Source organism: Lates calcarifer, unplaced genomic scaffold (assembly GCF_001640805.2).
Source record: "Lates calcarifer isolate ASB-BC8 unplaced genomic scaffold, TLL_Latcal_v3 _unitig_1496_quiver_1075, whole genome shotgun sequence".
In the NCBI taxonomy this organism is placed as follows: domain Eukaryota; kingdom Metazoa; phylum Chordata; class Actinopteri; family Centropomidae; genus Lates; species Lates calcarifer.
Genome location: NW_026115560.1, coordinates 1 through 57,036, shown reverse-complemented (window position 1 = coordinate 57,036; position 57,036 = coordinate 1). Strand labels below are relative to the sequence as shown.

The following is a 57,036-nucleotide window of genomic DNA, read 5'->3' as shown; positions in this document are numbered from 1 at the left end:
GCTGTGAATATCAGGACAAGCCTCTTGTGAATTTTTGGCAGACTGGACAAATTGTGTTGTGTTAGAGGGACTTAATGTGTCATGGCAAGACATTGAAATTTGAGGTGCCGCCGTGGCCACACCCATCGATGAAAACACAAGCTTCTAACAACTTTTTACCACAAACTCTGGAGTATACTGACTGAGGTTGATGTCGATATGATAAAATCTCTAGGGGGAAGCCCCTAAAATATGTACATTTTCCCCAGGTCTGATGCGTGTGGAAAGTTTTGTGAGTTTTTGAGTGTGTGTAAACCCTCAAAAAAGTGACAGAGAAGAATAATAAGAATCTAAACAATTCCAAAAGAGCCTTCGCACCACTTGATGCTCAGGCCCTAATGAAATGTCCAAAGTTATAGAAAAAAAAACCCAAATGTTTTTTAGTTTCTTTTCACAATGGTAGAGAAAAGAGACCTGTTGGCTCAAATGCTGTTATCAAAGACCATGACAATTCCAAAGGCAACCAAGCAATTGGCAAAGCTGTAGAAATCCCCGTTTCGACAATGTTTCACACATTACTGATAAACTTCAGTGCTTTTAGAGTGAAGTCAGAGGAATTTATACTATCACTCAACATAAATCTATCTCATCTATATAAATCTATCTACACTTTCCAACAGAACAGATTTTTACATATGTTATGAATTTTGGCCATTTTCAGTCCGTACATTACTGGATTAAACAGAGGCTGGCATGTAAGAAAGTATAATGACAAAAAATGTTCAACACACTTGGTGCAGTGTTCACATCAGATCTGTTCAATAATATTTGAAGACAACAACCAAGGGAAAAGTTGATCAGAGAAGCAAGGTGAGGTGTGCAGGTACTGACAGCTTTTTGTCTGGTCTGTTTAGAACCAGAGAAACAAACTTTAAGAATCTTCATGTAAGTGTAAAGGATTAAAATGAGAGGAATGCAAACTGTGAGAAAAGTGATAATTAGTCCATAGACATTATTTACTGTGGTGTCAGAGCAGGCCAGTTTGAATATGGAGTAGTTTCCACAGAAAATTGTGTCAATGATGTTCCCACACAGCTGTAAAGACGAAGTTAAGGATACTGCAATGAGAATTACAATAAAAGGATACAACCATGTCAGAGCAATAAGTGCAGTGACCTTGTTGTATGTCATATGTGTGTTATATTGTAGAGGATAACAGATAGCGAGGTATCGGTCATAAGACATGACGGCTAAATTTAAAAATTCCACACAAGCATAAGAGTAAACACAGAAAATCTGCAGGAAACAAAAGTGAACAGAAACAGTGTGAATGTCAGAGAGGATCTGAAGCAGAAGGAATGGAAACAACCCTGTACTACCATACAGTTCATTTACAAACAGGCTGCACAGAAACAGGTACATAGGTTCATGTAAACTTCTGTTCATACAGATAATCACAATCAGAGAAACATTGGGACAGATAATCAAAATATATAAAAAGGTAAGAATCATGAAATACAAATATTTGAAAGGTCCAGTGTCAAAGTAGGCACTCAGTGTGAAATATGAAACCTGTGTTGCATTCATCTTCATTTTAGCCTTAATTCAGTCATAACACTGTTAAGTGGATGAAGTAATTGCAAACATGTAAATCTCACATTTTTAGTTTTTCAAAAGTGAAACTTGTTTTCAGCAGATTATGAAACCATCAAATACACAACCAATACGGTCTTGAACAAGACCATGATCAAAAAGACAAATACCTAAAACTTAATGCCGACTCCCTCCTAAATGAAATGAAACTCTGCTTTGGCTTCTTTTAAAGTTTTCCCACAGCAGCAGTATGACCTCACTATCACACTCACTGAGTGTGGTGTCTGTGTGTGCGTGTTTTATGTTTTTATGCTTTTGTATGTATAAATGTGTATTACATTGTATACTGGCCTACAAAAATGTAGTGCAGTAACCACAGAAGCAGGGAGTTGAAAAAAAAATATTTGTAGTTAGCTAGCAGACAAATACCTTCATATCATGTCTTTTTAGGCTGATAAGTGTACCTCAAAGAGAATTTCCATAGAATTGTTTTTAATACCTATGTAGAAGTTTACTTACTTTTACTTACTATTATTTGAGTTATATCACAAGCTTAGTAGTTATTCAGTTACAATTCACAAGAATTGTCTCTCATTTCCATAATTCAAGTTTACTAATTTCTGTCATATATATATTGTAATGCTCAAAACAAAAATCATGGTAATAATTTTATGAATAGATCCGATATATTCAAAGGATCCCTCTCTGCAAACCACTACCAATACTCTGCATATTCATAGTATTCCTTGCTGTTTTCCAGTCCCGTTCTTTAGTTGTAACCTCTTTTATTGCTCACACTAGTAGAATTGTGACAGTTAAATTAAATAAGACATGAGGTTATGATTGATCAAACCTTCATAAAGCCTTTAAAATGTATTGAAAAGATGTCACATGCTTTAGGCAGCCTACATTAAAAAAAAAGCAGACATGTAACAAATAACACAACTGACTTCTGTATGTCAAACAACATGACATTTAGGGACATTTAAAGGGAAGCTTAGCATTTTGCTAACTGTATAAATATTCTGTTTTTAATATTACAAAGGGATTTTTAAAAAAAAGTAGAACAGAGTAGAACAGTAAGGAATAACAGAAATGGCTGCGATAATTGTTTCGTGGACAGTATTAAATTTGCTGACTTAATAAGAGATTAAGTCTCACCTTAGAAACGTAACATTATAGTCAAATATGTGGGGGACTTGCTGGTCCTGAAATGATAAAAGGACCCATACTTTGTCCATGAAACTTTTGTTTAAAAATCGTGGTCTTCAGTGTCACACTGCAGGACACAATTTTCAAAAAAATTTAACTTCCTGTTATTATTGAACAAGTCTTGTGTATTTTAAAACGTCATATTTGTTACATAACTATGTGTAAAATAATGCCAAAAGGCTTTGCAGATAGTTCCAGATGTTAGTTTAGAAATGTTTATTTCATGCATATACATCTTACAGTCACACTACAGGATCATTTTCATGTTTACCTTAAAAAAACCCCACAACATCCATCAAAAAGTAATAGAGTTACATTAAACATTCTATTTGAATCACTGTCTTTTGGAGGAACAACACATCTTAAATATTTTTATTTATAGCAGGCATCATGTTACCTCCCCCTGTACAGATTTTTTTCTGTTTGAACTGGGGGTAGTGAGGTTTAAAAACAGATATTTTCTTTCTAGAGACAAAACATAAACACCAACAACCACAAGAAAAATTTGAGCTTCATTTTTTTAATCTGTTTTAAGTCAACCCAAAATCTTTGGATGTAATTGCATAATTTTCAAATATGCCAAGTCCTCATATCTTTTCATACACACAGATAACAATAAATGTTAGTTAGTATTTATATAGTGCCAAATCACAACAGAAATTATCTCAAGGGAGTTTTCAAACAAAGCAGGTCTAGACCACACTCTTTATACTAGACATATAAATCAATACAATGCAATATATTAATACATTTGGGGCAGTGTTTACATCACACGTTAAATAATATTTGAAGACAACAACCAAAAGAAAGTGTACAAAGTAAAGTAGTAAAGTAAAATCAAAGGACCAAACACTATCAGAAAGACCATAAGTCCATAAGTGTCATTCACTCTGGTGTCAGAGCAGGCCAGTTTGAAAATGGAGCAGTTTCCACATAAAAGTGTATGAATGATAGTCACAGACAGCTGTAAAGTGGACCCCAAGGATACTGCAATAAAAACTGCAAGAAAAGAATATAACCATGGTGCAGTGTGTTTTATTGTATAGGAAAAACGTAGCAAGGTATCTGTCATAAGACATGATGGACAAATATGTTACGGATTTTAGACGTTTTCAGTCCATACAGTATAGGGTTGAAGAGCGGCTGACATGTAAGAAAGTATAATGATAGAAAAATTTGCAATACATTTGGTACGCCACTCATATTAAACCTGCTCTGTAACACTTCGAAGCAAACTCCAAAAGAGAAGTTGAGCAGAGAAGCAAGGTGAGGTGTGCAGGTACTGACAGCTTTTTGTCTGGTCTGTTTAGAACCAGAAAAACAAACTTTAAGAATCTTCATGTAAGAGAAAAGGATTAAAATGAGAGGAATAATGATCGAGATAACTAAGTAAATGAGTCCATAAATGTTATTTACTCTGGTGTCAGAGCAGGCCAGTTTGACAACAGAATAATTGTCACAGAAGACTTTACCAATAATGTTCCCACACAGCTGTAAAGACAAACTTAATGATACCAAAACCACTATTGCAAGAAACGGGATTAGCCATGTTACTACAATAAGCTTTGCAACTTTTTTAGTTGTCATACATGTGTTATATTGTAGAGGATAACAGATAGCGAGGTATCTGTCATAAGACATGACAACTAAGTTTAAAAATTCTACGCACACATATGTATAGACAGAATAAATCTGCAGGAAACAAAAGTGAACAGAAACAGTGTGAATGTCAGAGAGGATCTGAAGCAGAAGGAATGGAAACAACCCTGTACTACCATACAGTTCATTTACAAACAGGCTGCACAGAAACAGGTACATAGGTTCATGTAAACTTCTGTTCATACAGATAATCACAACCAGGAAAATGTTTGCACAGATAATTAAAATATATAAAAGTGTGATAATCAGGAAATATATATATTTGAAAGGCCCAGTGTCAAAGTAGGCACTTAGAGTGAAATATGAAACCTGTGTCGAGTTCATCTTCATCCTCATTTTGGCTTGTAAAGCAATCATTACAACATTCGGTGGATAAAGTGATTGCAAATATAGTAATCTTACATTTTAAGTCCCTCAGAAGTTAAACTTCTTTTTGGCAATTTTTTTTAACCATGAAATGAAATGTGATAAATACCCAGCACATACACACTCACACAGTTTATGATGTGTTAATTATCCTGAGGCACTCGATGCATGCTTCTGCTTGTTTTAAAATATTTTCAGACAGACACCCACAGAAGCCACGTGACTGACACTGAGTTAGTGTTTATTTTTGATGACGTTTGTCCATGCAGAGTTTAAAAAAAAAGATTTGTAGTTGGCTGGTAAACAGTGTAAATGGTTGTAAAGTCTGAAAGACTGAAATGGAAATAAAATGAAATGGACAGTTCCACCTGTTTGACCTGCAGCTACAGTGCAATGTTGCTATTGGCTTTTTTTTTAACACACCACCTTCTTCCTTGGTGTGTTCTTAGGCTTTATTATGGTGGTTATCTTTTCCCACAGCAAATAATCAGACCCTTAGTAATGACCTAGCAACAGAAATGATTTTCTAGTCCCAGATGAGTGAACTCTGAGCTGACATTAATGCTTTATTGAGGTCTCGGAATTTACCGAACTAAATCAACAGCCTACTGCACAAATAAATGCTTACTTTTATCAACAACGTTATAACAAAGATGCTGCATTTATTTACTCACACAGATGTAGCTTCTGCAACCGCAAACTTTGCATGAATTTTAAGTTATAGTGCCATGTCACCGACACCACTGATTGAGAAAGCCGTGGCGCTTGTGCCAAAGGTTCACAAGCATCACTGAAGTGCTCAAATGATGTTAAAGTACACCCTCGTGTTTAATATTGTGATTATACAACTATTACCAACAAAGTAAAATGTATATGGCAGAGTAATATTTTTAGTGATGAGTAAGGTGTGCTGTCATGCTGATTTGAGCACATTCTAAATGTCTTGTTGACCATCAGATTGCCTGGAACTACTTGTTGTATAATCTTGGATCTTTGTCTCATTGTCAGTGCCGTTTCAGTCATTTCTGAGTAATCCATCCAGTTAGTCCCCTCTTTGATCCTGCCTCTGGAGAGCCTTTGGGCTATCTTCTTTGTGAGTTTCTGTAGTCAGATAGAAAGACTAAATAAATGGCTACCCACTTGCAGTGCTGTCTTCCGTTCACTACAGCTATGCTTTCATAGTAATCACTGGATTTCAGTTTGAGGTACAGGTTTGGATTGAACTCACCTTTCATTGCTTTCTGCTGCACCTCCACCTTGGGTAATAAAAAAGTAAGAAACAGAATATGGACTTCAGTTCAACCAAAACTTTTATTTTGATAAACACACCCCACCACCATCACATACCCCCACTGCCTGACTTAGCCCCCCCGTCCCAAGAATGGGACAGATGCTCAGCAACAGCCATCTGTGCCCCCGGTCTTAAACTTAAAAGGTTGTAAAGCTAGGAGGTTGAATGGATGTCCCAGCAGGTAATAGCCAAGGGTATTGCCATCATGCTGTAATGACACTCCACTCTGACAACTTCCAACTGTTGTGATATCCCAGCAGGTGCGTGGGGCGGTTTCCCCCACAGACATAGGGAGCAATACAAGCGCTTTGTCTCTTAGTGAAAATTGTCAGAGCCTTGCCCCTCAGATGCTGCTGATGTTCCTGGGCCTAGAAGAAATTGTGATAATTGTCCCAGTATATGGAATTTTGCTTGCAGGTTCATGATGCACTCGGTTTCATTTTTACTGGGACTTGGATCTTCTTCCCAGTTTTCAAGTAAGTTCAAAACCCCTCAAGGCTTCCTGCTAAACAGCAGTTCAAAGGGACAAAATCCTGTGGTGGTGGCCTGGGGCACCTCCTGCACTGCAGATAACAGAGGGTCAAACCATTGGTCCATTCATCATTATGAATGAACTATGAATCATAGACTTCAAGGTTTTGTTTAGCTGTTGAACCAGACCATGAGTCTGGGAGTGGTACACATTAGTCCTAAAAGATTTAATGCTTAATAATTGAAAGTGCCTTAGTCCATCTGGAACTTGGGACTTGACAGGGAAGACGACAAAGTGCCCGCACGACAATCCATGCAGAGATGTTATACAGTGGCAGTGCTTCAGGATAATGTGTTGCATAGTCCACTAAGACCAATGCAAAGCAACATCCCCATGTGCTCCAGTGAAATGGCCCAATGAGATTCATACCAATGCGTTCATATGGCACCTTCTTTAATGGTAGGGAATGGCTTTTGAAATGGCTGCTTGGGTCACCAACTGGCATTCAAGGCAGGACTCTCACCACCAGTGCAAACCCCCTGGATGCCTGGCCAATAAAATTGTGTCATTATCATGTCTAATGGTTTGTTGTATCCCATTTGACCAGCCATTGGGTTGTAATGAGCTGCGTGGAAAACACTTTCCCGTTGGTTTCTCAGCACCAGTAACTGGGTGTTCCCTTCTCTGGTACGAGTGTCACGAGTCACCCTATACAACCTGTCCCTAACCAAAGTGTAGGTATATTTGTACTGCATCAGGGTGCTCCAGGTGACCATCAGCTTTCATCACTTGGTTGAAGGCAAAGCGTAGAGTATTATCACAAGGCTGTTTGAGTGGAAAACCTTACATGGAGTATATGGAGGGAACCAGTGAAGCCTCCTATGAAGGCTCCTCTGAATCCTTCTCTACCTCTGCAGTGTTGGATGATGTTGAGTCACCGCTGGGCCCAGCACACATTAGTGCAAGTCCCTACCAGTTGTGAATACACCCCAATAGATTGTCCCACAAGTGTATAAACCCAGGTCAATCCGTTCCCAGAATTAAAGGGTGCACAAGGCGGGATCTAACTGCAACCTTGATTGGATACTTTTCCCCCTGATACTTAATTTCCAGTGGCATTACAGGATACCTATGAACATCCCCACGTACACACCTGATATCGACCCATCATGCCTCCATTAATGCCCCAGCTACCTGGACCACCCTAAGGTCTATTTTATGTCACCCCCAAATGTTTAATAATTTGCTAATATGTCAAGTCATATACCCATAACTTTCATACACATAGTTAACAATAAACGTCAGTGCTGTTCAGAGTGGGGTCAAAGAAATCCTTTAATTTCATATTATCAGTCAGACTAAATTTGTCTTTTATTTTGTCTACACTTCACAAAAGAACAGATTTTTACATATGATACAGATTTTAGATATACTCAGACCTTACATTAGAGGATGAAAGAAAATCCGGCATGTAAGACAGTAGCATAATAAAAAGATGTTTAACACATTTGGTGCAGTGTTCACATCGGATCTGTTCAATAATATTGAAAAAACAACCAAAAGTTCAGCAGGGAAGCAAGGTGAGTTGTGCAGGTACTTGATTAAAATTACAGGACTAACTACCATGACAGCATGAGTCCACAGTACGTCGACATGGGAAAAATATCACATTATGATTTTTCATACCGGTCGATATCAATATATAGTATGATATAAGTCAAATCACTATTTCTGTTGAACTGAAAGCTTTCTTTTTACTCCTAAGTGAGATATGAAGATACCATAAGGTCAGTTTTAGGGCTGCCCCCTAAATGTGATTTGATGCATCGCTTGGGAAGACCCTGATTCAACTCATAGTCAGTGGACGAGTTCTTACACTTTTTTTTTTTAGCTGCCTCACAGTTCACACACACACAGCACTGCAGGAACAACAGTGACAGGCTGTAAACAACCTAGAAGTATGTCACGTGTGTCATATTGTAGAGGAGGACAGTGACAATATATGTTCGCTATGTCATAAGACATAGCGAACATATATTTTACGGATTTTAGACATTTTCAGTCCATACAGTACAGGGTTGAATAGCGGTGGACTTGTCAGAAAATATAATGATAAAAATATTCGCAGCATGTTGGGAACACTGTTCATATTAAACCTGCTCTGTAAGACTTCAAAGCAAACCCCAAAAGAGACGTTGATCAGAGAAACAAGGTGAGGTGTGCAGGTACTGACAGCTTTTTGTCTGGTCTGTTTAGAACCAGAAAAACAAACTTTAAGAATCTTCATGTAAGTATAAAGAATTAAAATGAGAGGAATGATGATTATGATAACTGTGTAAATGAGTCCATAAATATTATTTACACTGGTGTCAGAGCAGGCCAGTTTGACAATAGAATAATTCATACAGAAAACTTTGTCAATAATGTTCCCACACAGCTGTAAAGAGAAACTCAATGATACCAAAACAACAACTGCAAGAAAAGGGAATAACCATGTTACTACAATAAACATAGCAACTTTCTTACTTGTCATTCGTGTGTTATATTGTAGAGGATAACAGATAGCGAGGTATCTGTCATAAGACATGATGGCTAAGTTTAAAAATTGTACAGACACATATGAATGAACACAATAAATCTGCAGGAAACAAAAGGGAACAGGAACAGTGTGAATGTCAGAGAGGATCTGAAGCAGAAGGAATGGAAACAACCCTGTACTACCATACAGTTCATTTACAAACAGGCTGCACAGAAACAGGTACATAGGTTCATGTAAACCTCTGTTCATACAGATAATCACTATCAGCAACACATTGGCACAATTAATTAAGATATATAACAATGTGAGAATTGTGAAATATATATATTTGAAAGGTCCAGTGTCAAAGTAGGCACTTAGAGTGAAATATGAAACCTGTGTAGCATTTACCATGATTCTTCTGGCTAAAAAAAAAAAAAAAAAAAAAAAAAAAAAAACACACTTTGCAAGATAAAATAATAAGATAATATTTCGTTAACTGTGGGCAGCTGAAGCAACATACACCTAGAATATGTGATTTACAAACAGTAAATGAGAAGAAGTTAATTATCAAGATAACTATGATAACTATGTTTAAAACTACCAGTTGTATTGTATCACACTAGGGTAAGACATTACACAACACAGTTTATAACACTGTCCAAAGCTCAATATTATGAGTCCCTCACAACTGATCTGAAACTCTGCTTCTGCTTCTTTGAACCTTTTCAAGTTAGGAGACACCCACCACACTGCTAAAATGGGAAATATGAAACCTGTGTCGAGTTCATCTTCATCCTCATTTTAGCTGTTAAAGTAATCAAAATGCTGTTCAGTGGATGAACTAATTTCAAACAAATAAATCTTACATTTTTAGTTTTTGAAAAGTTAAATTTGTTTTGAGAAAATTACAAAACCATCAAACACAAAATGTAAATGTGATAAATATCCTAAGTATACACACTCACATAGTTTATGACATTGTGTGAATCACCCTGAGGCACTCGTTACTGAGATGAAACTCCTTTTAATGTTCAAGACCGATGCCCACAGTAGCCATGTGACCTTATCACCACACTCACTGAGTGTTTGTGTTTATTATTGATAATATACATGTTTGCTTATAAATGTGGTCTACAGAGATAGTGTGCAGGAACCATGGAAGCAGAAAGTTAAAAGTAAAGGATTTGTATTTTTCACGTTGGCTGGCAAACTGTGTTAAAGATTGAAAGGTAATACCTTCTCTTGTGCCTTTTTAGACTGCTTATTGCACCCCAGTTTTAATATCTAAAAACCCAGATAATTTTCAGAGAATGAAATGGAAACAAAAAGAAATAGACAGTCTCACTTGTACGACCTGCAGCTGCAGTGTAGTGTTGCTGTTGGCCTTTTTTGCTGATGGTGTCATAGCTCTTCTCAGTGTCCAGAAAACACATATAGACTGGTCAAACTCCCTTGACAGCACTCCAAGGTTAAAAACCTTTGGCAGAACTTCCTTGAGGCCAACCGAAAGTCCCTCTCGAAACCCTCCCCGAACACACTTGAGCCAAAGCTGTAGCCCTTCTGACCTCCTGGTACTTGTTCACTGTTTTAGAAAACCCTTAGGCCTGCCAAGCCCGAAAGGCCTGCCTCTTCAGCCTGATGCTTATGCAATGGAAGCTTTGAACATGTCCCACTCTGACTTCATGTCCCCAGCCTCCCTTGATGTATGAGAAATTCTTTTGGAGGAAGGAGCTGAAGACCTCCCTGATAGAAGTCTCTGTCAGACGTTCCTAGTTCACCCTCACTACATGTCTTGGTTTGCCAGGTCTGTCTGGCATCCTTCCCTAACATATGATCCAACTCACCACTAGGTAGTATTAGTTGACATCTCTGCTGTTTTCTTCACCTGAGTGTCCAAGATATACTGGCGCAGATCTGATTGATCAACCACTAAGTCAATAATCAGTGTTTTGCATAAAGTATTCTGGTACCAGGTGTTCTTATAAACCACCTTATGTTTGAAGATGGTTGTTATGGTCAATAACAAGACACTGCTCAGGTTCAGATCAGGTAGGCCGCTCCTCCCAGTCACTTATCTCCAGGTTTCCCTTTTGACATCTGTGTGTGTTAACGTTCCCCAGTAGAACTATACAGTCCCCAGACAGAACCCTTTCTGGGATAGTGCCCAGAGACTCCAAGAAGGCCAGATACTCTGAGCTGTAGGTCGGTATGTAAGTGCAGGCAACAGCCAGAGCCCTCCCCTCAGCAACTTGTAGTCACAACACAGCGGCGCTCAGCTGGGGCCTTGTGAGTGTCCCCATAACTGCCTGGTACCTCTCACCCTGGGAAACTCTAGCAAAGGAGATAGTCCAGCCCCTCTCCTGGAGTTTAGTTCCAGAACCTGTGCTGTGCGAGGAGATAAGCCCAACTTTACATAGTTGGTACTGCTCCACCTCCTGAATTTTCCTTGGGGTCACAAGCTTTGGGTAGTGACTGAAAGAATCAATGATACAAGGGGCTGAAATTAGTTACTGTTCTGAAGGGTGTCTGGGTTCAGCCATAGAGATAGGGTGAGGAGCCTGAACATCCAGACGGAGTTCAGAGTAGACCTGCTGCTCCAACTGGGAGGAGACTCCAAGGTAGACCCAGAACTTGCTGGTGGGATTACATATTCCATCTGGCCTGGAAATGCTTCAGTATCCCAAAGGTGGAGCTGGAACACGCTGCGTTGGAGAAGGACGCCTGGAAAGCCATAATTTGTTTGTTGCCACTGTGACCTGACTGTGGATAAGTGGAAGAAAATGAATGAAAGGCATCTAGAAGCTTCTTGCAGCTGTCTCGTGGTCATCCATTGCACTGCCTACAAGTTCTTAAAAGTGAGCAGGAGTCTGTTTTGCACTGACATACTCCAGCTCTCTCCAAAAGGTTTTCAAAAGATTTAAGTCAGGACTCATTGCTGGCCAGTTTAAAATAGTTGATCCTTTCCTTTTCAGCTGCTGAATTTCATTATTTGTTTTATAAATTCAGTGCCTCTGGCATGATAGAACATAACATAGAACATAGAATTGGGTTTTCCTTATGGGTATCATTTTGTTGTCTATAAACAACTTCATACACTGCAAGATCTCTATTTTGGTTTTGTCTGTCCACAAAGCATTATCTCATCAAGACTGTCACTTGCTATGAAAATTTTTGCAAACATTAGTCTTGGCTTTTTGTGCTTTTCTTTCAGTACTGGTGTCCTCTGTCTTCGCCCATGAAGCCCTACCTGGTTTAGTGTGTGGCATCTGGTATGGGCTGAAACCAGCACTCCAGATTGCTCCAGGTCAACAATCTGGAGTGGTGTGTTTGCAGTGGTGTATGTCTCTGTCCTCTCTTGGTCTTTAAGGGTGTACTCTGCTGGTCACCCAAAGCGTCAGCCATATGAATACTGAAGGCCTCGCCATGACTTCATTTGTATTTTCTCTGTAACTTTGCATTTACACCTGATATTAATAAAGCCAGATTTATGCTTGATGCTAGGGGTTAATGGGAGCTCCACTGCAGTTACCTACAGTGTAGGTCATAATTCAGCATCTGAATTCTCCCATTGATATCACCACCACAACACTAAAGAGCGTGTATCATGTAGTCGTATTGTGCTTTACTTATACTCCTCCTGTGCATCATTTCATTGTCCTCACATCTTTTAATACACACAGTTAACAATAAACATCTGTGCTGTTTAGAAGTGGGGTCAGATGGATCCATTTATTTTATCAGTCAGGCTAAATATACATTTTATATTATCTATAGTTTCCAACATGATAGATTTTTCACATTTGATACAGATTTTAGACATTTTCAGTCCATACATTATAGAGTTAAATGTAGGCTGGCATGTAAGAAGATACAATCATTAGAAAGTCTTTAACACATTTGGTGCTGTGTTCACATCAGATCTGAAGGACTGTGACAAAAGAAATCATGAGGCCTAGACTTAGACTATTCACTTTGGTGTCAGAGCAGGCCAGTTTCAAAATAGAGCTGTTTCCACAGAAAATTGTGTCAAACATGCTCCCAAATCACTGTGAAGTTAAAGAAAAGGATATAACGTTAAACGTTATAATGTTAAAGTAATTATCATAGCAACCTAGATGTATGTCATATGTGTGTTATATTGTAGAGGTTAACAAATAGTAAGGTATCTGTCATAAGACAGGACGGGCATATATGTTCCTGATTTTAGACATTTTCAGTCCATACAGTACAGGGTTGAACAATGGTGGGAATGTTAGAAAATATAATGATAAAAAACTTCGCAACATTTTAGGTACACTGCTCATATCAAACCTGTTTTGTAAAAATTCAACGCACACCCCAAGTGAAAAGTTGAGCAGAGAAATAAGTTGAGGTGTGCAGGTACTGACAGCTTTTTGTCTGGTCTGTTTAGAACCAGAAAAACAAACATTAATAATCTTAATGTAAGTGTAAAAGATTGAAGAGAGAGGAATGATGATTGCAATAGCTGTGAAAATTAGTCCATAAATGTTATTTACACTGGTGTCAGAGCAGGCCAGTTTGACAATAGAATAATTCAGACAGAAAACTTTGTCAATAATGTTTCCACACAGCTGTAAAGAGAAACTCAATGATGTCAAAACAACAATTGCAAGAAAAGAGAATAACCATGTTACTACAATAAGCATTGCAACTCTTTTAGTTGTCATACGTGTGTTATATTGTAGAGGATAACAGATAGCGAGGTATCTGTCATAAGACATGATGACTAAGTTTAAAAATTGTACAGTCAGATACATATGCAAACAGAAAATCTGCAGGAAACAAAAGGGAACAGAAACAGTGTGAATGTCAGAGAGGATCTGAAGCAGAAGGAATGGAAACAACCCTGTACTACCATACAGTTCATTTACAAACAGGCTGCACAGAAACAGGTACATAGGTTCATGTAAACTTCTGTTCATACAGATAATCACAATCAGAGAAACATTGGCACAAAGAATTAAAATATATAACAATGTGAGAATCATGAAAAATAAATATTTGAAAGGTCCAGTTTCAAAGTAGGCACTCAATGTTAAATATGAAACCTGTGAGGAGTTCATTCTCAACCTCATTTTAGCTGTTAAAGTAAGAATGCTTTTCAGTGGACGAACTAATTGCAACTAATTAAAATGTAAATCTTACGTTTTTACACAGTTTTGCAAAAGTCAAACTTTTTTAAAGCAAATTATAAAACCATCCATGTGATAAACAATAGCTTGCATTTATACAAACTAAACTTAGAAAACATAGATAATAACATTGTGTGAATCATACCAAGTTCCTCTGAACTGAGATCCAAACTCTGCTTCTGTTTCTTTTAAAGTTTTCAAGACAAACTCCCACAGCAGCAGTATGACTCACTGAGTGTGTGTTTTTGTTTTTTGTAATATTTATATTAATCAACCACAACATTAAATTGTGTGCCGGGTGAGTGGGGTCCTTTACAATGGCAGAGGTTCTGTGTACGAAATGTGACTGGAAGATGTGGTGGAGGGAGACCCCTATGATCTTTTCAGCTGGCCTCACTATGCACCGCAGGGACCTGTGTTTCTGTGTGGTGCAGTTCCCAAACCACACAGTGATGTTGCTGGTCAGAATACTCAAAACACAGTCACACAGACTGGCTCTTTTGAGTCTCCACAGGAAGTACAGTCATTGATGTGCCTTCCTCACAATGCAGCTGGTGTTGGCAGACCAGGTGAGGTCATTTGAGATGTGCACACCAGGGAACTTCCTGATTCTGACTCCACTTCAAAGCCACTGATGAGCAGCAGAGGGTGGTCAGCCTGTCTTTTCTGGAATCAATCAATCATTTTGGTTTTGTTTACATTGAGAGACAGGTTGTTGTCATGGCACAGGCCAACCAGTTCTTCCAAGTCCTGTATGTATAATGTCTTCTTGTTGCTGGTGAGGCCCACTGCTGTTGTGTCATCAGCAAACTTCTTGATGAGGTTGGATTCAGACTTGGTGGGTGTGGACTTGCACACCTGCCTGTTCTGAGCTTCAAACTGTGCACAAAAGTCACTCAGCATGTCAGGGAGGCAAGTGTCACTGCTGTTGGCCCACTGTGGTGAAGTCTTGCTGTCTATAAGGGCCTGGATTCCCTGCCACGTATGTCTAGAGTCTTTAGTCTCACAGAAGTAGTTGTAAATCTTCTGTGCATACTGGTGTTTTGCTTTGTTGATTGCCCTGGAAAGCTTAGCCCTGGCTGATCTGAGAAGGTCTGCATCACCTGACTGGTGGTCAGCCATGGCTTCTGATTGGCATGTATGATAACAATCCTTACTACAGTGACATCCTTGATGCACTACTCTATGTACCCAGGCACAGAGTCTGTTTACTCTCTCTGGCAGGTGTGCTGGTCACAGGTGTCTGCTTACCTGAACATGATCCAGTTTGTGCTCTTAAAGCAGTCCTGTAGGGCTGCTGTGGCTCCTTCTGGCCAAACTCTGAAGGTCCTCGGTGTTGGCTTGGAGCATTTTGAGCAGTGGCCTGTATGCTGGTTGGAGCAGGGTACAGAGATGATTGTCTAAGATGAGGGTGGGGGGTAAAATAGATTCAGCATGTTATCTCCCCTTGTAGCAAAGTTCACATGTTAAAAGAACTTTAGTGCAACTGTTTTCAAGTTGCCGTAGTTAAAATCCCCTGCTAGAGTGAAAAAACTGTTGAGGTGGGCCATCTGTTGCTCACTGATGACATCGAGTAGTTGATGGTGGATTCCCCTGGTAGATATAATGGCCGGCTTTTCACCACTAGAAATTCAAGCTGCAGTGAGCGGCGACTTAAGAGGCACACCAGTTCTTGTTGACATAAGCGCTCACCACTGATCTTCCCTGAAGTTGCGCTGTTCCTGTCCCTGCAGAATGATGGTAGTCCTTGTAACTGGATTGCTGTGCCCAGGATGCTGTTGTGCAGACAAACATACAGCAGTTCCTTATTTCAGTTGGAATCTGAAGTAGTCCTGTTTATTATAGAGATTGTACATAAGCCAGGAGTACAGTTGGGAGAGCTGGTCAGCCAGGGCGGACTCCCACTCACTTGCCTCGCCTCCAGGTCCTCTCACACTTCTTTCACCGCATCCTCTCCCAGGCAGTTGGTTTAGATGATGTTGTGGTGGGCCTTTTTATGCCTAGAATGTTTATGCCGCATAGCATCTCTATTAGTGGTGCCAGTGTTTGTGTAGTGTGACTGTTCCCAGTGCTCAAATCCACAAGTTCTTCATGGATATAACACAGCTGAGCTACAGTGCAGACCTTCTGACATACATTCCAGTCTCTGCAACATGTATTTCCACAGAAATTAACAAAGAAAGGATCTTGATCATCTCCTTACAATGGTATCTGTCATTGTAGGGGTATATGAGGCAGCAGAAGAACAGCCATCTCTTAAATTTCATGTGTTGGAGGCAGGAAAATGGTAAAGTGTAAGGATTGGAGCGAGTTTGATGATCCAGATTGTGATGAGTAGATAACTGGGTCAGAACATTATAGCTTCCTGCTCATGGGTTGACTTGGCCTACAAATTCCCCAGATATCAATCTGGTCAAGCATTTGTGGGATGTGTTGGAAAAACAAATCTGATCCATGGAGGCCCCCCTTGCAACTTACAGGACTTAAAGGATCTTCTGGTAACATCTTGGTGCTAGATACCACAGGACACCTTCAGAGATCCGTGGAGTCCATGCCTTCATGGGTCAGACCTGTTTTGGTGGCACTTGGGGGACCTTTTTAGACTGATTATTGTACCTGGAAAAGAATTTCAATTTCAGTCTGAAATTCTTTTTTCTGACAATCATCACCATTGGTTCCTTTGATAATGACAACAAATGACATCAGTCTGCTGATGTGGGCATCCACTGACTTGAAAGGTTTAAAAGAGGCAGAGTTATAGTTCTGTTGGGAGGGAAACACAGTGTCTTCATCACATTGTCATAAATGTTTTAGTGTCTCGCCTAACCATTATGTTGACTTTAAATAAGAGAGTGGTAAGTTTGAGGGGTTTGCCATATGTTTCTTAACGAATTTGTTGACCATAAGTAGACCGAATACTGTCTGTGTTAATGCTTTAGTTTCACAATTACTGATCTATAACACAGTGTAACATTAGGATTATACACAGTTCTACCTGTGCAGTGTTACTGTTTTAAATCGAGACAAGGATCATGATAAACTCCACACAGGTTTCATACTTTACACTTGCTGCCTACTTTGACACTGAGGGTTTTAAATACTTATTTTTCATAATTATTATCTTTCTTTATTGTTTAATTCTTGGTTCTAATGTGTTGCTGATAGTGATTATCTGTATGAACAGAAGTTTACATGAACCTATGTACCTGTTTCTGTGCAGCCTGTTTGTAAATGAACTGTATGGTAGTACAGGGTTGTTTCCATTCCTTCTGCTTCAGATCCTCTCTGACATTCACACTGTTTCTGTTCCCTTTTGTTTCCTGCAGATTTTCTGTGTGTACCTTTATGGAAGTGTAGAATTTACTAACTTAGCTGTGATGTCTTATGACAGATACCTCGCTATCTGTTATCCTCTACAATATAACACACAAATGACATCTAATAAGGTTGCATTTCTTATTGCTGTAATATGGTTACCTCCTTTTGTGGCTGTTTTTGTCACAACATCTTTGAGTGCTTCTTTACAGCTGTGTGGAAACATCATTAATAAAGTGTACTGTGACAACTACTCCGTCATAAAACTGGCATGTTATGACACCAGAGTGAATAATATCTATGAGCTTGTTGCTGCTTCTCTCACAGTCTGTGTTCCAGTTTCTGTAATATTTTACACTTATATGAAGATTCTTAAAGTCTGTTTTTCTGGTTCTAAACAGACCAGACAAAAAGCTGTCAGTACCTGCACACCTCACCTTGCTTCACTGATCAACTTTTCTTTTGGGGTTTTCTTTGAAATATTACAGAGCAGGTTTGATATGAGCAGTGTACCTAATATGTTGCGGATATTTTTATCATTGTACTTTCTCACATGCCAGCCGCTCTTCAATCCTGTAATGTATGGATTGAATATGTCCAAAATATGCTTCATATGTAAAAATCTGCTTTTAGGTTCTGCTGAGAAGTGTAGATCATCCAACAGATTTGTGCAGCTTGAATAACAAGAAAAATAAATAAATGTATGTATGTCTTTGACCATACAGCTATGTAATATTAATTTCTTCAGGTCACAGATTTCATCAAAAGAGACGAAATTTATCATGCAAATTTTACCAAAAAAAAAAAAAAAAAAGGGCTTGATTTCAGTCTATTTGATAATAGACAACAGTTAATACACAGTTTTATGTGTATTCAGTGAAAGGAAATCTACTGTTTATTTAGACGTTGTTACATCTAAAATCTTAGCATTCTCAGCCAAGATTTTAGATGGTGAAATTTTGAAAGCAATTTTAAATTGTGTATTGAGAATTAGTTAATTATTAATCACATAAAGGAACAAAGTCAATTTACTTGTCTTAAGCTTAGAGTCATTTTAAGACTCTCCCTTGGTGATAATGCTCAACTTTATCAGATTATTAGAACTCTGAAGAGTTAGACTTTACTAAACAAACATAATTTTCACATTTGATGCACTGAAAGAGTGAGTCCAAAATTGTAAATCCAGAGTTACAAACTTTCCTCAGGGGTCTCAGTTCCAATACACTTTACAAGTAGGGAGAATACATGGGACAAAATGTACAGCAAAATATAAAATAATAAAACAACTATATTAAAAACATAAAATGTTGATGTTTGAGAAGTTTGAAAAGGTGATGCGCAGGTCTTAAGTTTTGAGTTATAGGGAAGGCTGTAATGAAGTGAATAAAGATGGATTTTATCATTTAAAGATTTCAGTTGAACATATTGTTCAACATGTAATAGTGTGAACCCTTTAGAATTTTTCCTATTTCTTCATAAATATGACCTAAAACATCATCAGATTTTAACACAAGGTTCACATGCTTTTGCCACTTACAGATATATAATAGTGGGTCATTTTCCTCAATAAATAAATGATCAAGCATAATAATTTACTCTCGTTTGCTTATTTGGATTCTCTTAATCTACTTTTTAGGACTTGCATGAAAATCTAAAATCTAGAAAATTCTAAAAATGTAGAAAATTCTAAGGGGTTCACAAACTTAAACAATCTACAAACGTGAATAATAAGATGAGAATGATGCAGCTCCACAATCAGCAAAATAACACGTTTTTTTATCCCTCCTTGCTGGCAACCGCTGTGGCTGGAAGCAGTATGATTTTGGGTTGTCCGTCCATACGTATGCCTATCTCATTCTTTTTAATGTGTTATCTCAAGACTGCCTTGAAGGAATCTCTTCAAATTTTGCACAAGCCTTTACTTGGACTCAAGGATGAAGTGAGTGGAATTTGGTGGTCGAAAGTCAAAATTCAAGGTCACTGGGATCACACAAAACACGTTTTTGGCTGTAACTCAAGAATTCATATGTTAATTAAGTGCAACTGGACTGGCTGGTGGAATTATACAACTGCAAGGTGGTAATTTTAGTTATTTCTTACAACAGCAATTTACTTTAACTTTTTGATAGTTGTGTTAAAGTATAAGGCCCAGAACACTTTCCCTCTTTCGCTGTGGAATCCCTATGTGCAACAATGGAGGCATGACATTTTTACAGGTGGACATGCAAATTAGATGTATTTATTACCATTTGCAGTCACTTTCTTCCTCCAGTGTTTACACATACTTTCGTCCACATTTTTGGCTCACCTCTTTCAACGCCTTCAAATCCAAAATGTTGCCATATTGTCACAGTTTTAGAGTGCCATGTCTCCTCTCGTCAACAACCCAAAAAACGTGAACTTTCTAGTATTTTTCTACTGAAATTTGTTCTCCTTCACGTTGCTGGCTGTAGCTTGTCAGTCACGTGTGGTTCTGTTAGTCTGTTAATAAACAAAGATGACATTTTGCCAATCACATTGACATATTGCTTATTACTAATGTAATACAAACTGGATTTAGCGCAGTGATACCTTCAGCACAAGTTGCTAATGTAATGGAAATCGACCCAACTCTAGTCATGACATGTTCTTCCACTTTGAATTTTAACCATTTCTTTGTATCTCATTTTATCTCAACAATTAAAATAGTAACACATATCTAGTCTGCAACTCTTTTTTTTCCAAGCACCAGTTAGAAAATCATCACCATTGTTTCCTTTGATAATGACATTAATCTGCTGATGTGGGCATCCACTGACTTGAAAGGTTTAAAAGAGGCAGAGTTATAGTTCAATTGGGAGGGAGGTACAGTGTCTTCATCACAATGTCATAAGATGTTTTTAGTGTCTCGCCTAGTATTATGTTGACTTTAAATAAGAGAGTGGTAAGTGACTATAAGTAGACGGAATACTGTTTGTGTTAATGCTTTAGTTGCACACTTACAGATCTATAACACAAAGTAACATTAGGGTTATACATAATTCTTCCTTTGCACAGTGTTACTGTGTTTTGAACCGTGATGATTATCATGATAAACTCCACACAGGTTTCATATTTTACACTTGCTGCCTACTTTGACACTGAGGGTTTTAAATACTTATTTTTCATGATCATCATGTCTTTATATATTTTAACTGTCTGTGCCAATGTGTTGCTGATAGTGATTATCTGTATGAACAGAAGTTTACATGAACCTATGTACCTGTTTCTGTGCAGCCTGTTTGTAAATGAACTGTATGGTAGTACAGGGTTGTTTCCATTCCTTCTGCTTCAGATCCTCTCTGACATTCACACTGTTTCTACTTCTTTTTGTTTCCTGCAGATTTTCTGTTTGTATTTTTATGGAAGTGTAGAATTTACTAACTTAGCTGTGATGTCTTATGACAGATACCTCGCTATCTGTTATCCTCTACAATATAATACACAAATGACATCTAATAAGGTTGCATTTCTTATTGCTGTAATATGGTTACCTCCTTTTGTAGCTGTTTTTGTCACAACATCTTTGAGTGCTTCTTTACAGCTGTGTGGAAACATCATTAATAAAGTGTACTGTGACAACTACTCCGTCATAAAACTGGCATGTTATGACACCAGAGTGAATAATATCTATGAGCTCATTGCTGCTTCTCTCACAATTCCTGTTCCAGTTTCTGTAATATTTTACACTTATATGAAGATTCTTAAAGTTTGTTTTTCTGGTTCTAAACAGACCAGACAAAAAGCTGTCAGTACCTGCACACCTCACCTTGCTTCACTGATCAACTTTTCTTTTGGGGTTTTCTTTGAAATATTACAGAGCAGGTTTGATATGAGCAGTGTACCTAATATGTTGCGGATATTTTTATCATTGTACTTTCTCACATGCCAGCCGCTCTTCAATCCTGTAATGTATGGATTGAATATGTCCAAAATATGCTTCATATGTAAAAATCTGCTTTTAGGTTCTGCTGAGAAGTGTAGATCATCCAACAGATTTGTGCAGCTTGAATAACAAGAAAAATAAATAAATAAATGTATGTATGTCTTTGACCATACAGCTATGTAATATTAATTTCTTCAAGTCACAGATTTCATCGAGAGGAAATTTATCATGCAAATTTTACACAAAAAAAAGGCTTGATTTCAGTCTATCTGACAATAGACAACAGTTAATACACAGTTTTATGTGTATTCAGTGAAAGGAAATCTACTGTTTATTTAGAGGTTATTACATCTAAAATCATTCTCAGCCAAGATTTTAGATGGTGAAATTTTGAAAGCAATTTTAAATTGTGTATTGAGAATTAATTGAGCATTAAAGTTCTGTTGCATTATTTCAGTATTTTAAGTTTGTGATATTTTATTCCTAGGCTATAATGCCAACCTTAGTCAGATCATTATAAATCCTAGGCCTCTGAAGTGTTAGACTTTAGTTCATAAACACAGGAAAAGTTCCAAATTTGAAAACAGAGCAAAAACTAAGGAAAAGCAGCAGGAGAAAGATCCTGCTTCCAGGACAGATATTAAAGCTCCATTTATTAATATATAAATAAATCTATATATATTGTCATCACTTTCATCAATGTATAATCTGGTCCTTATCCAGGTAGTGGTTGTGGTGGCATGAGGAAGCAGTGGTCCATGGCTTTAAAGGTTGGAGGTCCTCACATATTCTTCAAGGGTGAACTCGGACACTCTTTAGAGGAAAATCTTATAATGTCCACTTATTTCCACAATCTTTTAAACTTCTTTCAGTCATTACCCAAAGTATTCATGACAATAGGTGATGCTTGGAACATAGATTTACTAGTGCATTAATAAATGTGCCTTGAGATGACTGTTGTTGTGATATGGCGCTATATAAATAAAATTGAATTGAATTGAATTGAAATGATAAATTAGCTGCATTTATATAGAGTATTTCTAGTCATATCAACCACTCAAAGCACTTTACACTACAGGTCACTTCTGACTCCAGTTAGCTTCTGTTGATTAGCTGAGAGGTTCACTTACATTTTCTAACCTACACTGAGTGTTTGAATGATGTTTTCAAAATTGACAAGAACAACAAAATCTGTATGTTAATAGATAAAAGAGATTGTGTCTGTTGCTTTTCACAAGAAGCAGCTGCTGATGCAAATCATGCCAAATCTACTACAGAATGACTTTAAAAAAAAAAAAAAACAAAAAACAAAACTTGACCTAAATGTTGTGGAATGAGCTCTGAAAGTCTTTCGCACCGGACATTCTGAGAATCTGTCTGAGCTGAAACAGCTCTGTTGGAAGAATGGTTCAAACTTCCTCTCAAACATTTTTCTTGTTTGTATGTTATGAGCCCATGCTTGTTGTGTTTTTCTATACTTATGACTTATTTGAAAATCAGATCACATTTATAAGTGAGTAATGCAGAAAACCAGGTCATCCCAAAGGGTTCACATACTTTTTCTTGTGGTGGGCCCACAACATGGTGTCCCCATGTCATCTATTTGAGCTGGGCCCTATGAGGGTAGGCCAGGCTTCCAGGTTCTCACTGGCAAGCTCCTCTGTCAGACCCAGCCTTAGAGGGCCACAGACTGCCTAATTTAGCCCAGGAACTTTGCTTTTGATAAATATCCTGGAATCGCTCTTGGACTCCTTGCTTGGGATCAGTTTTTACCCCCATCAACACTCAGGCCCATGAGATATGTGAAGTTCACCATGTGAGTGATCTTATTAATAAATCAACATAAAAATGGCTGTATGCAGCTGATTCTGTTACAGAAACTTTACAGAATTATATAGTCACTACAATTACATTGGCGGAAAAAAAAAGGGAACAGAATGCACCTGACCGCAGTTTGCCACAAGAAAAGGATCTGAATATTGTTGTATATGAAAGATTTCAGTTGTTTTTAATAAATTTGCAGAAATTTCGGAAAAGTCTAAATCTGTCGAATGTAGACTGATGGACAAAAATAGTAATTCTATCAATTCAGAACCGTAACTTCACACTACGATAAACTTTGGAAAAAGTGAAGGGGTCTGAATACATGCTGAAGCCACTGTATAGTTGGTAGTGTTAGACAATCACAAATGACATTTTTGTGTTACAAAGTTTCACAATATATTATACTAACTATACTATACCAACAATAGCTGACAACGTTAAAATGAGGTCAGTGCAGCACACGGTCAGGTCAGCACAAAAGAATTTGGATCTTGAGTCACCTAATAAGGTCAGTATTAGGGTTCATGCTGTTTTTGTACCTGTTGAATTTAGATGAATTTGATTTTACAAATGGCACATTTTTACAGAATAATGTTTACAAATTGTAATTAAAAAATCATATTTAATATATCATATTACTTTGATTTATTACTTGTAATTTGTTAAGACAAAATTCTGCTCCATCTGTTTCTGTTGTAACTTTCATGTTTAATTTTTTGTTTCGTACACAGTTTCCTTCAGACACCATTGTGGTTTACAAGTCAAAACATCAAAGGTTTTTTTTTTTATTCAAGCTAAAGAAATCTATTTTTACATATGTTATGTATTTTGGACATTTTCAGTCCATACATTACAGGGTTAAACAGAGGCTGGCATGTGAGAAAGTATAATGACAAAAAAATATGCAACACATTAGGTACACTGCTCATGTGAAACCTGCTTTGTAACACTTCAAAGCAAACCCCAAAAGAAAAGTTGATCAGAGAAGCAAGGTGAGGTGTGCAGGTACTGACAGCTTTTTGTCTGGTCTGTTTAGAACCAGAAAAACAAACTTTAAGAATCTTCATATAAGTGTAAAGGATTAAAATGAGAGGACAAAAGACTGAGAAGGCAGTAACAAGTAGTCCATAGATGTTATTTACTGTTGTGTCAGAGCAGGCCAGTTTGACAATAGAGTAGTTCACACAGTACACATTATCAATGATGTTTCCACACAGCTGTAAAGAGGAGGTCAAGGATACTGTGCCAACAACTACAAGAAAAGCAGTCAACCATGTTACAGCAATAAGCACAGCAACCTTGTTAAATGTCATTCGTGTGTTATATTGTAGAGGATAACAGATAGCGAGGTATCTGTCATAAGACATGATGGCTAAGTTGAAAAATTCTACACAAGCATACGAGTACACACAATAAATCTGCAGGAAACAAAAGTGAACAGAAACAGTGTGAATGTCAGAGAGGATCTGAAGCAGAAGGAATGGAAACAACCCTGTACTACCATACAGTTCATTTACAAACAGGCTGCACAGAAACAGGTACATAGGTTCATGTAAACTTCTGTTCATACAGATAATCACTATCAACAACACATTGGTACAAATAATTAAAATATATAACAATGTGAGAATCATGAAAAATAGATATTTTAACGCCCTGGTGTCAAAATAGGCAGCAAGTGTTAAATATGAAACCTGCGTGTAGTTCATGATTCCTGAAATAAACTACATCTTATTATCTTTGTCCAAATTTAACTGGTTTAAACTTCACATTGTTTGTGTGAGCACAATACATCCAGCACACAGAAATGATCCAGTAAACAAATTTTACAAACCTGTAACCTTAAAGTCAATGTAATGGTTAAACTACAAAACAGAATTGATGATGTGTGTATCATCATCTGAGCTGAAACTCTGCTTCTGCTTCTTTTAAACTTTTCAAGTTGATGGACGCCCACAGCAGCAGTCTGACCTCACTATCAAAATATCCCACTGGTCCTTATTGATCATAGAATAACTAAACCTGTATGGACCAAATATTTAAGAATTTTGAGAAGATTTCACAGCACAATTAAGTATAACAAAAAAATTGAACAATTATTTTGTACATCAGCAGAGAGTTTTGCTGATGTGACATTGAGTTTTTGAATGTCTGTTGTCTGCAGTTAGACCCAAATACCCCAAACAATTGACATAATACCCAATCTGGGTAGACTCAGACAGACCACTTTAACAATTATAATAAAGCTACATGTTTTTTGAGCTACATTTTTAAGTCTAATACCTGGTTAAAGATTCTTTTGCCATTTACATTCACCCATCCATTAATTTTCCACTGCTTATCTTAGATTGGGTTGTGGTCTCGGCTCATGCTGTTTGGGGTAGCTGTTGAATTTAGATTAACTCTACAAATGTGATGTTATGGCAGAATTAAGGTTCCAAATTGTAATTTCATTCATATCTATGTTAAATAAATGGTTTTATCAGCTTATTTGAGCTTTGTTTTACTTGTGAAAATATAGACATTGTATTTCTGATCCATATTAAAGATAATCATGAAACAAAATTAATTAAAACAATTTTTTTCAAACAATTTACTGATGTTGTTTACTTTCGTCTTTTTTATACCCACAGTTGAGTTCAGACAGAATTCAAATGAACAAGTCAAATGTTCAAATAAAACAAGGTGATAAAATTATCTACACGTCACAGCAAAACAGACCTTTACATATATTACGTATTTGAGACATTTTCAGTCCATACAGTACAGGGTTTAAGAGGGGTTGGCATGTTACAATATATAATGCTAAAAATATTCTCAACACATTAGGTACACTGATCATATCAAACCTGCTCTGTAATAATTCAAAGCAAATCCCAAAAGAAAAGTTGAGCAGAGAAACAAGGTGAGGTGTGCAGGTACTGACAGCTTTTTGTCTGGTCTGTTTAGACCCAGAAAAACAAACTTTAAGAATCTTCACGTAAGTGTAAAAGATTAAAATTAGAGGACCAAAGACTGAGAAGGCAGTAACAAATAGTCCATAGATGTTATTTACTGTTGTGTCAGAGCAGGCCAGTTTGACAACAGAGTAGTTGTTACAGACCACTTTGTTAATGATGTTTCCACACAGCTGTAAAGAGGAGCTCAAGGATATTGTGACAGAAACTAGAAGTAAGTTGTATATCCATGTTGCAGCAATAATCATTGCAACCTTGTTGGACGTCATTTGTGTGTTATATTGTAGAGGATAACAGATAGCAAGATATCTGTCATAAGACATGATGGCTAAGTTGAAAAATTCTACACTTATATATGTATAAACACAATAAATCTGCAGGAAACAAAAGGGAACAGAAACAGTGTGAATGTCAGAGAGGATCTGAAGCAGAAGGAATGGAAACAACCCTGTACTACCATACAGTTCATTTACAAACAGGCTGCACAGAAACAGGTACATAGGTTCATGTAAACTTCTGTTCATACAGATAATCACTATCAGCAACACATTGGCACAAAGAATTAAAACATATAACAATGTGAGAATCATAAAATATAAGTATTTTAAGGATCCAGTGTCAAAGTAGGCAGCAAGTGTGAAATAAGAAATCTGTGTAGAGTTCATCATGCTCCTCCTTTGGTTCATAACACTGTTTACAGGATGAACTAATAATGATTATTTCACATTTTGTTAGAGATTTACAGAGGGTTAATTAATTAAAACTTCACATTCATGATTGTTGGTCAGTGTATGAAAACAATACATCAATCACACATGAACAATACTTAGTTTACTTACACAAGAAGAAATTCATCATCCAGTGAACATAGACTTAAAACCTTAAACTCAATGTGCTGATGATAAACTACAGAACACAGTTAATTAAACTGTGTGAGTCACAATAACTGAGCTGAAACTCACTTCTGCTTCTTTTAAACTTTTCAAGTTGATGGACGCCCACAGCAGCAGTCTGACCTCACCATCAAAATATCCCACTGATTTTGAAGTCTGAATGACATAGGTACAACTGTGTAGGCTAAATCTACTTCTGTCTCTTGAACACTATGAACACCGTCATTGGTCACTGGTCACTCTTTTTCATGGTGGTCAGGGGCAGTACCTGAAGACTGGCTGACAGGGTTGACGATTACCAGAGGCTGTACTCCATTCATTGTCAGACATTGTGTTGTACACAACATCTGTGGGAAAGTGTTTCCCATTGTGCTGAAAGTGAGTCTACATCCCCACCAATACGTTTTAATTTTAAAACAGTATTGCTATTGTTACAGATGACATCCACACTACTAAAGAATTTTTGAGCCCCCAATATGGAGACATTTCCAGACTTTTGCTGGTTCTGTTTTAGCCTGAAAAGTCAGGGGTTGAATTTTTGTCTGGATGAGCAAAAACTCAGACTTTTGGTAAAGATGACACAGACACCCACATTCACTTCCTGATTGGTTCTTACCAGCTTCAACTAAGGGCTTGACTGCCAGCTGTGAAGGCAACATGGATAACAAATTACAAGGGTTGCTGATCTTGGCATCTTTGTTAGCAACTGTTGTCCAGAATGTAATTACACAACCGTTATATATTTTTTTCATAGTACTTTCAGCAACTAAGCAACCACATGCAGAGAAGACAATCGGCCCCAAGTTTACATTGGCAGGTACATGTCTAGTGTATGGGAATGGTCATGTCCTGTGTGTTTTCAGGTGTGTTAATATGGACAGAAGGTATTTCTGATAAACAGCTAAAACACTTGTCTGGGCTGAGATGTTTCCATTTTAAAATGAAAACATTTTGGTGTGAATGTAGCCTGAGACGGCTCTCAAAGTTAGCAGTACTTTTTTGGACATGGAACAGTCTTTCTGTCCTCACACTTACCCTTCTTCCACCAAATCAGCTCTAGTTCTTGAACCCGTTTTGTTCAGGATTCTTGGAACCTTGGTACTATCCAGTGAACCAGACATGCATTTCCACCAGTTTTGAGCAGAACCATTGTAATCAGGGATGCATCATTCACAGAGGGTGTGGTACAACACATTGATTATCTGTGATAATTGTACCGTTACTGTATTTGTCAGCAGACCAATGCATGCTCTTTTTTCCCCCAGTTTCTCACATTCCCTCTTCTTCCTTTTTTTCAATCAGCTATTCTTGGTAAAGCTGGTGAGAAAAGGGCATCAAAAATCTAATAAAGTCACTACCATTACTAACATATGCCGCACAAAACAGTGGGATCATAACATGAGAGAATTTAATTAAACACTAATGTGTTTAAACCAAAATTGTTCTGTTTCTTTAACACAAACTGGATTGAAAAGCAGTTGTGTTTTATATTAGACACAGTTCAGTTCAGCATTTCATAGACTTTGGTAGCAATGGAAATCAAAGGTGATCCACAGTGAACACATCAGCCGTCTTTGGTGTCTGAGTTACAGTGATATTGTATTTCTGAAATGCCTTTCTGTCACAGAGAACTACACACAATCATACAGGTGACAATAGAACAGTGGAGTCAGATGCATCCATTTGTTTTGTTTTGTTCGTCAGGCTGGACAGATATTTTAGGATCTACTCTTTCCAACAGAACAGACTTTTACATAAATTACAAATTTTAGACATTTTCAGTCCGTACAGTACAGGGCTGAAGAGTGGCTGACATGTTATAAAATATAATGACAGAAATATTCGCAACATAACAGGTACACTGTTCATACTAAACCTGGTCTGTACTACGTCAAAGAAACACCCAAAAGAAAAGTTGAGCAGAGAAGCAAGGTGAGGTGTGCAGGTACTGACAGCTTTTTGTCTGGTCTGTTTAGAACCAGAAAAACAAACTTTAAGAATCTTCACGTAAGTGTAAAGAATTAAAATTAAAAGAGCAACAACTATGAGAGTAGTGGTAACAAGTCCGTAAATGTTATTTACTGTTGTGTCAGAGCAGGCCAGTTTCACAATAGAGTAGTTGTCACAGGCCACTTTGTTAAGGATGTTTCCACACAACTGTAAAGAGGAACTCAAGGATATTGTTCCAACAACTGCAAGAAAAGGGGGAGAACCATGTTGCAGCAATAAGCATGGCGACCTTGTTAGATGTCATTTGTGTGTTATATTGTAGAGGATAACAGATAGCAAGGTATCTGTCATAAGACATGATGGCTAAGTTGAAAAATTCCACACCTACATACGAGTACAAACAGAAAATCTGCAGGAAACAAAAGGGAACAGAAACAGTGTGAATGTCAGAGAGGATCTGAAGCAGAAGGAATGGAAACAACCCTGTACTACCATACAGTTCATTTACAAACAGGCTGCACAGAAACAGGTACATAGGTTCATGTAAACTTCTGTTCATACAGATAATCACAATCAGCAACACATTGGCACAAAGAATTAAAACATATAACAATGTGAGACTCATGAAAAATAGATATTTTAACAGTCCAGTGTCAAAGTAGGCAGCAAGTTTGAAGTTAGAAAACTGTGTGGAGTTCATAATGATCCTCTTATAGCTCAGTAAGCAGTTTTATCACTGTTCACAGAGTGAACTAAGTAATTAAACTACATCTTGTTATCTCTTTCCCGTGTTAACTAGCTAAAACTTCACATTAATGATTGTTGGTCAGTGTGAGAAACAATACATCAAAAACAAGTAAATGATCCAATAAACAACAGTAACAAATTTTACAAACTAGTTGATTTGAAGTCAATATAATAGTAATATTAAATTACAAAACACAGTTTAAGACATTGTGTGTATCATACCATCTGAGCTGAAACTCTGTTTCTGCTTCTTTTAAACTTTTCAAGTTGGTGAACGCCCACAGCAGCAGTCTGACCTCACCATCAAAATATCCCACTGGTCCTTATTGATCGTAGAATGGCAGCAGTGTTAGTGTTATTGGGCTTAATAAAAGTTGTGATGAAACCAGCTGACGTCTCCAGGCTGGCGTGGTGAGGGACGTTGAAATATGTATGATGAGCGCTTGATGTTTTCATTTTGGGTCGATGCAATTGGATCATTGATCACTGAATTGAATTGAATCGATGTAGATCAATGTATTGTTACACTCCACGTAATCACCCACCAGTGAGTACTCTTTTTATGCATCCATGCCAGTAACACTCCCGGCTGACTGAACTGATTGTATGGTTAAGGTCATGGTGATCTCATGTTCTTGTGAGCGCAATAAAGTACAAAGGCCGGGAGGGAATTTCATTACATCTGTCACAAATATTCACCTGGAGTCACTGATGAACTGATTAGATTTTGGTGGTCAAAGATACTACGACCACACAATGCACATTTCTGGCAATGACTCAAGAATTCACACATTAACTCACTGCAGCTGGACTGGTGGGCAGAGGCATACAACTGCAAGGCTGTATTTCTAGTCTGATCATGGAAGAAGCCATTGTAGCCATATTGTAATCAATCCCCAAGCAGCCAGTACATGTCTTTGCTTAGTCATGGGAACAGATATGGAAAAACAAAGATATCCTTAGTGTCTAGATTTTGCAAGCCCCTCACCAAAAGTGCAAGGGAGATGACTACCTTCTCCCTCCCAAGTGGACTTTTCCAGTAAATCATTTTGTTGTTTTGAGTTTATGGTGCCCACATCCACATTTCTACAAATGATGAACCCTGTATTGAGGCCTCCTTAGTCTACCTGAATGACATTGTGGTCTATGTACTACTGGCTAACTTTAGAAGACCACTGTGTGTGATAGGAGTTGAGTTCTGGCAAAATATCAGATGACGCAAGAATGGAAAGCAGTGGCTTTTCTTAGGACAGACTCCACAAGGATGGGGAAAGACTGAGCTAGATGGGATAGGTAGCAAAGTCAGATGGACTGAAAGGATATGTATGCAAAGTAGTATGTTATTTTTGTTGCTTATGAATAAATCTACCTTATTATTTATACCCAACCTTTTTTTCCATAATACACTTTCTGTAGAATTAAAAGGAGACCTACCACTGTTTCCACATTAAAATACTTTTACAGTGAAGACCATGTTGGGAGTAATAAGCACGGTCAGATTATTAACCCACTAAAATTAGGTCATCATAGTAAATGGACAGAGCAGATCAGAATAGCAATAACCTATTAAATGACTAATAATAAGGATATTACTGAGGCCAACAGATTCCATCCCTGGTTTGAAATCATGGCTTTGGGGTCACTGTTGAATTTAGATTCACTGAACTCTACAAATGCCATGTTTTGGCAGAATTATGGTTCCAGATTGGAATTTGATTCATATCAATATTTAATGAATATTTGTATCTTTTTATTTTTTGAGTATTAGTTTAAATGTAAGAATATAGACCCTCAGTTTTTAATTCATGTTAAAGATAAACATGAAATCAAAGTAATTAAGACAAACACAAGGATTTTTCTCATACATTTTACTGATGTGTTGTTTATTTTATCTCTTTTTTATACACAGTTGAGTTCAGACATTGTAGTTGACATTTTAACAGCATTCATATTTTATTCAAATAGAACAAATTTGTCCGACTATCTACACTTCAAAACAAGACAGACGTTTACATATGTTACGTATTTTAGACCTTTTCGGTCCATACAGTGTAGGATTACAGAACGAGTGTTATGTTACAATATATAATGTTAACATGATTCACAATATATTAGGAACACTGTTCATATTAAAGCTTCTCTGTAATACCTCAAAGCAAATCCCAAAAGAAAAGTTGAGCAGAGAAGCAAGGTGAGGTTTGTTTGTCTGGTTTGTTTAGAACCAGAAAAACAAACATTAAAAATCTTAATGTAAGTGTAAATGATTAAAATGAGAGGAACAACAACTAAGAGAGCAGTGGCAATGAGTCTGTAAATGTTATTTACTGTTGTGTCAGAGCAGGCCAGTTTGACAATAGAGAAGCTCACACAGCACACATTATCAATAATGTTTCCACACAGCTGTAAAGTGGAAGTCAAGGGTGTTGTGCTAACAACTACAAGAAAAGCAGTCAACCATGTTACAGCAATAAACATGGCAGCCGTGTGAATTGTTGTATGTTTGTTATATTGTAAAGGATAGGACATAGCAAGGTGTCTGTCATAAGACATGACGGCTAAGTTTAACAGTTCCACAATTGCGCTTGACAGGACAATTAAGTTGTAAAATTACCCTCTTAAATATTTATTTTTACATCATTTAGTGACAATAAAAAACACAGAGCTTTTCCCACACCATGGTATCTTTTTAAGTCACCAAACATTCCTAGGCAAAATACTACAAAAGATGTACTGAACCTTTACATGGAAGATGTGTGTGTAGTCAACTTTGTATAACAGAGGAGTTTTTTACATGTATTCCGTATTTTGGACATTTGTAATCCATACATGATAGGATTCAAAAGTGGTTGGATTATCACCAAATACATAGACAGAAAGATACGCAGCACACTGGGTATGCTGCTCATGTCAAATCTAGTGTGAAGTGTATCAAATAAACAACCAAAAGAAAAGTTAATGAGGGAAGCCAGGTGAGGTGTGCAGGTACTGACAGCTTTTTGTCTGGTTTGTTTAGAAGCAGAAAAACAAACTTTTAGAATCTTTATGTAAGTGTAAAGAATTAAAATTAGAGGAACAAAGACTGAGAAGGAAGTGGCAAATAGTCCATAAATGTTATTTACTGTTGTGTCAGAGCAGGCCAGTTTGACAACAGAGTAGTTCACACAGTACACATAATCAATGATGTTTCCACACAGCTGTAAAGAGGAACTCAAGTATGTTGTGCCAATAACTACAAGAAAAGCATGAAACCATGTTACAGCAATAAGTATGGCAACCTTTTTAAATGTCATACGTGTGTTATATTGTAGAGGATAACAGATAGAAAGATATCTGTCATAAGACATAACGGCTAAGTTAACCAATTCCACAATTGCGCTTGAGTACAAACAGAAAATCTGCAGGAAACAAAAGGGAACAGAAACAGTGTGAATGTCAGAGAGGATCTGAAGCAGAAGGAATGGAAACATTGCTGTACTACCATACAGTTGATTTACAAACATACTGCACAGAAACAGGTACATAGGTTCATGTAAACTTCTGTTCATACAGATAATCATTATCAACAACACATTTGAACAAATAATTGAAATATATAAAGACATAACAACAATGAAAAATAAGTATTTTAAGGATCCAGTGTCAAAGTAGGCAGTAAGTGTGAAATAAGAAACCTGTGTAGAGTTCATCATGATCCTCCTTTGGTTCATAACACTGTTTACAGGATGAACTAATAATGATTATTTCACATTTTGTTAGAGATTTACAGAGGGTTAATTAGTTAAAACTTCACATTCATGATTGTTGGTCAGTGTATGAAAACAATACATCAATCACAGATGAACAATACTCAGTTTACTTACACAAGAAGAAATTCATCATCCAGTGAACATAGACTTAAAACCTTAAACTCAATGTGATGCTGATGATAAACTACAGAACACAGTTAATTAAACTGTGTGAGTCACAATAACTGAGCTGAAACTCACTTCTGCTTCTTTTAAACTTTTCAAGTTAATGGACGCCCACAGTAGCAGTCTGACCTCACCATCAAAATATCCCACTGATCCTTATTGAACATAGAATGGCTAAACCTGTATGGACCAAATATTTAAGAATTTTGAGAAGATTTCACAGCACAATTAATGAATGCAATAAGTGAAATCTCTTACTTTATACATCAGCAGAAAATTTTCCTGATATGATATTCATCACTATTTTCTAGTTGACACTAGAACATTCTCACAACCAGAATTAAATTTCCAATTTTTGAATGTTCATTTTGAATTCTCCTTGAGGCCAAACAAAAGTTCTACTCCATAGCCTCCCTGAACTTCTTCCTCACCCAGGGTTTTGCTTCCATGACAGCCAAAGCTGCAGTCCTTCTAGCTTCTTGATGTCTGTCCTTCAAAGGGTACCTGGGTTAACCAGGACCAAAATGCCCCCTTCTTTGGCTTTCTCCACCACTTATGTCCATCAGCAGGTTCTTAGGTTGCTGCCTCGACAGGCACTGATGATCTTCTAACCACATCTTCCTCCTGCTGCCTTTGCACTGGAGGTGACCTGTCTTGAAATGTATGAGAAATTCTTCTGGAGGAAGGAGCTGAAGGCTTGAGGTCTCTGTCAGACCTGCCCAGTTCACCCTCACTACATGTTTGGGTTTGCCAGGTCTGTCCAGAAACCTTCCCTATTTCCTGATCCAAGTCACCACCAAGTGGCGATCAGTTGACAGCTCTGCCACTCTCTTCACCCGAGACATATGCAGATCTTTTCAAAGTCAGTGACCTTTGGCCTAATTTGCTCGGATACCAGGTATGCTTATGAACCACCATACGCTCCACATTGTGTTTGTTATGGTCACTCCATGGCTAGCACAGTTCAATATCAAAGCGCTGCTAAAGTTCAGATCAGGTAGGCCATTACTCCCAATCACGCCACCCCAGATATCTCCATAGTTTCTTCCAGGTGGCATTCCATGACCATAAAACCAGTCTGTGACATCCAGAGTGAGCATGCCGGGATCGCCACCTTTGATGGCTGCCTGGTCTACAAAGCACCCGACACCAATGCCCATCAGGGCAGCTGCTCCATTTCACTGTTTATGCATGGTTTCAAGCCAAGCCACCATACACTTACTGGCGAGCTTCCCCCCCAGGCCTGGCTCTGGGTGGGTGCATTGTTTCATAATATGGATATAGTTGACATCCACAGTAGTGACAGGTAATCCCCCACCAGTAAGTCCGCTTTTAATGCCTCCATGCCTGTACCACCCACCACTGACTAAACTGATTGTAAGGTCAAAGTCACGGTGATGTCACGCTCTTGTGAATGCAGTAACTTATGAATTTCAGGAGAGATTTTCATTACATCCTGCACAAACATTCAGTTGGAGTCAAGGATGAACTGGTTAGAATTTGGTCGTAAGATGCCAAAGGTCACAGTCACTGTGACCATACAAAATATGTTTTTGCTCTTTTGAATGCACTATCTCATGGAAATCTTGAGGGAATTCTTACAAATATAGCGGAAACGTTCACATGGACTTAAAGACGAACTGATTAGATTGTTGGAAGCAGCTTTAGGAAACGGGGGGATGTTGTGGATATGTTTTTTTTCTGTGTTTCATAGTGGTCAGGGGAAAAGCTTGAGACTTGCTGACAGGGTTGATGGTTACCAGAGGCTATACTCTAACAGCTGTCACACATTGTTTTGAACATAGACTCAGTGGGAAAGTGTTTGCCATTGTGCTGAAAGTGAGACTACATCTACATTAATATGTTTTAGTAATAAAACACATCATGTTCATTTTAAAATGAAAACGTTTTGTTGAGACTATGTAGTATACAGGATGTTTATGTATGTTTTTGTCTTTTTGGAATGTCTGAGGGTTTCCAGATACTTTCACTTTTTATGAGTTTCCTATGTCTGAGTTAGCCTTTGGGGTTCATGTTTAGGATAAGAGTTAAGAATGTGACCCCTAGACTAGTAGAGGTTAAGGGTGAGGGTTTCCTCTCCCCTTATCTTCTTCCTCTTGACAGTGAAGGTATTGACTAAGGTCCAGATGTTTCCTATGAACCATGTAAACAACCAATGTATATATACTGGTGTTTAGAGCTGTTAGGTAGAGAGATCCATATTGGCTCGGATCCTCTCACAGGCTACTGCAGTGCTTGTCCGATGCTGAACTACTTTGTAATAAACTTCTATATACAAGTAAGTCAGGATCAGCGGAGATCTTCTTTTCATCATCTTCACATCGACATCACCACCTAATATACCACAAGAATTTGGCGTCACGAACTTCGGACGTGTTGTGACCTGCGGCGTTCCTGGCAACTTCAGCGCACCTACTCCCGCACCGAGCCTGCAGGATATGGTGAGCATTTCTCGCTTCTGGGGTGCTGGTTCGTTTGTTGATGTTGTGAGTGTTTGCTGTTTGGTCGCACCGGAAAGAATTGTGCTGTGTTGATGTTTGGAGTGATGCTCCGTTCTAAATTTGATTTTATTGCGCTGTGGACAGCGCATAAAAAGGGGGGAGAGTGACAGAGAAGTGAAGTAAATAAGAAGTTTGAAGAAGTGAAGAAAATAAGAGTTTGAAGTAAAAAGTGTAAAATAGCTGAATTAGTAACGATAAGGTGAGCTAGATAAAACCATGCAAGATTAATGAAGATTGGGCCCTTATCTTCTTAACGGTAAGACATGTGTACATCAGTCACTGCGTGAAAGTCGGCTTCGAGAAATAGTTAGATTAGAGAAGAAAGAGGAATAGAGAGATAAAGAAAAAGCCGCAGATTCGGTTAAAAACCCTCTGGGAGGTGGTTTTAGACGGGCCAAAAATCCTGGAAAATCACTAGGTGAATTTCAGGTCAGTTCAAGGAACTGGGGGTGTAGAGTGCAAAATTCAATTGTAAGTTCCCACTCGAACACTAGTTGACGAACAGTGTCTGAAGCAGCCTCTCATTGAATATCTACACCTCATAAGGTAGCATAAATTTAGAAGGAAAAAAGAGAAAAAGGAGCGGCAGAAAAGCATGCTATAGGATAAAGTATGAATGAGTAGATTTTTGAGAATGTAGGATTGGATGTTGTTTGTGTTTTGGGATGAAGTTGACTCTGCTGTGTGTTTTGAGAATTCTTTTTGTGCCCCTGTTGAGTGAGTAGTGTCTGTGTGTGTGTGTGTGTGTGTGTGTGGAGCAGTGTCTCAGCTGTGTGTGAAAGGCTGCAGCATGGGATGGTTTATGGGGTTTATGTTAAGGTGACAGACTTTATATTGAACAGACACATATAGGTTGTGGTTGAAAATAGGAGATATAGTAATGTATAAGGAAAGATATTTTGTCTGATATGGATAAGATTTATGAGTTTTATGAGAGAGGACGTTTTTATGATTAAAACCTATGAGCTTCTTTTTAAGAAGACGTGCTTTTATTGATAAAGTACATGAGCCTCTTTCAAAAAGATGTTTTTGTTATTGTTAAAATATATGAGCCTCTTTCGAGGGGACTTTTGATATTGTTAAAAGTGTATGAGCCTTTTTTGGGGGACAGTTTGAATAAAAACTATGAGCCTTTTTTAAGGACGTTTTTGGGGAAAAAGAGAGAGAAGAGGGAGAACTTATGAGCCCCCAAAAAGGACATAGAAAGAATAGGAGGATGTTTTGTGTGGGTATAAAAAACTTAAAGAGAAATAAAAGAATAGTAGGAGATATAGTTTTGGACGTTTGTTGAAGAAATATTTGAGGAAACTTTACACATAATTTGGAGGATTAATTGTGTGGGTAGTTGATATCATATGTCGACTTAAGTGTTGTACATCCACTGTTATATTGATTGAGTTTTTGGTTCCTTTGGAGTTGGTAAATTTATTGATTATGGTAAAATAGTGATTTAAAATAAAATAAAATAGATAAATAAAATAGGGAGAAGTAGGTTACGTATTTAGAAGTAGTTTTAGTAATCAGTTTAAATTTACAATGAAGGGAGCTACTACAATGTCAGAGAAGGATATTCAAATTCAGAGAGTAATTACCCCTGTTGATGTAGTACAGAGGAATAATCCTTTAGTCAAAGATATTGCGAAGATATCGGAGAAGTGGCATAAGCGTTGGCCTGAAATTGACCAACCATGGCCAGTGGTAGGGACTCTTAACCCCGATGTAATTAAAATAATGCATGTGCTTGTGTCTACATATAAGGCGGAACAAAAGAAAGGCAAGAAAGGGGAAAACGGAAAGAAAAGAGACAAGTGGAGCTTGGTGTTCTTCAGTTGTTTGAAAATGAGGGACAGAAACTGATAAAGGCTGCAAAAGAAAAGAGAGACAGAGGTGTAGAGGAAATAAGAAAGAATGCAAAGGAAACAGAAAAATTAATGGCAGAGATTAATGCGCCCTTCTCACACGTGGATTCAACGAAGAAACCCCCACCTTATGAGAAGAAGGTGAAGTTTGAGGAGGTTTATCCCCAGCTTCCAGTGATCTCTCAGGAGGGTAATTATCAGATTAAAGATGAGAATGATAGAGTAATAGAAGTGGGACAAGCGGAAACGACTATAACGATGTATCCGAGTTCTGACAGTAAGAGGAGGACAATAAGTGTGGGAGCTAAGGATGATCAGAGTGATTTGGGAGACATTGTGGGTAGATATGATCCTGAAGTCAGGAGGATGTTGGCTAGAGCGGAAAGAAGAGGAGAAACATGGACGACAGAGGACTCAGAAGATGATAGCTCTAGTGAAAGTGAGAATAGAGGCAGTGATTGGGAGGAGCAAGTTCCTTTGCCTTCAAGAGGTTTTTTCCCTGCGGCAACTAGCACTGGAATGGAAGAGGCCTTACAAGAGGTTGAGAAAAGTATAAATCAATGCCTTTCGCATCTCTATGAGTCGTTTAGACCAGAGGATCAGAAAGTATGGGAGAGTCAATTAAAGTGGTTAAAGACACAGAAGAAAGCCTTGCGGAAAAAGATTTCCCAAAAATTAGGGAAGAGATATTCACTGCGCCCAAGAAAAGGGAAAATGTGTCCAGTGGTTGTTCGAGGACAGAATTTGGAGTACAAGCCTTGGCAGAATACAGATATGTCAGATATACTTGAGAAGTTACCTACTCTTCAAGATGGAGGACATCCTTGGATTTCAAAGTTGGAAGAGATTATGGTGGGAACACAAGCTGCCATGGGAGATGTTAAGAGACTCTTGGCTAGTCTCCTAGGGGTTCCAGCTATGGAAGAGATTCTACAGAAAGCGGGACTTGACCGATATATAGGTACTGCTGTGAATGATTCGGAGTTGTTTGCTGCCAGTAGAGGTCGAGTGTGGAGAGCACTGAAAGATACATTTCCTACTAATGTACATCCTGATAATATTTTGATTGAGCTGTTAGGACAGGAAGAAAATCCGAGGGCCTATGTGTCAAGAGCCCATCAGGTGTGGAGAAATGTCACAGGAAATGATCCAGACTTGAATCGAATGGAGCAGTCAATTTTGCGGGCTAAAATACAGAAGGGGCTGCCCTTACCAGTGAGGAGCAAATTGGTAGAGGTGGTTGGTCTTGGAAGTATGACAAAGAATGTCTATGCGGATCATATAGCCCATCAAGTGGAGCTATATAGGAAAAAGGAACATGATCAGAAAGAGCAGGATCGAGAGATCCTTAGGAAACTTAATCAAATAGAGGTTAGCGGAAGGTAAGCGAGTGTGAGTGAGATATACATCGATTCCGCACATGCACATAATGAATGTCATTTGTTTGGATCAGTGTGGAAGAGCTGAGAGTTTAAGAAAATAGATGGTTCTCCATTGCAGTATTATGCTCAAATAATGAAACTGTTGCATGTGAAGATAAACCAGTTGAAGGTCAGAGATACATGTTCAGGTTTTTGTGTAGAGAGATCATAAGTAGGTGGGGACTTCCAGGTTGGATACTCTCAGATAAAGGGAAAGAGTTTATGGATAAAATGGTGAAATTGATTTAGTAAAATTGGGAATTAGATGGTTTGGAGCAATTTATCATCCACGAAGCCAAAGGATAGAGAGAGAGGAGCGAGATATGCAAAGAAGATTTTGATGTGAAGGTTGTGTGTATATTGAGTTTTGAAGGATTGTGGTATGTGAGTTGTTTGAAAGAAAGCTGAAGTAAGTTTTATGAAAGAGAAGGGAAGTGATATAGATGGAGATGAAAGAGTATTGATAGAAGGTGGACTGTTGGAGACATATCCGTTTTGAATATTCATATCTCTCATTATGGTTTTGATATTTCTTATTGTTTTATCCTTTCACTCTATAGAGTGATATGATAAAAGGGGGGAAATGGAAAATGTGATTTATAATCTGAAATGATATGATATTGTGAATTTTACATTTACTTATAGGATTATGATCTGCATTTGATGTTTCAATTTACATCTGTTGTTTGGTACAAGATACTGGTTGGTGTTTTCTTTCTTCCAGAACAGTATTGGGGGAAAGGATCACTATGGGACAATAAGAATGGACTGGAGGAGACAAGGATACTGTGATGCAATATTCGGAGTCAACACTTCATCGACACAACAGTGACAGTCGACGCTGCTGAGGAGCCGTTGTGGGATGTTTGATTTAGTTTTTGATTTTCTATATTGTATGAGTAATACTTAAACTGTGTGACATTTTCTTAGGTTGAAATTGTTGAAGGAAGATGTCTTCTGTTGTGGGGTAAATGCATTGGGACCTCAGATGTTTTTTTCTTTTTGCCTAGGGAAATTGGGGCTAGGCAGGGAAAGGTCCATTGGAAGGTGCGATGGGTCGACCAGCCTGAAAGTGGACATTGTTTGGATTTTATTTTCTGAGGGTTCCATATGTACTTGCCTGAAGTTATATCCTTGCATTAATGATGAAATTTCTCCTTCTAATTGGTCTGGAGTACTATAAAGTGGTCGCCTGGGGCAGAGGGGCCGTGAGAGAATTTTCCTGTCTAGATTGTTTGATGGAAATTTCAGGAAAGATAGCTGCTTGACAGGTTTTTCGCTCTCACACTCCATAAAGTTATGTTTATGCTTTGGGAAGTATATGTAGGTAAACATGTATGTTTTATTCTTTATTTTTCGAGGCTAGGTAGCCTCGCAGGGGGGAATTATGTAGTATACAGGATGTTTATGTATGTTTTTGTCTTTTTGGAATGTCTGAGGGTTTCCAGATACTTTCACTTTTTATGAGTTTCCTATGTCTGAGTTAGCCTTTGGGGTTCATGTTTAGGATAAGAGTTAAGAATGTGACCCCTAGACTAGTAGAGGTTAAGGGTGAGGGTTTCCTCTCCCCTTATCTTCTTCCTCTTGACAGTGAAGGTATTGACTAAGGTCCAGATGTTTCCTATGAACCATGTAAACAACCAATGTATATATACTGGTGTTTAGAGCTGTTAGGTAGAGAGATCCATATTGGCTCGGATCCTCTCACAGGCTACTGCAGTGCTTGTCCGATGCTGAACTACTTTGTAATAAACTTCTATATACAAGTAAGTCAGGATCAGCGGAGATCTTCTTTTCATCATCTTCACATCGACATCACCACCTAATATACCACAACTACTCCAGAGGTCAGCACAACAACAGTCTGACAGATTTATACAGATTTCATAAAAGTCATATTTTCTACATCAGCAGAAAGTTTTGCTGACATAATCTTTATCATAGTCTTTGCATTTTTAGTTTGAATGTCATATTACTTTTATTTGTTAATTGCAAACATTTTTGGTTTCATTTAAGAATTCCAACTTTCTCCACAAAATTCAGCCCGAGCCATTTCTGTATAACTTTAATATTTAATTTCTTATCCACAGTTAACTCCAAACTATAGTGTTTTACAAGTCAGTACATTCATATTTTGTTTTGTTTTTTTCTGTTAGTCAAACTCAATAAGTCAGTCAGACCTTCTACTTATGAACAAAATAGGCTTTTATATTATTACTTATTTTTGACATTTTCAGTCCATACAGTACAGGGTTAAACAGTGGCTGACAAGTAAGAAAGTATAAAGACAAAAAAATGCGCAACACATTAGGTACACTGTTCATATAAAATCTATTCTGTATCACTTCAAAGCAAACCCCGAAGGAGAAGTTGATCAGAGAAGCAAGGTGAGGTGTGCAGGTACTGACAGCTTTTTGTCTGGTCTGTTTAGAACCAGAGAAACAGACTTTAAGAATTTTCATGTAAGAGAAAAGGATTAAAATTAGAGGACCACACACTGTGAAACCACTAACAAATAGTCCATAAATGTTATTTACTGTTGTGTCAGAGCAGGCCAGTTTGACAATAGAGTAGTTCACACAGTACACATTATCAATGATGTTTCCACACAGCTGTAAAGAGGAGGTCAAGGATACTGTGCCAACCACTACAAGAAAAGCAGGTAACCATGTTACAACAATAAGTACGGCGACCCTGTTAAATGTCATTCGTGTGTTATATTGTAGAGGATAACAGATAGCGAGGTATCTGTCATAAGACATGACGGCTAAGTTGAAAAATTCTACACACACATAAGAGTACACACAATAAATCTGCAGGAAACAAAAGGGAACAGAAACAGTGTGAATGTCAGAGAGGATCTGAAGCAGAAGGAATGGAAACATCCCTGTACTACCATACAGTTCATTTACAAACAGGCTGCACAGAAACAGGTACATAGGTTCATGTAAACTTCTGTTCATACAGATAATCACAATCAGCAACACATTGGCACAAAGAATTAATATATACAACAATGTGAGACTCATGAAAAATAGATATTTTAACAGTCCAGTGTCAAAGTAGGCAGCAAGTTTGAAGTTAGAAAACTGTGTGGAGTTCATAATGATCCTCTTATAGCTCAGTAAGCAGTTTTATCACTGTTCACAGAGTGAACTAAGTAATTAAACTACATCTTGTTATCTCTTTCCCGTGTTAACTAGCTAAAACTTCACATTAATGATTGTTGGTCAGTGTGAGAAACAATACATCAAAAACAAATAAATGATCCAATAAACAACAGTAACAAATTTTACAAACTAGTTGATTTGAAGTCAATATAATAGTAATATTAAATTACAAAACACAGTTTAAGACATTGTGTGTATCATACCATCTGAGCTGAAACTCTGTTTCTGCTTCTTTTAAACTTTTCAAGTTGGTGAACGCCCACAGCAGCAGTCTGACCTCACCATCAAAATATCCCACTGGTCCTTATTGATCGTAGAATGGCAGCAGTGTTAGTGTTATTGTGCTTAATAAAAGTTGTGATGAAACCAGCTGACGTCTCCAGGCTGGCGTGGTGAGGGACGTTGAAATATGTATGATGAGCGCTTAATGTTTTCATTTTGGGTCGATGCAATTGGATCATTGATCACTGAATTGAATTGAATCGATGTAGATCAATGTATTGTTACACTCCACGTAATCACCCACCAGTGAGTACTCTTTTTATGCATCCATGCCAGTAACACTCCCGGCTGACTGAACTGATTGTATGGTTAAGGTCATGGTGATCTCATGTTCTTGTGAGCGCAATAAAGTACAAAGGCCGGGAGGGAATTTCATTACATCTGTCACAAATATTCACCTGGAGTCACTGATGAACTGATTTGATTTTGGTGGTCAAAGATACTACGACCACACAATGCACATTTCTGGCAATGACTCAAGAATTCACACATTAATTCACTGCAGCTGGACTGGTGGGCAGAGGCATACAACTGCAAGGCTGTATTTCTAGTCTGATCATGGAAGAAGCCATTGTAGCCATATTGTAATCAATCCCCAAGCAGCCAGTACATCTCTTTGCTTAGTCATGGGAACAGATATGGAAAAACAAAGATATCCTTAGTGTCTAGATTTTGCAAGCCCCTCACCAAAAGTGCAAGGGAGATGACTACCTTCTCCCTCCCAAGTGGACTTTTCCAGTAAATCATTTTGTTGTTTTGAGTTTATGGTGCCCACATCCACATTTCTACAAATGATGAACCCTGTATTGAGGCCTCCTTAGTCTACCTGAATGACATTGTGGTCTATGTACTACTGGCTAACTTTAGAAGACCACTGTGTGTGATAGGAGTTGAGTTCTGGCAAAATATCAGATGACGCAAGAATGGAAAGCAGTGGCTTTTCTTAGGACAGACTCCACAAGGATGGGGAAAGACTGAGCTAGATGGGATAGGTAGCAAAGTCAGATGGACTGAAAGGATATGTATGCAAAGTAGTATGTTATTTTTGTTGCTTATGAATAAATCTACCTTATTATTTATACCCAACCTTTTTTTCCATAATACACTTTCTGTAGAATTAAAAGGAGACCTACCACTGTTTCCACATTAAAATACTTTTACAGTGAAGACCATGTTGGAAGTAATAAGCACGGTCAGATTATTAACCCACTAAAATTAGGTCATCATAGTAAATGGACAGAGCAGATCAGAATAGCAATAACCTATTAAATGACTAATAATAAGGATATTACTGAGGCCAACAGATTCCATCCCTGGTTTGAAATCATGGCTTTGGGGTCACTGTTGAATTTAGATTCACTGAACTCTACAAATGCCATGTTTTGGCAGAATTATGGTTCCAGATTGGAATTTGATTCATATCAATATTTAATGAATATTTGTATCTTTTTATTTTTTGAGTATTAGTTTAAATGTAAGAATATAGACCCTCAGTTTTTAATTCATGTTAAAGATAAACATGAAATCAAAGTAATTAAGACAAACACAAGGATTTTTCTCATACATTTTACTGATGTGTTGTTTATTTTATCTCTTTTTTATACACAGTTGAGTTCAGACATTGTAGTTGACATTTTAACAGCATTCATATTTTATTCAAATAGAACAAATTTGTCCGACTATCTACACTTCAAAACAAGACAGACTTTTACATATGTTACGTATTTTAGACCTTTTCGGTCCATACAGTGTAGGATTACAGAACGAGTGTTATGTTACAATATATAATGTTAACATGATTCACAATATATTAGGAACACTGTTCATATTAAAGCTTCTCTGTAATACCTCAAAGCAAATCCCAAAAGAAAAGTTGAGCAGAGAAGCAAGGTGAGGTTTGTTTGTCTGGTTTGTTTAGAACCAGAAAAACAAACATTAAAAATCTTAATGTAAGTGTAAATGATTAAAATGAGAGGAACAACAACTAAGAGAGCAGTGGCAATGAGTCTGTAAATGTTATTTACTGTTGTGTCAGAGCAGGCCAGTTTGACAATAGAGAAGCTCACACAGCACACATTATCAATAATGTTTCCACACAGCTGTAAAGTGGAAGTCAAGGGTGTTGTGCTAACAACTACAAGAAAAGCAGTCAACCATGTTACAGCAATAAACATGGCAGCCGTGTGAATTGTTGTATGTTTGTTATATTGTAAAGGATAGGACATAGCAAGGTGTCTGTCATAAGACATGACGGCTAAGTTTAACAGTTCCACAATTGCGCTTGACAGGACAATTAAGTTGTAAAATTACCCTCTTAAATATTTATTTTTACATCATTTAGTGACAATAAAAAACACAGAGCTTTTCCCACACCATGGTATCTTTTTAAGTCACCAAACATTCCTAGGCAAAATACTACAAAAGATGTACTGAACCTTTACATGGAAGATGTGTGTGTAGTCAACTTTGTATAACAGAGGAGTTTTTTACATGTATTCCGTATTTTGGACATTTGTAATCCATACATGATAGGATTCAAAAGTGGTTGGATTATCACCAAATACATAGACAGAAAGATACGCAGCACACTGGGTATGCTGCTCATGTCAAATCTAGTGTGAAGTGTATCAAATAAACAACCAAAAGAAAAGTTAATGAGGGAAGCCAGGTGAGGTGTGCAGGTACTGACAGCTTTTTGTCTGGTTTGTTTAGAAGCAGAAAAACAAACTTTTAGAATCTTTATGTAAGTGTAAAGAATTAAAATTAGAGGAACAAAGACTGAGAAGGAAGTGGCAAATAGTCCATAAATGTTATTTACTGTTGTGTCAGAGCAGGCCAGTTTGACAACAGAGTAGTTCACACAGTACACATAATCAATGATGTTTCCACACAGCTGTAAAGAGGAACTCAAGTATGTTGTGCCAATAACTACAAGAAAAGCATGAAACCATGTTACAGCAATAAGTATGGCAACCTTTTTAAATGTCATACGTGTGTTATATTGTAGAGGATAACAGATAGAAAGATATCTGTCATAAGACATAACGGCTAAGTTAACCAATTCCACAATTGCGCTTGAGTACAAACAGAAAATCTGCAGGAAACAAAAGGGAACAGAAACAGTGTGAATGTCAGAGAGGATCTGAAGCAGAAGGAATGGAAACATTGCTGTACTACCATACAGTTGATTTACAAACATACTGCACAGAAACAGGTACATAGGTTCATGTAAACTTCTGTTCATACAGATAATCATTATCAACAACACATTTGAACAAATAATTGAAATATATAAAGACATAACAACAATGAAAAATAAGTATTTTAAGGATCCAGTGTCAAAGTAGGCAGTAAGTGTGAAATAAGAAACCTGTGTAGAGTTCATCATGATCCTCCTTTGGTTCATAACACTGTTTACAGGATGAACTAATAATGATTATTTCACATTTTGTTAGAGATTTACAGAGGGTTAATTAATTAAAACTTCACATTCATGATTGTTGGTCAGTGTATGAAAACAATACATCAATCACAGATGAACAATACTCAGTTTACTTACACAAGAAGAAATTCATCATCCAGTGAACATAGACTTAAAACCTTAAACTCAATGTGATGCTGATGATAAACTACAGAACACAGTTAATTAAACTGTGTGAGTCACAATAACTGAGCTGAAACTCACTTCTGCTTCTTTTAAACTTTTCAAGTTAATGGACGCCCACAGTAGCAGTCTGACCTCACCATCAAAATATCCCACTGATCCTTATTGAACATAGAATGGCTAAACCTGTATGGACCAAATATTTAAGAATTTTGAGAAGATTTCACAGCACAATTAATGAATGCAATAAGTGAAATCTCTTACTTTATACATCAGCAGAAAATTTTCCTGATATGATATTCATCACTATTTTCTAGTTGACACTAGAACATTCTCACAACCAGAATTAAATTTCCAATTTTTGAATGTTCATTTTGAATTCTCCTTGAGGCCAAACAAAAGTTCTACTCCATAGCCTCCCTGAACTTCTTCCTCACCCAGGGTTTTGCTTCCATGACAGCCAAAGCTGCAGTCCTTCTAGCTTCTTGATGTCTGTCCTTCAAAGGGTACCTGGGTTAACCAGGACCAAAATGCCCCCTTCTTTGGCTTTCTCCACCACTTATGTCCATCAGCAGGTTCTTAGGTTGCTGCCTCGACAGGCACTGATGATCTTCTAACCACATCTTCCTCCTGCTGCCTTTGCACTGGAGGTGACCTGTCTTGAAATGTATGAGAAATTCTTCTGGAGGAAGGAGCTGAAGACTTGAGGTCTCTGTCAGACCTGCCCAGTTCACCCTCACTACATGTTTGGGTTTGCCAGGTCTGTCCAGAAACCTTCCCTATTTCCTGATCCAAGTCACCTGTCATCAGTTGACAGCTCTGCCACTCTCTTCACCCGAGACATATGCAGATCTTTTCAAAGTCAGTGACCTTTGGCCTAATTTGCTCGGATACCAGGTATGCTTATGAACCACCATACGCTCCACATTGTGTTTGTTATGGTCACTCCATGGCTAGCACAGTTCAATATCAAAGCGCTGCTAAAGTTCAGATCAGGTAGGCCATTACTCCCAATCACGCCACCCCAGATATCTCCATAGTTTCTTCCAGGTGGCATTCCATGACCATAAAACCAGTCTGTGACATCCAGAGTGAGCATGCCGGGATCGCCACCTTTGATGGCTGCCTGGTCTACAAAGCACCCGACACCAATGCCCATCAGGGCAGCTGCTCCATTTCACTGTTTATGCATGGTTTCAAGCCAAGCCACCATACACTTACTGGCGAGCTTCCCCCCCAGGCCTGGCTCTGGGTGGGTGCATTGTTTCATAATATGGATATAGTTGACATCCACAGTAGTGACAGGTAATCACCCACCAGTAAGTCCGCTTTTAATGCCTCCATGCCTGTACCACCCACCACTGACTAAACTGATTGTAAGGTCAAAGTCACGGTGATGTCACGCTCTTGTGAATGCAGTAACTTATGAATTTCAGGAGAGATTTTCATTACATCCTGCACAAACATTCAGTTGGAGTCAAGGATGAACTGGTTAGAATTTGGTCGTAAGATGCCAAAGGTCACAGTCACTGTGACCATACAAAATATGTTTTTGCTCTTTTGAATGCACTATCTCATGGAAATCTTGAGGGAATTCTTACAAATATAGCGGAAACGTTCACATGGACTTAAAGACGAACTGATTAGATTGTTGGAAGCAGCTTTAGGAAACGGGGGGATGTTGTGGATATGTTTTTTTTCTGTGTTTCATAGTGGTCAGGGGAAAAGCTTGAGACTTGCTGACAGGGTTGATGGTTACCAGAGGCTATACTCTAACAGCTGTCACACATTGTTTTGAACATAGACTCAGTGGGAAAGTGTTTGCCATTGTGCTGAAAGTGAGACTACATCTACATTAATATGTTTTAGTAATAAAACACATCATGTTCATTTTAAAATGAAAACGTTTTGTTGAGACTACTCCAGAGGTCAGCACAACAACAGTCTGACAGATTTATACAGATTTCATAAAAGTCATATTTTCTACATCAGCAGAAAGTTTTGCTGACATAATCTTTATCATAGTCTTTGCATTTTTAGTTTGAATGTCATATTACTTTTATTTGTTAATTGCAAACATTTTTGGTTTCATTTAAGAATTCCAACTTTCTCCACAAAATTCAGCCCGAGCCATTTCTGTATAACTTTAATATTTAATTTCTTATCCACAGTTAACTCCAAACTATAGTGTTTTACAAGTCAGTACATTCATATTTTGTTTTGTTTTTTCTGTTAGTCAAACTCAATAAGTCAGTCAGACCTTCTACTTATGAACAAAATAGGCTTTTATATTATTACTTATTTTTGACATTTTCAGTCCATACAGTACAGGGTTAAACAGTGGCTGACAAGTAAGAAAGTATAAAGACAAAAAAATGCGCAACACATTAGGTACACTGTTCATATAAAATCTATTCTGTATCACTTCAAAGCAAACCCCGAAGGAGAAGTTGATCAGAGAAGCAAGGTGAGGTGTGCAGGTACTGACAGCTTTTTGTCTGGTCTGTTTAGAACCAGAGAAACAGACTTTAAGAATTTTCATGTAAGAGAAAAGGATTAAAATTAGAGGAACACACACTGTGAAACCACTAACAAATAGTCCATAAATGTTATTTACTGTTGTGTCAGAGCAGGCCAGTTTGACAACAGAGTAGTTCACACAGTACACATTATCAATGATGTTTCCACACAGCTGTAAAGAGGAGGTCAAGGATACTGTGCCAACCACTACAAGAAAAGCAGGTAACCATGTTACAACAATAAGTACGGCGACCCTGTTAAATGTCATTTGTGTGTTATATTGTAGAGGATAACAGATAGCGAGGTATCTGTCATAAGACATGACGGCTAAGTTGAAAAATTCTACACACACATAAGAGTACACACAATAAATCTGCAGGAAACAAAAGGGAACAGAAACAGTGTGAATGTCAGAGAGGATCTGAAGCAGAAGGAATGGAAACAACCCTGTACTACCATACAGTTCATTTACAAACAGGCTGCACAGAAACAGGTACATAGGTTCATGTAAACTTCTGTTCATACAGATAATCACTATCAGCAACACATTGGCACAAAGAATTAATATATACAACAATGTGAGACTCATGAAAAATAGATATTTTAACAGTCCAGTGTCAAAGTAGGCAGCAAGTTTGAAGTTAGAAAACTGTGTGGAGTTCATAATGATCCTCTTATAGCTCAGTAAGCAGTTTTATCACTGTTCACAGAGTGAACTAAGTAATTAAACTACATCTTGTTATCTCTTTCCCGTGTTAACTAGCTAAAACTTCACATTAATGATTGTTGGTCAGTGTGAGAAACAATACATCAAAAACAAGTAAATGATCCAATAAACAACAGTAACAAATTTTACAAACTAGTTGATTTGAAGTCAATATAATAGTAATATTAAATTACAAAACACAGTTTAAGACATTGTGTGTATCATACCATCTGAGCTGAAACTCTGTTTCTGCTTCTTTTAAACTTTTCAAGTTGGTGAACGCCCACAGCAGCAGTCTGACCTCACCATCAAAATATCCCACTGGTCCTTATTGATCGTAGAATGGCAGCAGTGTTAGTGTTATTGGGCTTAATAAAAGTTGTGATGAAACCAGCTGACATCTCCAGGCTGGCGTGGTGAGGGACGTTGAAATATGTATGATGAGCGCTTAATGTTTTCATTTTGGGTCGATGCAATTGGATCATTGATCACTGAATTGAATTGAATCGATGTAGATCAATGTATTGTTACACTCCACGTAATCACCCACCAGTGAGTACTCTTTTTATGCATCCATGCCAGTAACACTCCCGGCTGACTGAACTGATTGTATGGTTAAGGTCATGGTGATCTCATGTTCTTGTGAGCGCAATAAAGTACAAAGGCCGGGAGGGAATTTCATTACATCTGTCACAAATATTCACCTGGAGTCACTGATGAACTGATTAGATTTTGGTGGTCAAAGATACTACGACCACACAATGCACATTTCTGGCAATGACTCAAGAATTCACACATTAACTCACTGCAGCTGGACTGGTGGGCAGAGGCATACAACTGCAAGGCTGTATTTCTAGTCTGATCATGGAAGAAGCCATTGTAGCCATATTGTAATCAATCCCCAAGCAGCCAGTACATGTCTTTGCTTAGTCATGGGAACAGATATGGAAAAACAAAGATATCCTTAGTGTCTAGATTTTGCAAGCCCCTCACCAAAAGTACAAGGGAGATGACTACCTTCTCCCTCCCAAGTGGACTTTTCCAGTAAATCATTTTGTTGTTTTGAGTTTATGGTGCCCACATCCACATTTCTACAAATGATGAACCCTGTATTGAGGCCTCCTTAGTCTACCTGAATGACATTGTGGTCTATGTACTACTGGCTAACTTTAGAAGACCACTGTGTGTGATAGGAGTTGAGTTCTGGCAAAATATCAGATGACGCAAGAATGGAAAGCAGTGGCTTTTCTTAGGACAGACTCCACAAGGATGGGGAAAGACTGAGCTAGATGGGATAGGTAGCAAAGTCAGATGGACTGAAAGGATATGTATGCAAAGTAGTATGTTATTTTTGTTGCTTATGAATAAATCTACCTTATTATTTATACTCAACCTTTTTTTCCATAATACACTTTCTGTAGAATTAAAAGGAGACCTACCACTGTTTCCACATTAAAATACTTTTACAGTGAAGACCATGTTGGAAGTAATAAGCACGGTCAGATTATTAACCCACTAAAATTAGGTCATCATAGTAAATGGACAGAGCAGATCAGAATAGCAATAACCTATTAAATGACTAATAATAAGGATATTACTGAGGCCAACAGATTCCATCCCTGGTTTGAAATCATGGCTTTGGGGTCACTGTTGAATTTAGATTCACTGAACTCTACAAATGCCATGTTTTGGCAGAATTATGGTTCCAGATTGGAATTTGATTCATATCAATATTTAATGAATATTTGTATCTTTTTATTTTTTGAGTATTAGTTTAAATGTAAGAATATAGACCCTCAGTTTTTAATTCATGTTAAAGATAAACATGAAATCAAAGTAATTAAGACAAACACAAGGATTTTTCTCATACATTTTACTGATGTGTTGTTTATTTTATCTCTTTTTTATACACAGTTGAGTTCAGACATTGTAGTTGACATTTTAACAGCATTCATATTTTATTCAAATAGAACAAATTTGTCTGACTATCTACACTTCAAAACAAGACAGACTTTTACATATGTTACGTATTTTAGACCTTTTCGGTCCATACAGTGTAGGATTACAGAACGAGTGTTATGTTACAATATATAATGTTAACATGATTCACAATATATTAGGAACACTGTTCATATTAAAGCTTCTCTGTAATACCTCAAAGCAAATCCCAAAAGAAAAGTTGAGCAGAGAAGCAAGGTGAGGTTTGTTTGTCTGGTTTGTTTAGAACCAGAAAAACAAACATTAAAAATCTTAATGTAAGTGTAAATGATTAAAATGAGAGGAACAACAACTAAGAGAGCAGTGGCAATGAGTCTGTAAATGTTATTTACTGTTGTGGGAAGCCAGGTGAGGTGTGCAGGTACTGACAGCTTTTTGTCTGGTTTGTTTAGAAGCAGAAAAACAAACTTTTAGAATCTTTATGTAAGTGTAAAGAATTAAAATTAGAGGAACAAAGACTGAGAAGGAAGTGGCAAATAGTCCATAAATGTTATTTACTGTTGTGTCAGAGCAGGCCAGTTTGACAACAGAGTAGTTCACACAGTACACATAATCAATGATGTTTCCACACAGCTGTAAAGAGGAACTCAAGTATGTTGTGCCAATAACTACAAGAAAAGCAGTCAACCATGTTACAGCAATAAACATGGCAGCCGTGTGAATTGTTGTATGTTTGTTATATTGTAAAGGATAGGACATAGCAAGGTGTCTGTCATAAGACATGACGGCTAAGTTTAACAGTTCCACAATTGCGCTTGACAGGACAATTAAGTTGTAAAATTACCCTCTTAAATATTTATTTTTACATCATTTAGTGACAATAAAAAACACAGAGCTTTTCCCACACCATGGTATCTTTTTAAGTCACCAAACATTCCTAGGCAAAATACTACAAAAGATGTACTGAACCTTTACATGGAAGATGTGTGTGTAGTCAACTTTGTATAACAGAGGAGTTTTTTACATGTATTCCGTATTTTGGACATTTGTAATCCGTACATGATAGGATTCAAAAGTGGTTGGATTATCACCAAATACATAGACAGAAAGATACGCAGCACACTGGGTATGCTGCTCATGTCAAATCTAGTGTGAAGTGTATCAAATAAACAACCAAAAGAAAAGTTAATGAGGGAAGCCAGGTGAGGTGTGCAGGTACTGACAGCTTTTTGTCTGGTTTGTTTAGAAGCAGAAAAACAAACTTTTAGAATCTTTATGTAAGTGTAAAGAATTAAAATTAGAGGAACAAAGACTGAGAAGGAAGTGGCAAATAGTCCATAAATGTTATTTACTGTTGTGTCAGAGCAGGCCAGTTTGACAACAGAGTAGTTCACACAGTACACATAATCAATGATGTTTCCACACAGCTGTAAAGAGGAACTCAAGTATGTTGTGCCAATAACTACAAGAAAAGCATGAAACCATGTTACAACAATAAGTATGGCAACCTTTTTAAATGTCATACGTGTGTTATATTGTAGAGGATAACAGATAGAAAGATATCTGTCATAAGACATAACGGCTAAGTTAACCAATTCCACAATTGCGCTTGAGTACAAACAGAAAATCTGCAGGAAACAAAAGGGAACAGAAACAGTGTGAATGTCAGAGAGGATCTGAAGCAGAAGGAATGGAAACATTGCTGTACTACCATACAGTTCATTTACAAACATGCTGCACAGAAACAGGTACATAGGTTCATGTAAACTTCTGTTCATACAGATAATCACTATCAACAACACATTTGAAAAAATAATTGAAATATATAAAGACATAACAACAATGAAAAATAAGTATTTTAAGGATCCAGTGTCAAAGTAGGCAGCAAGTGTGAAATAAGAAATCTGTGTAGAGTTCATCATGCTCCTCCTTTGGTTCATAACACTGTTTACAGGATGAACTAATAATGATTATTTCACATTTTGTTAGAGATTTACAGAGGGTTAATTAATTAAAACTTCACATTCATGATTGTTGGTCAGTGTATGAAAACAATACATCAATCACACATGAACAATACTCAGTTTACTTACACAAGAAGAAATTCATCATCCAGTGAACATAGACTTAAAACCTTAAACTCAATGTGATGCTGATGATAAACTACAGAACACAGTTAATTAAACTGTGTGAGTCACAATAACTGAGCTGAAACTCACTTCGGCTTCTTTTAAACTTTTCAAGTTGATGGACGCCCACAGCAGCAGTCTGACCTCACCATCAAAATATCCCACTGATTTTAAGTTAAGTTAAACTATGTAGGCAAAATCTATTTCTTTAGCTTTTCATATGAGCACCTCACATCACCTCATCATGATTGCCTTTGTGGAAAGACTGTTTTTCTTTAGGGTTAAAGGCAAATAACAGTTTTTGTGTTGTGAGGACCTTGCTGCCCTAAAAGATAATGTTTAAGTATCTTGGAGTGTCAGGAGTGAAGGTACAGTTTCAGGGGTCCCAGGACAAGGTACTCAACAGACCTCACCCTGGCCCTAAAAGTTTGTATGCCCCTCAACAAAAATGCAAAGGACATGACGACCTTCTCCCTCCCAGTTGGACTATTCCAGTGAATCATCTTCTTGTTTTGGGTCTATGGTTCTACCAATGATGAATCCAATACAGAGGCCCCCTTGGTCTACCTCAGTGAAACTGTGGTCTGTTCACTGGTGGCTAACCTCAGAAGACCACTGTGTGTGATGGGAGTCCGGGGGAAGCATTGGCAAAGACTTGGGAATGGAACACAATGGCTCACAAAACACGTTTTTGGTCTTAGTAATGCCTCGAAGGAATCCCATCATATTTGGCTCAAATATTCAGTTGGACTCAAAGTGAGGTCAAGGTCATGGCTTCTTCTGATATATATCTGGAAGGCCTAGAGGGAATTTCATTACATCTGGCGAAAACATTCACTGGACTTAGCACCTTAACCTCTCTGTGACAGACCTTTCACCCTGGCTTTGAGTGGTGGTATCTAGTGAACGTGCCCATTGTCCATGTTGTAAATAGGGATTCATATTTAATAGGGAAATGTTGCACTGTGCACTGATTACCTGCAATGTTGGCCCTCTTCTGAATGGATTCGAACCCAATTTTCAGTTGTCCAAAATAGAAATACTACTTCACATACACTTACTGTATGAAGAGCTGAGCATTTGTCCAGCCTGCCCACTGTACAATCAACATCTGAACACCAGTTTTTCAGAGGTATGCTATCTTTCAGGACAGTTCACCTCTCTGCCCCTTGATCAGCTCTCCTCGTCTGTTTACTCTGGTTTGGATAAATATGATCAGCCACCAACTTTCTGCAGTAACTCCTTCTCATAGTAGTCCACAGCATAATCCGCAGTTGCATTTAGCTTTTTCCACAAAGGTGTTCCTCAGTTTCCTTAGAAGACAGTATAACTGCAGTGAAAGTTATTCTCACATGTACGCAAACTGAATGTTCCAGTGTAAGATCAGCCAGCAAGTTGAACCAGACGCAGATCCCTTAGTTAGTGTAATGGCTGTTCTTAACAGCTACACTCTGTGTTTACTTTCAAGTGTTTGAAATTATCTGTGTAAAAATCACCTTTATTTGGAGAGCTGTACAAGGTGTAGGCTGATTGTCCTGATATACTCTGAAATTGTAGTTTTATTTATAAATGAAGTATGTATGTAAGTAAAGTTTATTTATATAGCACCTTTCAAGAACAAAAGTCACAAAGTGCTTCACAGCATAGATTAAACAAATAAAAAGACAAGTAAAACAATAAAGCAAGCCTGCACAGGTGGGTCTTAAGCTTCTTCTTAAAGGCATCAACTGTGTCAACAGATTTTAATTCCAGGGGAAGTGAGTTCCACAGCCTAGAGAAATGAAGATGTGGTGGTGATGAGTTCTAACAGAAACAGAAAACAGAAATGTGAAATTTGAGGATGATCAAACTAGCATGGTGAACTAACCACAGATAAAATGAGCACAGTGATATGGTAGAAACAAATAGGTGTCATCTATAACTATAATTGAAAGTTACTGAATTTTGACATGTTTATAAATGGTGAAAATTAAAGTTTACTTATTTTGCCATCAAGCCTTGTCACAAACAGAATGTTAAGACCAGCCCACTGTGAGTTTTGGGTAGCTGGAGACTGGCTGAGGCTGAGGTTGCCATGGTAACCATGGAAATGCGGATCCAGGTGGATTTTCCTGGAGGCCGTGTCCTGGTTATTAGGGTGACAGATTCTGCTGGTGTCTCTGGGGTTCAGCATTAGCTGAATTGACCTATAGACTTTCTGTCTCGGCAAACGTGGTTTCTTGTAGGCTTCTCTGGAGGCGGTCATGTGATCTGCCTGCCTCTTCAGTGGTTTTAGGAAAAATAAACTCGTGTACTTAATGTTTACTGGGTAACTTTAGAGGAAGCTGGTGTCGGCCAGACAAAACTGTCAAAAAAATCTTCAAATATCTTCAGGGTAAAAATGCAGGGCAATCAAACAGAAGTTTTAAGTATATTTGGATACTTTATTCTTTTGCTTTACTTGACTTTGCTTGGCTTGAGAAATAAAGAAAATCCCTTGTGCATAGACAAGAGAAGAAGTCGAGTGGCTGTATAGCTTAGAGCTGACTTCAACCAAAGGCACTTATCTTTCAATGAAGCTGATTAAACTGATAAAGCTGCAAAAGAAGAAGCTGTGTTTAGCATTAGTGATAAATGAGCGGCAGTACAAGACATAAAGATATCTGACTCAAATAATTGAACAGCATTATTGAACTTAAATATGTGGTCAATAGAAGTATGGTTCGATTACAGATTTTGAATTCCTAATTCCTCATAATACTCATATAGTTTCAGACGTAGCAAGAAGTGTGGCCAGTGTTGGTCTAGAACCTTGGTATGAGTTATTTATGACCAGAGATCTGGTGCAGAGAAAAGCCAATGTGTTTCTGATAGTGATTATCTGTATGAACAGAAGTTTACATGAACCTATGTACCTGTTTCTGTGCAGCCTGTTTGTAAATGAACTGTATGGTAGTACAGGGTTGTTTCCATTCCTTCTGCTTCAGATCCTCTCTGACGTTCACACTGTTTCTGTTCCCTTTTGTTTCCTGCAGATTTTCTGTTTGTATACATATGCAAATGTACAATTTTGTAATTTAGCCATCATGTCCTATGACAGATACCTTGCTATCTGTTACCCTCTACAATATAAGACAAATATGACATCTAACAAGGTTA

The 57,036-nt window shown here is 37.7% G+C and overlaps 14 protein-coding genes across 14 annotated transcripts; 2 read left to right on the top strand and 12 right to left on the bottom strand.

The window, feature by feature from the left end:
- Nucleotides 1-708: 708 nt before the first annotated feature.
- On the bottom strand, nt 709-1,572 carry LOC108889244 (olfactory receptor 11A1-like). Its single transcript, XM_018685610.2, has one exon. The coding sequence runs from the start codon at nt 1,570-1,572 to the stop codon at nt 709-711; it is 864 nt and encodes a 287-aa protein (XP_018541126.2).
- Nucleotides 1,573-3,852: 2,280 nt separating this feature from the next.
- On the bottom strand, nt 3,853-4,800 carry LOC108889239 (olfactory receptor 11A1-like). Its single transcript, XM_018685605.1, has one exon. The coding sequence runs from the start codon at nt 4,798-4,800 to the stop codon at nt 3,853-3,855; it is 948 nt and encodes a 315-aa protein (XP_018541121.1).
- A 3,786-nt stretch (nt 4,801-8,586) lies between these two features.
- On the bottom strand, nt 8,587-9,513 carry LOC108889238 (olfactory receptor 11A1-like). The gene has a single exon (XM_018685604.2). The coding sequence runs from the start codon at nt 9,502-9,504 to the stop codon at nt 8,587-8,589; it is 918 nt and encodes a 305-aa protein (XP_018541120.1). The 5' UTR covers nt 9,505-9,513.
- Nucleotides 9,514-13,262: 3,749 nt separating this feature from the next.
- On the bottom strand, nt 13,263-14,228 carry LOC127139440 (olfactory receptor 11A1-like). The gene has a single exon (XM_051067341.1). The coding sequence runs from the start codon at nt 14,187-14,189 to the stop codon at nt 13,263-13,265; it is 927 nt and encodes a 308-aa protein (XP_050923298.1). The 5' UTR covers nt 14,190-14,228.
- A 3,032-nt stretch (nt 14,229-17,260) lies between these two features.
- Nucleotides 17,261-18,244, top strand: LOC108889237 (olfactory receptor 11A1-like). Its single transcript, XM_051067340.1, has one exon. The coding sequence runs from the start codon at nt 17,279-17,281 to the stop codon at nt 18,242-18,244; it is 966 nt and encodes a 321-aa protein (XP_050923297.1). The 5' UTR covers nt 17,261-17,278.
- A 2,375-nt stretch (nt 18,245-20,619) lies between these two features.
- On the top strand, nt 20,620-21,594 carry LOC108889236 (olfactory receptor 11A1-like). Its single transcript, XM_018685603.1, has one exon. The coding sequence runs from the start codon at nt 20,620-20,622 to the stop codon at nt 21,592-21,594; it is 975 nt and encodes a 324-aa protein (XP_018541119.1).
- A 2,445-nt stretch (nt 21,595-24,039) lies between these two features.
- Nucleotides 24,040-25,182, bottom strand: LOC108889241 (olfactory receptor 11A1-like). Its single transcript, XM_018685607.2, has one exon. The coding sequence runs from the start codon at nt 24,996-24,998 to the stop codon at nt 24,084-24,086; it is 915 nt and encodes a 304-aa protein (XP_018541123.1). The 5' UTR covers nt 24,999-25,182; the 3' UTR covers nt 24,040-24,083.
- Nucleotides 25,183-25,987: 805 nt separating this feature from the next.
- On the bottom strand, nt 25,988-27,165 carry LOC108889235 (olfactory receptor 49-like). The gene has a single exon (XM_018685602.2). The coding sequence runs from the start codon at nt 26,930-26,932 to the stop codon at nt 25,988-25,990; it is 945 nt and encodes a 314-aa protein (XP_018541118.1). The 5' UTR covers nt 26,933-27,165.
- A 455-nt stretch (nt 27,166-27,620) lies between these two features.
- Nucleotides 27,621-29,789, bottom strand: LOC108889234 (olfactory receptor 10A6-like). Its single transcript, XM_051067338.1, is given in 3 exon segments — nt 27,621-28,240; nt 28,914-29,348; nt 29,350-29,789. Coding segments are annotated over 3 exon segments (945 nt in total). The 3' UTR covers nt 27,621-28,170.
- A 2,029-nt stretch (nt 29,790-31,818) lies between these two features.
- On the bottom strand, nt 31,819-33,825 carry LOC108889243 (olfactory receptor 11A1-like). Its single transcript, XM_018685609.2, has one exon. It carries the CDS (start codon nt 33,541-33,543, stop codon nt 32,575-32,577), a length of 969 nt encoding a protein of 322 aa, XP_018541125.1. The 5' UTR covers nt 33,544-33,825; the 3' UTR covers nt 31,819-32,574.
- Nucleotides 33,826-41,732: 7,907 nt separating this feature from the next.
- Nucleotides 41,733-42,671, bottom strand: LOC127139439 (olfactory receptor 11A1-like). The gene has a single exon (XM_051067339.1). It carries the CDS (start codon nt 42,651-42,653, stop codon nt 41,733-41,735), a length of 921 nt encoding a protein of 306 aa, XP_050923296.1. The 5' UTR covers nt 42,654-42,671.
- Nucleotides 42,672-44,673: 2,002 nt separating this feature from the next.
- LOC108889242 (olfactory receptor 11A1-like) lies at nt 44,674-46,492 on the bottom strand. The gene has a single exon (XM_018685608.2). The coding sequence runs from the start codon at nt 46,405-46,407 to the stop codon at nt 45,439-45,441; it is 969 nt and encodes a 322-aa protein (XP_018541124.1). The 5' UTR covers nt 46,408-46,492; the 3' UTR covers nt 44,674-45,438.
- Nucleotides 46,493-48,868: 2,376 nt separating this feature from the next.
- LOC108889233 (olfactory receptor 11A1-like) lies at nt 48,869-49,807 on the bottom strand. Its single transcript, XM_018685600.2, has one exon. The coding sequence runs from the start codon at nt 49,787-49,789 to the stop codon at nt 48,869-48,871; it is 921 nt and encodes a 306-aa protein (XP_018541116.2). The 5' UTR covers nt 49,790-49,807.
- Nucleotides 49,808-52,164: 2,357 nt separating this feature from the next.
- Nucleotides 52,165-53,949, bottom strand: LOC108889240 (olfactory receptor 11A1-like). Its single transcript, XM_018685606.2, has one exon. It carries the CDS (start codon nt 53,707-53,709, stop codon nt 52,741-52,743), a length of 969 nt encoding a protein of 322 aa, XP_018541122.1. The 5' UTR covers nt 53,710-53,949; the 3' UTR covers nt 52,165-52,740.
- Between the last annotated feature and the right edge of the window lie 3,087 nt (nt 53,950-57,036).

Bases quoted from the DNA above. Each gene is read 5' to 3' on its own strand.
- LOC108889244 (XM_018685610.2), bottom strand. From the start codon at position 1,572: ATGAAGATGAATGCAACACAGGTTTCATATTTCACACTGAGTGCCTAC.
- LOC108889239 (XM_018685605.1), bottom strand. From the start codon at position 4,800: ATGATTGCTTTACAAGCCAAAATGAGGATGAAGATGAACTCGACACAG.
- LOC108889238 (XM_018685604.2), bottom strand. From the start codon at position 9,504: ATGGTAAATGCTACACAGGTTTCATATTTCACTCTAAGTGCCTACTTT.
- LOC127139440 (XM_051067341.1), bottom strand. From the start codon at position 14,189: ATGAGGTTGAGAATGAACTCCTCACAGGTTTCATATTTAACATTGAGT.
- LOC108889237 (XM_051067340.1), top strand. From the start codon at position 17,279: ATGATAAACTCCACACAGGTTTCATACTTTACACTTGCTGCCTACTTT.
- LOC108889236 (XM_018685603.1), top strand. From the start codon at position 20,620: ATGATTATCATGATAAACTCCACACAGGTTTCATATTTTACACTTGCT.
- LOC108889241 (XM_018685607.2), bottom strand. From the start codon at position 24,998: ATGAACTACACGCAGGTTTCATATTTAACACTTGCTGCCTATTTTGAC.
- LOC108889235 (XM_018685602.2), bottom strand. From the start codon at position 26,932: ATGAACCAAAGGAGGAGCATGATGAACTCTACACAGATTTCTTATTTC.
- LOC108889243 (XM_018685609.2), bottom strand. From the start codon at position 33,543: ATGAACCAAAGGAGGATCATGATGAACTCTACACAGGTTTCTTATTTC.
- LOC127139439 (XM_051067339.1), bottom strand. From the start codon at position 42,653: ATGAACTCCACACAGTTTTCTAACTTCAAACTTGCTGCCTACTTTGAC.
- LOC108889242 (XM_018685608.2), bottom strand. From the start codon at position 46,407: ATGAACCAAAGGAGGATCATGATGAACTCTACACAGGTTTCTTATTTC.
- LOC108889233 (XM_018685600.2), bottom strand. From the start codon at position 49,789: ATGAACTCCACACAGTTTTCTAACTTCAAACTTGCTGCCTACTTTGAC.
- LOC108889240 (XM_018685606.2), bottom strand. From the start codon at position 53,709: ATGAACCAAAGGAGGAGCATGATGAACTCTACACAGATTTCTTATTTC.